We start from the raw sequence: 50,607 nt of genomic DNA, 5'->3' as shown, positions 1-50,607 counted from the left end.
AGTGTAGCGGAAATGGCCGAATAGTTGCGATTGGTTGTAGGTTTGATCCCCAGTTGAGTCACACTAAAGACTTTGAAAAATTGGCAGTCATTGCACGCGGTATTTTTTTTTTTGCTGGCTCGGAGTCAAAATAATGTGTCCGAGTTTGGTGACATGCCTACCTGCTAGTTCTTGCTTCTGTGAGCTAGCACAATAAAGATTCGTGTCGGACTAATACAAAGCAGAGTCTGTTCGATTGTTTAGTTGTTCCCATCCTGAAATAAGTGAAATGACTGCCATGAGTTGTTAAATCTTAATCAATCAATCAATCATTGACCCATCCTATAATGTAATTAAAGTCTCATAAATCAGAAACTCAAACTGGATTTTTTTGCCGAAAAAGTATATATACCGAAATGTCATTATAACAAACATCTGGTTACGGTGCGACATTTATGGCAAGCCGTTGTGGAATATATTCCCCATTTATTGATATCAATAAATTATTTATTGATATTAATAAATGAATAATTGATATAAATAAATTGACATTTTTTTTATATCAATAAATCTTACATATTTATTAACATATTGATAAATATATATTAATATCAATAAATGATGTATCAACATGTTAATAAACATTTATCAACATGTTGATAATTAATTGTTGATATCAGTACATTGTTCAATTTATTAACATGTTATTAAATCATTTATTGATATCAATAAATAGCTGAATTATTAACGTGATGATAAAGAGGGCACCACTTAGGTGCTTTCTTCTTGGTCAGAAATGTGTTTGTAATTAAAACTAAGAACTTTTTTTTTTCATTGTGCTGCTTAATATAATAAACTTTTCTTACTTAAATATTGATGTAAATCAGGGGCCTGTTAAACGAAGATATCCTAAGACATATCTTAGGCCATGGATTAGGATAGTCTTATGATCATCTTAAGACGAATTAAGCTGAAGTTACACACCTAAACTATCTTAAGACCATCGTTTTTTCTTATTCTATCAACTATTATGTTTCCATTTTCTTTTCAGTCCTTTTGTTTTCTCAGAAATTTTTCTCAGAATGACCACTTTTGTACTATCACTTTATCTAGATAGTAGTGTTGATAATAATCCCTTCACTCTTCTTGCTATAAAATACCTAAATGCTTGATGCTGATGATCAAAGTACATGTTGAGCGGTTTATTCATCACGTACAAATACGTACAGTATACATAAAGGCATTTATTTTATCCTATATATATTTATGTACTGTTTCCTCAAAAAGATTTTCTTTACTTCTATAAGATGTATCATTATTTCCATTATTTATTTCATTTAGACAATTGACATGATAATTGTGTATAAATAACTTGTATGATTATATATATTTTCATTTGCTGTCCGTGCGAGACCCGACAGGGTAGTCAAGAACAATAAAACTCCCTTAGTAGTAAATGTATATGTATTTAGATGCTATGCTGTATTGGGAGACTCAACCTGCTACCCAATCCTATTAATTTCTGAATAAAATACGTTTGAATTCGATTTATTTGAATTTTTAATTATACATTACATTAGTTTTATATTTAATAGATGTATACATATTAAGTCTTAAAACACTTCTATAATTCATATAATTTATGCTCATTTTTTGTATATTTATTATGATCTATCTTCATTCCGATGTTTCCATGAATGAATTATAATCACATTTTATGGCGAGAAACTAGCTGTAAAATTTAAAACCAATAAAGAATCTGAATCTGAATCTGGTAACAAATTAGTTCATAATACAGGTATTTCGTTTACCGTTTTCTTGTACCGAAATCGATAAGTACCGAAATGACAATAACATTGGATCTTACCCGGCATGCAGGTCTTCCGGAACAAGATTTAAAACATGTTTATCAGGCACGAGACCGCAATTAATTTTCAACTTCAAGTGCTTTTTAATACACACATTTGAGCAGATTAAAAAAATTCCACTGGCGCAAACTGAATAAAACTTCTCTGGCCTAAAGATATGTATGTGGCAGAGTGGAATTTAACCAGGAATTGACTGTGGATATAATATTCATTTAATGTTACTCTTTCTATATATTTTTTATTGTATTTTATTTATTATATGATATATGATTTGAGATTAATAAACGAATGGTTTATATGTTTATTAAAACCTACTCACATTTATATTAAAATGTATACATATTGTTATTTGTATCAGTTTAATTGATAATCATTTACTTTGACTGATGGATTTACCTATCAGCTGATGAGCTATTTATAGAACTCTTTATTTCTCTTGTTTATTGGTCTATTCAGGTCACATGTACTTTAAAATTCTCTTTGGGGTTTCCTTTGGAATGTGAATATTATTCTCTTTGAGTTTGCTGAGCTGGATGGCAGACATATTGATTTCCTTGAGATTTTTATAACTTAGTCTATAGTTTCTGCCTAGTATTTCAACATAAATCTACTTTGGAAGTTTAGTTGTATTGCTGAGTTTCTGGAACTTGTATTTGAGGTTTTGTATGATGTGTCATACTGTATTATACCAGACAGTTAACCTGACCTTTTCATCTATTTGAGAGGGTCAATTAATTTTATTTGTAACAGATTCCAATCTGCCTTATCAATAAAAGAACCCTAAATAATCCATGTGTATTTTGTGGATCCTAATATGGTTTCATGTACAAACAGGATTTTATATATAAATTGTAGAAAATTTTACCATCATTTTCTGAAATTAATACGTATAATTCGGAGATGGAGTAAACATGACAAATGAACGGAGTTAAAAGTCCTAAATTTTAACCTACCACTGAACCAAATCACAACTTTTAGTCAGAATTGATTAATGAAAAAAAAATCTCATGTAATTTTAACCTATTTTCTACCAATTAGAGGCAAAACTTCAGCAAATAAGTTTCCAGTAAAAATATGGAAAAATGTGGAAGGTACCTACTACCAAAGTTGGAACTATATTTATAACGAAAACCAAGGGGAATTAATTGTGTTCTTGTACCATCATTCGTTCAATTTATTGATATTAATAAATGATTTATCAACACGTTAATAATTCATCTATTTATTGATATCAATAAATCATTTAATAACATGTTGATAAATATTTATTAACATGTTATTAAATATTTATTGATATCAATTAATAGGGAATAAATTCCACAACGGCTTGCCATAGACATTGACGGACAGATATTTGGCCCAATACTTAGAATGAAGACAAAGTAGTACTGGACAGACACTAAATTCCAACCGGTACTGGGATGTCGTGTAGATCAGTTTATACATTCATTACTCGAATCAGAGTGAAGTGTATTAGAGACTTAAAAATCATTGGAATGCTTGACAAAAAGATGGTTAATTAAAACATACTTTCAACAAGAAAACCAAGTGCCAGTTTCAAGGATTATGCCCATGTACTTGAGGTCGGGATTTTTTTTAAAGAAAAAAGAGTTACGATGTGTTTTAACAGCAAATATTGCACTTAAACTATTTATATGAAGTATATAAGTTTATATGGTATACCAGTCGACCCCAACAGAAAACTTCATATAAATAGTATAAGTGCAATATTTGCTGTTAAAACACATGATTTCGTTTTTTTTTTTCATGTCAACAAACCAAAAACCCCCAAAAATCCCCCCCCCCCAAGTACCTGTGGTTTTTAGTGGTGTTCAAGTTGCTCATTTACTTCTATTGCTTTGTACGTATTTATTTGGTTATTTTATGTTCATTGTTGTACGTGTCTGTTTTCTCTGTTGCTCTGTGTCCCTGGATTACATTCTTCAGGTATCCGCTAAAAAAATCTTGATTTCCTTGATAACTCTTCCGTGTTTTAGGCCCTCCCATTCTTGACAGGTTCCCGGTACAGAAAATAACTATAATACATAGGCATACATCTGGTCAAGATGAGAACAGCCCATGAAAAAAAAAATATCTCACTCGACATTTGGAAAATTCATGCACACTTTTATGTACTGATAATACATGCTGGTTTAACAGATAGAAGTTGAACAGTAGGTTTGACGCTGAAAATTTTATGCTTAATCAGGTCAAATAATATATTTATTTTATGGTATGGTCTAAATTGTGTAAGTGTAACCCGTAGTGGACGTACCCGTAGCCGTAGGGCCGTACCCAAATACTATTTTGCCCATTTTTTCATTGTTACTTGATATTTCCATTAAGTTGGTACACTTTTACAAAATAACATGTTGGTTAGGCTAGAATTATTGATTTTTAAAATGTCCGTAGAAAAAATGGATTTTATTCGATTTTCTTCTTTCAAAAGGTTCATAACATGTTATCCGAAATTCCCGTACCAATAAAAAAAAAATCAAAGTCCTGTATTTTTTGTTATCTGTGCTAATTTAATGCATATTTAAACATCATAATATTGTAACGATTTTCATTGACAGTCAATCAAAAGCATATCTTACCATCTTTATGAGACTGTTTTTCATTCTGGATAAGATCATATCCATTCTTTGCTGGCATGGGATTGATGCTAGGTACCGTACGGTGCAGAATTCAAACTCAATCTCTTCCTTTTTAAAAACAATATCAAATCTTTCAAAACTTTATCCAAAGTCTTAAGGCGAAGTTTTAATTCCTTAATGATTTTAGAAAACTTTAAATTCGGACAAGAAAATGAGAAATAGTCAATAAATAGTTGGGTACGTTGACTTCCGGTTACACATTATAGACTTTTTGACTTAAGAAAACCGATCAAACAAGAAATTTCAGAAAAATACACATCATTTTCATTGATGAGAAATGAACTGAAACGGACTTTTGCACATCTCGTGCAATTTTCCATTCTTAACATACCGTAAGATGAATATTTTAGTATTAATTGGTACGGATATGGGTACGGGTATGGGTTACACATTTTAAATCCTACCTTATTTTATGCCATCTTACTTAGCAAAAACATCAAGCTCAGCATATTTCATGATTATCTGGTGTTCATAATGTATGGTCAATTATCTTCAAGTAGTCAATATTATAGACATTATTCCATATTTTGGAAACCCAGAATTGTTCCGGAATGATACGGCCCTACTGGACAAAAACTGGTACCAAAATAAACATACTCATATAACAGAACTTCTGTCTGAAACCTTGTTGGACCTCCAAAAAGATCATAATTGGCGCTAATGTGCCATTTATAGAAAGTATTGTTTGGCCTTAGAATTATATATTTTCTACTTCTAATTCACAATGATTTCCCGTCTGAATTTCTCCCTTGCTCTTCATTGACGATTGAGTGACCTGCAATTTTACCCAAAATTATCTTTATCAGAAGTGGGGAAAAGTATAAATTTATTAGTTTTTTCCAAATTTGGAATATCTTCTATACAATTATGGTAGCTCAGTGCATGCAGTATCATGTTTTATGGAATACTTAAAATAGATATTGACCAAAGTCGGTATTTCTTTTAATCGTTCTCTAAAACATGATATTGCATGTATCAAGCTGACATACCTATTTTCCCATTGAGTGAGTTTCTCTTCAACACGATTTAAAAAAAAATATTTTGGTATACATTAAATCAGATCATGAAGATTTCCATTTCCTGTTACCTGATGTTGAATATTGCACGAAAAAACCGGGTTATTGTTGGTACTTCCCATCTGGAAAGTCATTTTTAGCTCACCTGGCCAAAGGCCACGTGAGCTATTGCCATCACTTGACATCCGTTATCCATTGTCCTTTGTCGTCTGTAGTCTTTAAGAATTTTTCAAAACTGTTCTCCTTTGAAACTACTGGACCAATTGAAACCAAACTTGGTGTGAATGTTCCTCGAGGTATCCTGCATAGAACTGATGTGAGGACTTTTGATTTGTCGAAAAACCTGGTGGCTGTTACTAAAAATAGAACATAGAGGTCAGACAGTAGTTTTTCACATATATCTCCAAAACTGTTTAACCAAATTCTTTCAATAGCTGAAATGATCCTTATTTTTAGGACTACAAAAGTCTTCTGGCATAAAAGTTGTCTGATGACTCCTTATAAGAGTTATAGCCCTTGAAAGGGGAAAATGACTGGGTTTTTTTAGTTTTCAGCCAATGCAGGGTAGGAAACTCATAGAAAATATCTACCAAACCACAGGGTTGGTTAAATCAAAAAGTTACCTGTCCTGATTAAAACTTGCCAGCCCTGAAAATTTATGCAATAAAATGCCAATCAGTTTTCCTTTTCAGATTCTAATGTATTTTAATGTTTAAAATGTTAGCATGACAAAAAAAGTATATTTTGATAAACCTAAAGATGTTCTGTAATATTTATGACATGATTTGTCACTTGATGAAAACACGCTGCAACAAGTGAATATGTAATTGAGACACTACTGGTGACTTTAAAGAGCATTTCAGTTTTAGCGGAAGGATTTTTGGTCTACAGTGTAATTCAGCATGCAATCTGCTTTAAGTAAATGAAAATTTAATTTTGATTAGTCCATACCTGCTAAATTTTGAAAGTTCCCATAGGGGTTTTTCAGGCAAGGCGTGTGAAAGGATAATTTTGCGACATATTTTGCAAGCTGTATGGGTTTTACTGCTGTAATGTATGAATAAGACAACCAACCACTTCTGTAATACAGTGATTTTTTTCAGTTGAACAGCATGTGCATGCAATGTAATGAATTGATGTTTGTAAGCCCCTTTTTGTGGTGGATTCCTCCAAATCTAATTGAAATGCTGATTGATTGATTGTTGGTTTTTAACGCCCGAGCAGCAATATATCAGCTATATTCAGGCGAAGAACATGAAATGGATGATAAAATGAAGATGAAATGATGATGATATGAAAAAGGGATGGGACACAAGGGCAACAGGGTCGATAAATTTAGATTGCCACTAGAAAAAGGGAAGGATGGGTAGAGTTGGGCAATTTCGCCTCCTGTGGCAGAGCGCAAAGGTTCCTACTCCTATCGAATACCCAGCAGGGTTCTTTAACGTGCGAGGAACGTGGCATCTTTCCCAACACATTGCACCACTATGGTTTGTGGTCAGGTTTCCTGTAGTATAGCCTGACAACCCCAGCATGTAACATGCCAGGGGTACCCCATTCCACCACCTGGGGCATATAGTCTAGTTGCTCTCTGGGCAGAGTGCCTAGCCCCTGGTTCAAAAAAGTCCAAAATATTGTCGTAAAGACACAACTTTTACAAATTTAACAAGAACAAATTAATTTTTTTCCCTTTCCTTCAATTTTTTTCGTTTTATAAGCGTGATCGCTATTGGTTGATTCAATAAAAATTGAGATCTAGTCAAAACGTGATAATGTAACATTACTTGATCGGTTTGATTCTTCAGTAAAGTTATGAATGAGGTAATACCTAGAACTTGTTACAAAAATAGAAAAGGGTAATCCCAATCACCTGTAAAAATAGCCCGACCACTGTGCTTTTGAAATTTAATATTTGGTCGCCCGATTGTAAAACAGGCAGTCTCAGGCAGTTGGGCGGGCTTTAATTTCCAACTCTGGCCAAAGGCCAAGTGAGCTTATGCCATCATTTGGCGTCCTTCGTCGTCGTTGTTGTGGACAAATTTTAAAAAATCTTCTCCTCTGAAACTACTGGACTGACAGGTTTTAAACTTGGCATGCTTATTCCTTAGGGTGTTCTGCACAAAATGTTGGGATTTTTGATCCATAAAAAAACATGGCCGCTGTTACTAAAAATAGAACATAGGGGTCAGATTGTAGTTTTTTGCAAATAACTCAAAAACCGTTGCCTTTAGCAAATTTCTGGAAGGGTAAAATTGTTCAGCATCATGGGATGGACCTATGCCAAAATTTACAAAACGATTGGTCAACTGATGTAGCATTTTTTTTTTGCATTTTTTGCGTGTGCAATTTTGAAAATCTTCTCAAAATCCATTGAACAGAATTCAATGAAAGTTGGCATATATGTTCCTTAGGGTGTCCTAACAGATTGATTGTTGGGATTGTTGATTCATGAAAAAACATAGCTGCCATTACTAAAAATAGAACATAGGGTTAAGATGGCAGTTTTTTGCAAATAACTCCAAAACCGTTGCCTTTACCAAATTTCTGGCATGGGTATAATTGTTAAGCATCATCAGAAGGACCTTTGCTGAAATTTTCAAAACCATTCATTGACTAATGTAGGAGTTACGACCCCTGAAACAGTTTTTTTTTTTTTTTTTTTTTTCAGATGTACAACTTGTAAATCTTCTTCTCTAAAACCATTTAAGATCATTGAATGAAAATAAGCATAATAATTCTTTATATTCAAAATGAATGTTGTGATTTTAAATCCGTGAATAGATATGGCTGCCTATACTAAAAATGGAACTTAGGGGTCATAAGACAGGTTTTTAAAAAAAATTCAGAAACTTGTTGCCTTTAGCAAAATTCTGGTTCAGGTCATGAAAATGCTATGAAAATCATTTTCTGCATTTGACAATTTAGTTGATTTTAACTTAGCCTGTCTCATTCCTCAAGTTTTTCAAATAAGCAAATGGTTAACAAGGTGAGTGATTCAGGCTCTCTTGAGCCTCTAGTTCAAAGTTTTTTGCTATTTTTAATGTTATTTCTTTCAAAAATCTTTTCCTCTGACACTATTTTACCAATTGAAACAAAACTCGGTATAAGTGTTCCTTAAGGTATCCTGCATAGAATTGAGATCAGGTTTTTTTATCCGTCTAAAAACATGGCCACTGTTACTAAAAATAGAACATAGGGGTCTGACAGTAGTTTTTCACATTTATCACCAAAACTGTTAGGTTTAAACAAATTCTTTCAATAGCTGAAATGATTCTTATTTTTAGGACTACAAAAGACTTCAGGCATAAAATTTGTCAGGCACTTTCTTATAAGAGTTATTGCCCTTGACAGGGGAAAATGACAGTTTTCAGCCAATGTCTTGAAAACTATGATAGATTTAGACTTTCATTTACTGAAATGATCCTTATGATAAGTCCTATCAAAGTTTTCTTGAGTCAAATTTTTTGGACAACTTCTTGTATAATATATTGGCCTTGAAAGGCAAAATTCAGAAAAGGCAGAATTTAATGAAAGTTGGTATTACTGTTTTTAGGGTATCCTGCACAAACTGATTATTTGGATTTTTGATTGGTAAAAAACTATGGCTGATGTTACTAAAAATAGAATATAGCAGTTGAAATGCTTTTTTAGCTCACCTTGCCAAAGGCCATGTGAGATATTGCCATCACTTGGCATCCATCATGGTTAACAATTATGCAAAACTCTTCTACTCTGAAACTACTTGACTAATTAGAAGCAAACTTGATATGAATGTTCCTTGGCATAGAACTGTTGTGGGGATTTTTTCACATATATCTCCTAAACCGTTAGGTTCAGCTGAATTCAGCACGATAAGGTCTATCTCTGGTCAAATTTGGGTTTTAATCCGTTAAGCCATGTTGGAGTTATTGCCCTTTTTCAACGAAATTTTGCTATTTTTAATGTTATTTCTTTCTGAAATCTTCTCCTCTGACGCTACTTGACCAATTAGAACCAAACTTGGTATGAATGTTCCTTGTGGTATACTGCATAGAACTGATGTGGGGATTTTTGATTTTTCGGAAAACATGGCCATCGTTACTAAAAATAGAACATAGGGGTCAGACAGTAGTTTTTCACATATATCTCCTAAACTGTTAGGTTTGTTCAAATTCTTTCAGTAGCTGAAATAATCCATATTGATAAGACAACAAAAGTCTTCAAAATACTTGAAAGGGGAAAAATGACTTTTTTTAATAGCTTTCCGTCAATATCTTGAAAACTATGATAGATTAAAAGAAACTTTCAATAGTTGAAAAGATCTTGTGATAGTCCTACCAAAGACTTTTTAGTCAAAATTGTTGGACAACTTCTTGTTTAATTTATTGCCTTTGAAAGGCAAAATCAAGAAGGTGAGCGATTCAGTCTCCTGGCAGCCTCTTGTTTGCTATTTTTTCTTCAACTATAGAGGAATAATGAAAATGACAGCTACTCGTAAAATTATACATGAATATTCTGAGTTGACTGGCAGTATTGAAATGATTTTTTAGGTGGCCATTTTCAAAATGGCTGCCATTTTGCGACCATTTTCACCAGTAGTTCTGATTCCAATGATTTTTGGTTTCATTAGGAAAAGGTGATGACGAAAAATCATTCTGGGTGACCATTTCCCACATGTTTTTATACTTGCTTTGATTTCAACGATAATTGGTTTATATAGTAAACATGGTCTCCTGATATGAATGGTGATAATGAAAATGTTGGATATCCATGGTTTAACTTCATTTTGTGTTCTTTTTCTGCAAATATATACTGGGCTAATGCCCCCTCAGACATGGTGAAATAACAAGGCATAGGGGGTTTAGAATGGTTAGAATAATGTCATACATTATATCAAAATAAAGGGATGTATCAAGTTTGATGTTGTGTTCATACTTGACCCAGCTGTTTAGGGTTTGATCTCTGTGGTCATATTGAGCTTTCTCCTGCTGGAAGCAATTTATTTCATTTTAAAAGTGCCTAATCTTTCTTTACTTTACTTAATTTTATTTCATATACAAGTTGTCAAGGCTTGTTTGCAAGATTAGTGATTCAGGCTCTTTGAGAGCCTCTTGTTTACAATGCACTTGTTATAGCCATTTCTGCGAAGTTAAGTGTGATCTCTCTCTTTGATGAACTGATTAGTAATATTCCTCAGACTGGCTCTATGATTTGTTTTCACTAACCTTATTTAGTCAGTGAATAATTTCCTCCTTTTATTTTCTACTATTCCTGTTTCACAATATCTTTTTCAAAACACTACTAATGTTTGTCCAGGGTATCCTAGATGTTCTTGCCAATTTTGACAAATTTTTCTCCTTTTTTTGCCCCAGTTACAATGAGATCTTTCACAGTGCTCAATTCTGCAGATTTATTTTACATTCACTTTATGTATACAAATGGCACATGCAGAGGATTACTGACAATGTTATATGATAACAATAAAACACAGCTTTAAAATATGTCATAAACTTTTGGATTTTGCCTGTTATATTTATAGCCCAGCAAAAATAGCGACACAAACATTGCAGTACTTACCAAGAAGTACTCAAGTGATGGATATTTATGTCCATTGGTTGTGTATTAAGTCCATGTTGTAGATAAGACATGCATTTTAAGTCCCTGCCTAAACAGAATATAATATAATTACATATTGAAATGAAGACAAAGAAAAGAAGACATTAATCACACAAATACACTAAAGCAATAGCGATGTGAACTCCCAAAAAAAAATATATAACAACAAACTTGTCTTTATCATAAATAGATATTGATAGATTTAAAAAAAAACCAACAAGACATACAGTACCTACAAGTAAGAAACTTATCAAACAAAAATTCAGTCTTTGTAAAAGATGATGATCTTTGACTATTGGATTCATATCACCAAGAATATGTACAAACAAGGTTGCCTTTTATCTTACTTTGAACTCATAACAGTACAATTATAAATATGTACATTGATTATTGGATTGTACATGTTTGTACAGATCACACATTCCAGTCATAGCATCATCATCTCTATAAATTAGAGATTGGAGGTTAGAATATGTGCTTTGGTAGGGTTAACATTACTACATGTAACTCAGTAATTATAAATTTATATATTGTAACAATTTTCCATTTTTTTTTAAGTTTATATGTTTTGTGTTACTAATGTTTGTTCTATAAAAGGTTACAGCTCAGACTATGGACCCTAAGGAAGTCAGAATTTTTCTGAAGAATGCCAGGGAATGTATTAGGGAAAAACAATTTAAAGAGGCACTAAAACATTGTAAGGTATATATCTGGACAACTTTAGTCATTTAGTTCACTAGATTCTTAATTTCATGGTTCAGCAATACCTATGAAATAAACAAAAACTAATTAAGAATCCATTCTACAGTACACTTCAATTCTCTATAGCCAAAATGATATTGGATTTTTATGGAAAACATGAAACTTCAAATTTCTGTCATTTTTGTTTTGGATTTGTGTAAATATTTAGTTAAAGAATGTTTTTGTGTTTATTACAGTCAGTTTTAGCCCAAGACAAGAACAACTATAATGCATTGGTGTTTGTGGGTGTGGCTGCTGAAGGATTGGAGCAGCTTGAACAAGCTGAGAAAGCATACCAAAAGGCAACTGAAGTGGCTCCTGATCAAGTTCTGGCTTGGCAGGTTACTAATTAGAACAACAATTACAGTATTTCAGTGTCCCGTCAAGCTTAAAATAGACAGATGCAGTGCCACCACATAATGACCAATATATAAACAAAGAACTGTTTGATAAATATTTTTTTTTAATGAATAAATAGGTTATTATAGGGGAGTAACACATAATATGTTTGTCAGATTCCTGTGATGAAGGTTAGTTTTTGATTTGTAAGCTTTTGTCCAAGTGTTGGCCATTTTTATTGTAAAGAAAGGGATGTTGACCCTTTAATTCAGGAAAATCTGACTTGCTGTTAGTTTGCCAGCCTCTTGTATGAAGATGCCTTATAGGTTGTCACTGCTGTCAATGTCAGCTTACTTTTGCTAAATTTTCCAAGTCTATACAAGTTGGTCTGCTCAGTAATAATTTGTTTTATTGTTTACCTTCAGGGACTATGTGGATTTTATGAGAAGCATGTCGGACATGATAATGATCTAGTTAATATTTACCAGAAAATGTTGGATCTTTACAAGGAGTATGTATTGAATTATTTTTACAATAAAAATATATAAATCATTTAAAGTTGGTGGTAAATTCTATGAATGAGAGATAATCAATGTAACAAGTTATGAAGTGCATTTTGAAATAAGGGATGGCAGTTTGTCAAATTGTATACAAATGTAGTTGGTAAATCATGTCATTTATATACAGTGTATCTGGTTTATAGGTAGGAAGAGAGTCCTTAATATCCATTATTGTCAGTAAAATTTGAACTGTATGAATTTTGAAGAAAATTTCTTAACAAAAGTCTTGCTTTAGTTCAAGTATTTAAATCAACCAGAAAATGTGAATAGGCACCATTTTCAACAATAGATGCATACTTTTCAGTGGCTTCGAGTGAATTTTGAACTTTGTGAATGATTACAAAAATAGCTTGACTGTTTATATTTGGTGCCAAGGGACTGAATTTGTTTTATAAGTTGGTTAGTGATGTTTAGTACATGTCATAACACAAGTAAAGTTTCACACAGGGTACTTACTCTCTAAGTATATTAACTGAAACATTTAATATTTCTCTTGAGTACAAGAGTGTGAAAAACTGTATTACACTGAGTACCGAGTGTTCAAGTAGTGATAAAAGAATTTACCATTCATGTGTTCGATAATGTGACAGGTTAACTAAGTTCATGAGCAATCCTGATTAAAATGGCCAATCACAATTAAAATTTTATTTTAATTCAGGGGCGATGAAAAGAAGAGTGATATTTTCAGAAAACTGGCTGAGTTAAATGTAAAGACAGGAACTGTATCTATGGTAAGTTTCTGTTGAGGTTGGCTGAGATAAATATTAAGGTAGGAGCTGTATCTATGGTTAGTTTGCCAGGAGGTTGTCTTCAGTTGAAAGTTTCTGTTGAGGTTGGCTAAGTTCAATGTTAAGGTAGGAGCTGTATCTATGGTAAGTTGCTGTTGAAGTTGGCTGAGATAAATGTTGAGGTAGGAGCTGTATCTATGGTAAGTTGCTGTTGAAGTTGGCTGAGATAAATGTTAAGGTAGGAGCTGTATCTATGGTAAGTTTCTGTTAAAGTTGGCTAAGATAAATGTTGAGGTAGGAGCTGTATCTATGGTAAGTTGCTGTGGAAGTTGGCGGAGATAAATGTTAAGGTAGGAGCTATATCTATGGAAAGTTTCTGTTAAAGTTGGCTAAGATGAATATTGAGGTAGAAGCTGTATCTATGTTCAGTTGCTGTGGAAGTTGGCTGAGTTCAGTGTTAAGGTAGGAGCTGTATCTATGGTAAGTTTCTGTTGAAGTTGGCGGAGTTAAATGTTAAGTTGGAAGCTGTACCTATGGTAAGTTTCTGTTGAGGCCGGCTGAGTTAAATGTTAAGGTAGGAGCTGTATCGATGGTAAGTTTCTGTTGAGGTTGCCTGTGTTAAATATGAAGGTGGGAGCTTTATCTAAGGTTTGTTACAAAATTGATGAAATTCCAATTCTGTGATGCTTAAAGGTGCAATAATGCAGGTTTGAATTGTTATAACAAAACACATTTGCAATAACAGTTTGTGCAGTAATGATTTTTTATATGCCCATCAACACTTCAGACAATAACTCAAGAACACTTCACCAACTTTTATGAAATTTTTTGAATTGTTCATATTTATTGATGTAAGCTCCCTTTCGATTTTTATAAATTTCAGATTTTTTTGTTTCAGTGTTATGAATTATTATACTTAAAAAAGGAGGGATTTTCAAGTTTTCAAACAATAACTGAAGAACACTTTCACCTACTTTTTATGAAACTTTGGTGAATTGCTCATATTTATTGACATAAGCCCCCTTTCAATTTTTATGAATTTCAGATTTTTTGTTTTCATGTAATAAATTTTTATACTTAAAAAAAGGTGGATTTTCAAGTTTTTGGACAATAACTCGAGCACTTTCACCTACTTTTTATGAAACTTTGGTGAATTGTTTATATCTATAGAAGTAAGCTCCCTTCCAATTTGTATAAATGTATATGCCTTAATAAATAAAAAAAAAGGTACTTGATGACCTTGTCAGAAAAGTGTGTTTTGAACAAGAGAGAAATGTATGGGTGAAAAATCAAGACCACAAACTTAGTTAAACTTGAGATAGCCTTGATAAATTTTTGTGCATTTTTTATTTATTTTTTTTTGTGGGGGGGGGGGGGGTGGATGGAGGGTGTTTGACAGGGCTCATGGTATTTCTACTTGCTCATATAAATTCATTAAAAGCATAAGGACAAGTTAAAAGGATAATTGGCATATCATGCCCTTAAAGTGCAGCTCTTTATTGAAGTAATTGAACTCCATTATCTTAACTCTGCAGCAGCTGATATATAAAAGACTAAACAAAGTACCCTTCTGAATTTCTGAATTTCATATAAAGTGATATGTTCACCGAATTAACAAACATATCTATATACATTTGTCTTTGTCGTTATTTGATTTGATTTATAAATAAATAGTATAGACATCTTAAAACTGTTACCTGAATAAATTATAAAGGTGTGAATGGTCGATTTGGATTAACAGAAGTGACTTTGTCTTCAATAGAATAACTAGACGTGGACACTGTAGTAAATAGTTTCTATCATTCTGTAGGCTATTCCAATCTATGAGAATCTTGTGAAAATTGAGGCCAATGATGAGAGAAAACAGACATATATGTATAGATTAGAGGAAATACTACGTAGTGAGAAGTCCCTGTCTGAGGATTGGAAGACATTGGTATGTCAGTATTCAACATATACATGTATATTGAATTCAAAATAAATGTGACATTTTAATTATTGGAAATGATTGGACAAAAGGGTAAACCAATGTAAGCATTATCCATGGTGTGATGTGAAATGTTACCATGGTGTATTGTAAGCTCTTGAAGATACATGTATGTTGTGGGGTCTCTTCATCATATTTTTTATTCAGAATTTTCTTTAACAAATGTACAAATAATCTCAAGAAGAAAAAAAATATGAAATATTCCTTTGTGAATCTAAACAAGGAGAACTACATTTTATGAAGTCTGATTTTGATTTATATGATAAAATATGATTTTAAAATTGACACTATGTATTACAGTATGTATCAACATGTGATGAATTGTTTGAATCAGAGCAGACAGAGTTTACTGATACTACTGCTGTTGTCAAGTTCTTCATCAAATGTATCCTCCAGGTAAGTCTGGAAATCTCTTCACCAGTTATACTACCATCCCTCTGTAATGTCCAGGTAAGTCTGGATATCTCTTCACCCATTATACTACCATCCGTCAGTAATGTCCAGGTAAGCCTGGATATCTCTTCACCCGTTATATTACCATCCACCTGTAATGTCCAGGTAAGTCTGGATATCTCTTCACCCATTATACTACCATTTGTCTGTAATGTCCAGGTAAGTCTGGATATCTCTTCACCTGTTATCCTACCATCCCTCTGTAATGTCCAGGTAAGTCTGGATATCTCTTCACCAGTTATGCTACCATCCGTCTGTAATGTCCAGGTAAGTCTAGATATCTCTTCACCAGTTATGCTACCATCCATCTGTAATGTCCAGGTAAGTCTGGAAATCTCTTCACCAGTTATACTACCATCCCTCTGTAATGTCGGGGTAAGTCTGGATATCTCTTCACCCGTTATACTACCATCCCTCTGTAATGTCCGGGTAAGTCTGGATATCTCTTCACCCGTTATACTACCATCCATCTGTAATGTCCAGGTAAACACTCTATGATTAAAATTCCTGTTCTATTGACAAAAATTGATTCATACTTTGTTCTTGAAAATATGAACTTTTATTGATTCCAAAGGCCAAAGATTAACATCAGCAAGTAAACTTCTATTTCATTACATCCTTGTGGAAATTCTATGATCATACTTTGATATTATTTGATTTATATGAACTTAGTGGTTATAATAATCTGGAATGTTTCACTAGGTTGAAGGTCATATGCAGGGATTTAGCCAGGATTTTCAACCCATTAGTCACTTTTGCGTAAGACTAAATCTCAATACTGTGTTTTCTTTTCGCGTCGCAAATTTATCAGCATGCATGTATATACATATACGTATAACAACTATATTATAAATAATAACATGTTCATTGTAAGTTGCTGCTCGCCAACCAGTATATGTTTTTGAGTGCGCTAGTAACATCTGGCTCGTTTGTTTTATTGGCTGAAGTCACTCCTTGCTCAAATTCTGGCTTCATGGATTTGGTCTGGACTGCCCGTTTATGATCAGCAGTGTTGATGTGCTTCTGTATATTATCTTTTAGGAATGCGTTGCTTCCGATAGAAAATGTATTGGTAAGTCCAGCATCTTGGCAGTCACGGCAGTACATCGCCCCATCTTTGTAGTATATGCATAGAAATATCTTTGACCACTCTGGTTTAAATTTTGACTTTAATAGTCGATCACTGTGACTCTTTGTAGTAGTTGACTTATTTTTAGACTTTTGACCTTTAGGTACGTTGTCATGTGACGACAAACTAAAATAGTTCGTAATGGCGGACATAGTTGCGATTCGAACTGTGATTGAAAAATCCAAACATCTTTCCATTTTAAATACATACGATGACACTTTGAGTACTTTGAGAACGTGTCACAGCGCTCAACAAACAAATCATTACCGTTAATTAATTTGTTTTTCGGGATAATTAGCCTCAACCAGGTGATCAACCAAGTTGTGATCAAAGGTGATGCCATCAAAACATTGGTCATGATTGTTTATTGTAAAACCCTAATTGGCTTGGGAAAGGTAATAAAGTTGTCAATTATGGGGTCATGGGAACATCAGAGGCTTTTTTACCGATATTTTTTGGGGGGGCAGCGAAATATCAAGTGACGAATCATGCACGAGAAAAAATTGCCACTTTGTTGTACAAATGAATCCTGGTCTCTTTATATCATGTCTGTTCTACTGAAAGGACTGCTGGTCTCTTTATATCATGTCTGTTGTAAAAATGACTCCTGGTCTCTTTATATCATGTCTGTTGTACTGAAAGGACTCCTTGTCTCTTTATATCATGTCTGTTGTACTGTAATGTCTCCTGGTCTTTATATCATGTCTGTTGTACTGAAATGACTCCTGGTCTTGTTGTATCATGTCTGTTGTAATGAAATGTCTCCTGGTCTCTTTATATCATGTCTGTTGTACCGAAATGTCTCCTTGTCTCTTTATATCATGTCTGTTGTACTGAAAAGGACTCCTGGTCTCTTTATATCATGTCTGTTGTACTGAAAAGGACTCCTGGTCTCTTTTTGTCCCCTTTCGGCAAATGCCGAAGAGGACTTAGGTTTGCACTCCGTCAGTCTGTCAGCCCGTCAGTCACACTTGGTTTTCCAGACTTTTTTTTGTAATGCCTCCTCCAATTGATTTCATATTTGGTATATAGTTTTATCATGACAAGTTACAAGTTAAGTTTGAATGATGTTATGGTTGAATGATTTTTACAGAAGTTATGGCCTTTGGACATAGAAAATTTTATGAAATTTTATGTTTTCCGGACATTTTTTTGTAATGCTTCATCCAATTGATTTCATATTTGGTATATAGTCTTATCATGACAAGTTACAAGTTAAGTTCGAATGATGTTATGGTTGAATGATTTTTACAGAAGTTGTGTCCCTTGGACATAGAAAATTTCATAAAATTTTATGTTTTCTAGACTTTTCTTTGTAACGCCTCATCCAATGGATTTCATATTTGTTAGCTAGTCTTATCATGACAAGTTACAAATTAAATATAAATATTATTGCGGCAAAATGGTTTATATGGAACTTATGGTCCTTTGACATAGAAAATTACATAAAATTTTATGTTTCATCATTTTGATGCAAATTGCTGCTGTCATTCTAGAGTTATTTGCCCTTTAATGCATAATAACCAAGTTTTTTTTCAACTTTCAAGGTGATAGAAAGAGAATGTTTTTATGCAGCTTTCTGTAATGCAAAAATGTTATTATCTGCTGTAAAATGAAGCTCAGGTTTGATTTTGATGGAATTTGCTTTTGGTGTTCAAGAGTTATTTTCTCTTGATTGTTAAAAAATAACACCATCCATTGTTAGTTCACATATATAAAAAGAAATCTCATAAAGGCAATGAATTCAAAGGCTGAAAGGGGACACTGTATTGCATCAGCAATACTGTCAGAATGCTTGTTATCATATCTGTTGTACTGAAATGACTCCTGGTTTTGATGTATCTTGTCTGTTGTTCTAAAATGACTCCTGGTCTCTTTGTGTCATGTCTGTTGTACTGAAACGACTCCAGGCTTCAGTTTCACAAAAAGCCGTAAGTGTAAAATTGATCGTAAGTCATGACGTAACAATGCTATTTTCTGTTATGACATCATTACTTATGATCAACTTTACACTTACGACTTTTTGTGAAACTGACACCTGGTCTCTTTGTATCATGTCTGTTGTACTGAAATGTGTCCTGGTCTCTTCATATCATGTCTGAAATGACTCCTGGTCTATTTATATCATGTTTTTTGTTCTGAATTGACTCCTGATCTCTTTATACATATTATTTTGTAGAAGGGGTATATTGGCAGTAAACTGGAGTTTAAGTGTAAGAGTTTACAGTTGAAGTTTCCAGAAGTGTCTTATCCTGCAGAAATACTGCTGATTATAACTCTGGATAAACATGTTTGTATGTAATTCTGTCTAATAGAAGAACTGGTGTGGGTGTTTTGTATACAGAATCAAATTTTAATAGAAGAACCAATTTTATGGAAAAACAACAAGTTATAATTCCAAAGAAAGTAAAATTTCATTTAAAACATAGATGCTTAAATTAAATCTATGAATTTGAAATTCCACAAACTCCAAAAATTTTACAAACCAAGAAAACTAACACCCAGGACTAAAAGTACCTTCACTCTGCACTGTCTAATAAGAAGAATGTTGGGAAATACAAACCTATTACTTGTAAATTTTTGGTACAATATATTGTCTAAGACATCAATGCTACCAATTGTCAGTTTTCTATGCTGTAATAATTCTCAACAAATACCGGCTGCTTTACACATTGAAGATTCTTTATTTTATCAAGTAAGAACCTATGTGAAAGGCAACAGATACATTATGTTATGTAGGTGATAGAATATCCCAGCCTGATCCAACGTTAGATGCTTTGATGACCTCTGTGAAACAATTGACTCCTGACAGTTGCTACTTACTAGCAGGACAAGGTTATCTACAGCTATGTAATAAGAAATTCATAGAAGCCAGAGATTGTTTTGTCAGAGGTACTAGAATATTGAACTTGTATAGCATATGCTTTTGAAAAAAATTAAAGTTCAAGTGATTTGTAAATCATACCTCACTTGTTTTATAATGACTACAGATAAATTGCAGAAAAAAATTGATATTAGGAGATATTGTTATTGTCTTAAAACCCCACCTTTCAGTATGACAGGACTTTCTAAAGTTTGTTAAGTTTTCTATTATTCTAAGTTTTCATATCATGGTGTAAAGCTTTGAGGAGTTGAACTGTACATTTTCTTCAATATTTTTAGTTGTTCCTTAATGTTCTGTCTTAATATACAGAGTGAGAGCACCACTTATATAGTATACAACCTGTGTCAGTAAAACAAATTACCATCAAAGATTTTATTGAACTTTGAATTGATAAATCATCAATTAAAACAATAATTTTCTACTGAAATATAATTGATTTGTATGAGCTGTTACATAAATTACTGAATTTCAGCAATGGACCAGCTTCCTAGAGTGCCATGTTTGCAATATTACCATGCTGTATCATTAAAACATCTCCATGTCTTCAGTGATGCTGAACGATCTTGTCAGACTTGTAAGTTTTATTAAGACTGTAACTGTTTATAGCCCTTTTAACAATCAGAAAGTCAATTATTTATGTAATTTGCACTATAATTAATCTTCACCATCAACATTATAGTTATTTTCACCTCAACAAAGAGTAACTTTCAACTTAAATAAAAGTAAGCTTTATTATCAACATAATAATAACCTTCACCTTCAACAAAACAGTAACTTTCACCTTCAATTATTGTAACAATAACCATCAACATAATAGTTACCTTCATCTTCAACAGAACAGTGACCTTCACTTTCAATAATCGTAACCTTAACCATTAACATAATACTTACCTTCACCTTCAGCTATACAGGAACATTCACCTTCAACAATAGTTACCTTTTCCATATACAAAACAGTTACTTTCACCTGCAATAATAGTAACCTTCACCATCGAAAAAATAGTTACCTTCACCTTCAACAAAACAGTAACCTTCTCCTTCAATGATAGTAACCTTTACTATCAACATAATAGTTACCTTCACCTTCAACAAAACAGTAACCGTCACCTTCAGTAACAGTTACCTTAACCTTTAACATAAAAGTTACGTTCACCTTCAATAATAGTAACATTTACCGTCAACATATTTTCCTTCACCTTCAACAAAACAGTAACCTTTACCTTCAATGATAGTAACCTCTACCTTCAACAAAACAGTTACTTTCACCTTCAATAATGTTAACCTTTACCATCAATATGATAGTAACTTTCACCATTTACAAAACAACAACCATCATCTTCAACATAATATTTACCTTCACCATCAACAAAACAGCTTCCCTCAACAAAACAGTTTACTTCACCTTCAATAATAGTAACCTTTACCATCAACATAATAGTTACCTTCACTTTCAGGAAAGTATTTGCCTTCACCTTCAGTATTGAAGATGATTTATTAGTGTCTAGATTTTGAAGATTTAGTGAGTTGTAAATGTTAGATATTTAGTTAAGGTAGGGGCCATATTTAAAATTTTCTTTACAAAACATAAAATAGGTAATAAAATTTTTAAGAATTAAGTACATTTTTTGCTATTGTTACAGGTGTTAAGACATTGGAAAGGAAAGACAGAGTGTACACTTTAAAAGCCTCTATTACTGATATAGTACTGAGTCTGCAGGCCGAGGTGTTGTATGGTGTTGGTACTGATTCTTCACTTCAGTCTGCCCTACAAGTACTCAAACAGGTGAGTATAATAGTAGTTAAGCTATAAAAAGTAGGATTAATTCAATATAAATATTTAGATGTAGTGCCATCCACTTGCTGTGTGTCAATGGAATGATTTCTCAGAATTACATTAAATTATTTACTTTCAACATTTTGAAATATGAAAAGGAACATTAAATATGTTAAGGGTAAATATAACAACTAATATGAATGAAAAAGAATATTAGGACCCACAACAAAAAGTAGTGAATACCCTATAGTGGTCAGCTGTGTTGCTTACCATTATTGGTGACCTTTAACTTTGACCTCAAGGTCAAATTAATGATTTGTGTCCAGGCTGTAACATTTTAGTCCTTTGGTGTAGGCTTTTGATATTTGCATGAGAGTTGATCAGCTCAAGAAAATGTATCATATACCATGGTTGGTGAACTTTGACCTTGAACTTTTACCTCAAGGTCAAAATAATGATTTTTCATAACTGCTTTGTGTCTGGGCATGATTGTAATGAGTTTTGTGTGATAAATTGAATGTGTTGTGCATGGCTGATGTCAGGGGCTGCTTTGGCTTCAAAATTCTGTCACCAGAAAAATCGCCAGCTGCCATTTTTTGTTTGTTACCAATTTTCAGATATTAGAGCCAAAGGGTGCCAAAAATATGATAGTATTAAGTCTACTGATGAATTATCTCTGTCAATTCATCAAAATAACTTCTCAATATTCATGACATACATGCATGTACCAAGATTCACTCTTGATTCATGTATAAAGCAGGTTTTTAGCTCTAGTCTGTCACTTTCATATGCATAAAATAATAAAAGTATTACTCCAGAAACAGGTATTTTATTTCTATCAAGGACTTTATATAACTATTCTCATACAGTCCCTGATTTTATAACATGTTCACCTTTGTCCTTTATGGTCTAATTTATCTTACAGTATAATTCAATTTTTATTTTTTTTTTATTTTTAACAAACTTGATTCTTTTTTTTTTCAAGTGATAAAATTTCTAGCAAACTACATTTTGTACCATGGACCATTAATTGTGTCCCTGTTTAATTATTTTGATATCTGAGTAGTATTTCCTTAATTTGATTTTGGGAATCCCTATTCTATTTGTTTACCGATTTTCCTGCCAAAAAAGTCACATGGCAAAAGTTTTAACAAATTTTATCAATTTTCTTTTATCAATTCTTTCATTTTGAAGTATTTAGTCACTTCCTGATGGGATAATCATTGTTAATTGGATTTAATTTATTCTGTTATTAGGTAAGTCTCCTTTCTGAATATATCACAGGGCTTTGAAGCTTGTACATGTATGTAGCCACTTGCACATGGGCATAATTGTGTTTACCTATGACCAGATGATGAGTGTTTTGATTGGCTCAATAATATATTTACATTGGATTGACACCTCCCATGAGTATATTGTCAGTCACGGTCGCCTGTCTTATTACCTTTAATTTACCTGGTTATTTTTGTCGCAAGATAAAATAAAAAATCGCAAATTGCAATATTGGTGAAGCCCAGCGCCACCCCTGGATGTACAGGATTTTTACAATATTGGGGCCTACAGAAGTGGATTCCATCTCAATGATATTTATTTTGATTTAAATCTCTGAAAACTTCATGAAATTTATAGGAACCCTGACAGTATCTGAGATAGAAAAGCAATTTTGCTTTGATAGCCTTACTTTGTCCTCATACATCAATTAAATTAATTTGTTTAACTTTCAGTTACCAGATGACACCTTCCTGCAATTACTTAGAGGTAAAATTCACCTGAAGTTAAATGAATTGGACCTGGCTGAGGTAATATCTATTGTATATTACTGGAATACTGTAAATTTTAGACAAGTATAAAAACCTACAAAAATAATAAGGTTTACAGTACTACATTATACATGTTATAAATCAGATTGCTTTATTATTTCTTTTATGTTTTGGGGGTAGATGAACAGGTTGAAGGACAATAATTTAAGGCTATGAGGGGCTAGTGTAAGGGGATTTTTTTACCCTCTGTAGGATTCTATGCTTCACAGTCACTCTACCTACAGTAAGATAGGAATACAGTTTTATTATTATACCTGTTATTGTGACATCATAAATAGTATTAGATTATTGAATATTTTTTCAACGAGAGGGAGTTTCTCATCTCCTCAAGTGGCCTGGCTGCAAGACCAGATGAGCAGGAGAAACTCCTGCGAGGTAAAAAAAAAAATTAAATAATCTGTTAATCGCTGTTTTGCTGAAGTGTAAGGTATTAGTTTTCTTTTATTTTCAGTTTTCCTAACCTAAATATGTAAGATTTATGAGCAATGCAAAGTTTCCTTTCGGGAATATTTTTCGGTGGAGTGCTACATGACATCACATATGTTGTGCAGCTATACATTGATATTCATTCTCGCTTGACTGACGTGAGATTCAAAATTTATCTTATAGCAAGATCAAAAGGATTTTAAACAAAATAGTGATAATTATGTATACGTCATCTAATACGTCAATCTTTTTCTGAATATTTCTCCATGTATGACAGCTGAATGTTATCCTATTTTTGGCCATCATCGTTGATTAACAACTATGGAATCAATTTTTTATACTATTTACAGAAATGTGCTGTAGGCAATGGTCCTGAAGAACTTGCACTACAAGGCTGTATCATGTTAAAGAAAGGCAATGTTCTGGAGGCTGTTAAAAGGTCAACTGATTACAATTTATAAACATGATCTAAGTGTCTTCTACTGTATTTTGGTGTGTATAGTGTGCATTTATGTATTGTTCGCAATGCAATTTTGAAGGTCCTGACATGTGAAAAAAAGTTTTTAGACTTAGATTGCAGTAAAATTTTGTAAGATAAAAAATCAATATTTTGGACTTGATCGGTCTATTTATTTACCTTGATGCAGTATTTCCAATGAAAATGTGAAGGAAAGAAACTTCTATGCAGACTAAAACATCATGTAAAGATCAGTAGCTACATATATTGGATAATTTTAATTTCGAAGCATGATAAAATTGACACAGGATGTATGAAATGGCTTATAAAACAAAATCTAAAGTCGGGAAAATCGGACATCTCCGGTTTTGGTTGTAACTCAAATTTCACAATTTTTCATTTAAAAACATACTTTTAAGAAAGAAAATTGTAAGAAACAATCAAAATAAGTATCAGAATAATCATTTTCAGCTGTAAAAGCATTTGATAAGGAGGGTTTGACAAAAAAGGAATTAGTTACTTTTTGGTTTTTAGTTGTTTCATATTAATTTCTAACAATGCTTTATAAGAAGGAAATATTGTACAACCTTTGTTTGAAACATGTTATTAAGTCATTTGAACATGAATTGAAAAAAATATTACTAGAAATTTAATACTTAAAAGATGTATTTGATGATTAGATAAAATTTCTTTCAGTAACATTTCACTTTTGGTTTGTTTATTTTCATTACACAATGTCTTTTCACATACCAACATCTTTAATTTCATGGCCAATTCTTATGTATTGATGTATAATATGCACTCCCATGTTCTAGAAATAGTTTCTATGTAAAAATGTGCGTATGATACACACCAAAATATGGTAATTAATTTTCTTTTACTTAATGAAATTCATATTGAGCTTGTTGGAAAATTTATGTTTCATGCACTTATTATACTACATTGTTTTTAAATAGATTAGTAAAACACATTTTTTTGACTTGATATATGCCATTGTAAAATTAGCCAATTTCTGTTCAAAATTTGCATTAGAATATCTTTTGAAACATTTCTTTTACAGATTAAAGGGAAGCATTGATGCTGATCCTAGCTGTGGATGGAGTCTTTATTGGTATGCTAGATCACTGTGGGAAAAATATAAGTCCAGCAAAGAGAAACCAGATATAGAAACATGCTATATGTCACTGTTAAAGGTAAAATTACTTGAAAAATTAAGCTTACCAAAGGCCTTATTTTATCAAGTTGTAATTTTATACCTGCCTTAAAAGTGTGATTCAGTAATTTATTTTGTCTTTTGAAAACATTACTTAGTATTAATGGTCCATTGATCTATGATCCTGTTTCTTGTTCTTGTCATGATCTCCTTGCGTTAAGGTGTAAAAAATGGTGTGTTGTGACCAAAGTTTTTATTTCTCATGGTTTTCTAATTTTTGTCTCATCTGGATGAAAGTTGCAGGAACTAGACTTAAGTATTGCTTTTTTAGTGTTAGTATGGTGTCTCTGTCCACATTAAGATTTTTTGTTAAGTTTTCTGTTTAGGTCAGTTAAATATGAACCACTTGTGCTAGGTCAGTTGTATTTGTAGAGGTGTTTGCCATTACAATTTCGTCATAGTTTCTATGAAATTTGACTGCAAATTATGCTGTACAGATTGTGAATCTCTCCATAATACCCATGTTAAAATGACACAAACTTCAAGATTTTAGGAATCATCGTTCTGAATTACAACTAAAGTATGGTTGGTCTTAAAGTAGCATAAACTGGTCTGTACTTGGTGTGGTTGCATTAGCATCATTACATTGCAATTCCATACCTGTTTTATGCATAGACCCAAACAGTCATGGTCTATTGACTTCGATATTTTTTTTTTGAGGTTTCTAATAAGATCAGTTTAATGTGAACTTCCAGGCCAATGGTATTTAATGTAAAGTTGCATTAACATTGCTACTTTACACTTCTATATCTGTTTCATGAAAATGTGACAACAGTCACTATCAAATTACAGTGACCATGTGTGACCCCGCAAGATATATCTCCTTGATTAGAGTGACCATGTGTGACTTGCGAGACATATCTCCATGATTAGAGTCACCATGTGTGACCTGCGAGACATATCTTTGTGTTTACAGTGACCATGTGTGACCTGCGAGACATATCTCCATGATTAGAATGACCATGTGTGACCCCGCAAGATATATCTCCATGATTAGAGTGACCATGTGTGACCTGCGAGACATATCTCCATGATTAGAGTGACCATGTGTGACCTGCGAGACATATCTTTGTGTTTACAGTGACCATGTGTGACCTGCGAAACATATCTCCATGATTAGAATTACCATGTGTGACCCCGCAAGATATATCTCCATGATTAGAGTGACCATGTGTGACCTGCGAGACATATCTCCATGATTAGAGTGACCATGTGTGACCTGCGAGACATATCTTTGTGTTTACAGTGACCATGTGTGACCTGCGAGACATATCTCTGTGTTTACAGTGACCATGTGTGGTCTGCAAGACATATCTCTGTGTTTACATTGACTATATGTGACATATCTCCATGATAACAGTTTAAACAATGATTTGTTTTCAAATTACTAGTATTGGATTTTATACAACAACAATACTGCATGTTGGGGATATACTGTGTATTTAAGGCTGTTGTTTGTTGTTGTAGTCAGCCAAGCAGGATCCTTACAATTGTGAAACCTTTCTGTATCTGGGTCACTTTTCTTTGGATTTCCAACAAGACCAAACCAGAGCCAAAAAATGTTTCCAGAAAGCATTTGACCTTGACACATCATGTGATGAAGCAGGTGCTGCCCTCTGTGATTTACTTACTTCATCAGATCAGGAGGAAGAAGCCCATACATTATTGTTGTCTGTAACATCAAAGGCCAGTGCTGGATGGTAGGAGTTTTGTTTATACTTTGATAGGAGAATAAGAAATATTATCAACTATGTTAATGAATAGATCCGTGGTAGCCATGATTCTGTTCATTGGTGTCCTACTAGAAGTAATAGCCTTAGCCTCTAATGGTGTCATCATAATATAGTGAATGGAAATGATTTTTTAATATTAATTTTACATAATACTATCTGATGGTGAATATTCTACTTGGATATGTATTTTATATACGAAGCAAATCTTGGTAATGTAACAAAAATTGCAATGCTTTTTATATTAATCTTTATAGTGCTAAGTGGGCATGGTTACGTCTAGGATTGCACCAAGTGAAGCATGATAGTGCTAACTCAGCTGTGACAAGTTTCCAGGCAGCACTCAGAGCTGATCCTATGGATAAGTGAGTACCTATCCTCTGCTTCAGAGTAGATCTTATGGATGAGTGAGTACATTTCCTCTGCTTCAGAGCTGATCCTATGGATAAGTGAGAACCTTTCCTCTGCTTCAGGGCTGATCCCATGGATAAGTGAGTACCTTCATCCTGCTTCAGAGTAGATCCAGTGGATAAGTGAGTACTTTCCCTCTGCTTCTGAGCTGGTCCTATGGATAAGTGAATACCTTCCCTCTGCTTAGGAGTAGATCCTCTGGATAAGTGAGTACCTTCCGTCTGCTTCAGAGCTGATCCCATCAATCAGTGAGTACCTTTCCTCTGCTTCAGAGCTGATCCTATGGATAAGTGAGAACCTTTCCTCTGCTTCAGGGCTGATCCCATAGATAAGTGAGTACCTTCATCCTGCTTCAGAATAGATCCAATGGATAAGTGAGTACTTTCCCTCTGCTTCTGAGCTGGTCCTGTGGATAAGTGAATACCTTCCCTCTGGTTTGGAGTAGATCCTCTGGATAAGTGAGTACCTTTCGTCTGCTTCAGAGCTGATCCCATCAATCAGTGAGTACCTTTCCTCTGCTTCAGAGCAGATCCGATGGACAAGTGAGTACCTAGCCTCTGCTTCAGAGCTGATCCCGTGGATAAGTGAGTACCTTTCCTCTGCTTCTGTGCTGATCTTTAGATGAGTACCTTTCCTATGTCTTTAGAACTGATTCTATTAATAACTGAATACCTTCCCTCTGTCTCAGTGCAAATATTTTACGAAGTTGAGCAAATGTTTGTTTAAGGGAGTAAAACTGATTTTAATCTAGAATGAAACATTATCCCTATATTTTACAGTCATGTATGGGAGTGTTTAGCTGAAGCCTACTTCTACAGAGGAAGTTACACTGCAGCATTGAAAGCCTTTACTAAGGCATCTGAAGTAAGGACTATATCATAACTTTCAATCAACTGACAATTTAATTTTTTAAACATTGTCTGTTAGGCATCCTGAAGGCTTCTAGGCACAATACTTGTGTACAAAAGATCTTTTGAGTCACTTTCTCATTTTTAATGTTTTTAGGGTGGATAAAAGTTTTAGTGCAAATACATAATTGACAACCATTTATATGTTCTGTTTTCACTATAATGAGTTTTACTAGTGACGTGTGTCATGCTGTATGTTTTTGGTAAAGAACATGTGTCATCATTTTAGAAACAATGAAATATTTCTAGGTCTATTTGTTGACGAATAAAGATTTTATACTACAGCCAACTTGATTGTGATATATAGATGTTATACTTTCTATTTTACAGTTGGATCCTGAATCTATTTACTGTCTTTATCAGTAAGTGTTTATGTTGATTATAATTTTACTCAATGATGATTTATCATTTCTAATCAGTATTTGTATGGTAACATATGTCAAATATCGTATGGTTTTGTCCATTTACTTGCCTTCACACCCTATGTTATAACAATGACTTATCTTTATGTGCATGATTGGCATCTACATTAAATAAATTTACCATCAATGAAATAAAGAGGAACATGTCAAATGTAGTTATAAGATTTGAATATTTTGATGTTTCATTGGCATGTTTGGAACCTTCACCAGTTGTACACTTAGACATGAAGCACAAGTGCACTTCATTGAAAATATGTTACAAAAACGTTTTACACACTGTTGAAACATGAAATATTTAATTCTTGTATAAATAATATATATTTGGAGAGTTTAAAGCAAGACTTTTTATTGGTATTTGTCTTAGAGACATGGTTTTCGTTGATGTTTTTTCAAAGACAAAATAATTTTTTACCCTTGTCTCCTATGATGAGGCTGGGATGAGGCACACATTTTATTTAAAAACATAGTGACTATTAAGGCCCCGGTTGCCCTATAGTGATCACTTTGTCCATCTGTCCATGACAAGTCATGTCCTTTCTGTAACTTTTTTGTCTTTGAATATATCCTTTTGATATTTTTAAAGTGCGTAGATTGCCTAAAGATGATATGTTGCTAACCATGGATATAGGCCTATGACCTTGAACTTTGACCTCAAGGTCAAGTTCTTGTTTTTCCCTGACAAACTTGTGTCCGGGCTGTAACTTTTTTGTCATTTAATGTTTGCTTTTGATATTTGGTATGTGGGTAGATCACGTAAAGATGATGTGTCACGTACCATGGATTTGGGCCCTTGACCTTGAACTTTGAACTCAAGGTAAAATTCCTGTTTTCTCTGACAAACTCATGTGTTGTCTGTAAATTTTTTGTCTTTTAATGTGGGCTTTTGATAATTGGCATGTTGGTACATCACTTAAAGACGATGTGTCGAGTGCCATGGAAATTAGCCTATGGTATTGAACTTGGACCTCAAGGTAAATTCCTGTTTTTTTGTTGTTGACAAACTCTTGATTAGGCTGTAACTTTTTTGTCTTTTGGTGTGGACTTTTGATATTTGGCACGTGGTTGATCACCTAAATCAAATTCAGATATATAGCTTAATTGCCACGGTGGGGCCCACAGAGATGGATTCCTTCTCAATGATTTCTAGTTACCCCTGTTGTATTTTTGAAAGTTTGAAAGTATAGTGTTTTTAGGCATTACAAATGTACATTTATGATATACTTGTATTTTAAATATATTTTGAAATGTAGAAATCTTTACATTCAGAATAGCTGTTATAAAGCAGACTTTAGGAATGTATAGTGAAGCTATTGAAGACTACAGGGAAATTTTAGCCAAGGATTCACAGTATGTTCCTGCCCTTAAAGGTATTATATCTATCTGAAGTCTTCACAATGTAATTGACTGTTTTTAATTTTCATCTGTTCTTGAAAACATAATGTAGAGCTAATGAACACAACTTGTAAAAGATGAATGGATGATTTATAGTTGGTGATAGAAAGATGAAGACATTACTAATCATGTCAATATAAGTTAGAAATAAAATTGTCATTTGTAGGGATTGGAGAAAGCTATCTACTACTGGCCAAACAACATCTTAGTTTGTTCTTCAATGGGAAAGCCAGAGATGACTGTCAGGAAGCCCTTGTCTATCTTACAAGGTAAATAGTCTGTCAAGTCAAAATAAATTGGTTTGTAAATTGTACCACAAGATTCCAAACCACTAAGAAAGGTATTTATATTTTTGGGGGCTGATATGAGGCCTAAAAATGGCAAAAAAAATGCTTTGTGTTATACTTTTTTATATAAATTACTTTTTTTTATCAATTTCAATGGGATGTGGTGTTAAGTTTAGTTTGGGGCCCTGTTTTTGAAAATGCTTACATTGAGGTTCAAAGGATCTGATTGGGTTTCTTTATTTCAAGAAAATTTGAATTATTTGACATTTTGAATCTTACCATCCATATAGATTTTAGAAATTTAATCATAAAAGGTAACTAACCAATTCATTTTTTTTTTCCCGATCTTTGGCGTTTTTCATTATATATTAAATACCCTTGTCAAGTTTAAATGACAATCGTTTTTCAGAGCTGTATAAAGCTACTGTGCAGTTGTGTAAAGCTTTGCCAGTAAAATATGTTTAAAAACAGTTGTAACTTTGATGAAGACCAATGACTGATATTAATGTTAAATGACATCTTGGGGTATGTATTTAGTTTGGTCAGAAGTCCCCTTGATCCTGGGGTATGTATTATGTTTGGTCAGAAGTCCCCTTGATCTTGGGGTATGTATTTAGTTTGGTCAGAAGTCCCCTTGATCTTAGGGTATGTATTTAGTTTGGCCAGAAGTCCCCTTGATCTTGGGGTATGTATTATGTTTGGTCAGAAGTCCCCTTGATCTTGGGGTATGTATTATGTTTGGTCAGAAGTCCCCTTGATCTTGGGGTATGTATTATGTTTGGTCAGAAGTCCCCTTGATCTTGGGGTATGTATTTAGTGTGGTCAGAAGTCCCCTTGATCTTGGGGTATGTATTTAGTTTGGTCAGAAGTCCCCTTGTTTTTTGGGGTATGTATTTAGTTTGGTCAGAAGTCCCCTTGATCTTGGGGTATGTATTATGTTTGGTCAGAAGTCCCCTTGATCTTGGGGTATGTATTATGTTTGGTCAGAAGTCCCCTTGATCTTGGGGTATGTATTATGTTTGGTCAGAAGTCCCCTTGATCTTGGGGTATGTATTTAGTTTAGTCAGAAGTCCCCTTGATCTTGGGGTATGTATTTAGTTTGGTCAGAAGTCCCCTTGATCTTGGGGTATGTATTTAGTTTGGTCAGAAGTCCCCTTGATCTTGGGGTATGTATTATGTTTGGTCAGAAGTCCCCTTGATCTTGGGGTATGTATTTAGTTTGGTCAGAAGTCCCCTTGATCTTGGGGTATGTATTTAGTTTGGTCAGAAGTCCCCTTGTTTTTTGGGGTATGTATTTAGTTTGGTCAGAAGTCCCCTTGATCTTGAGGTATGTATTATGTTTGGTCAGAAGTCCCCTTGATCTTGGGGTATGTATTTAGTTTGGTCAGAAGTCCCCTTGATCTTGGGGTATGTATTTAGTTTGGTCAGAAGTCCCCTTGATCTTGGGGTATGTATTTAGTTTGGTCAGAATTCCCTTTGATCTTGGGGTATGTATTATGTTTGGTCAGAAGTCCCCTTGATCTTGGGGTATGTATTATGTTTGGTCAGAAGTCCCCTTGATCTTGGGGTATGTATTATGTTTGGTCAGAAGTCCCCTTGATCTTGGGGTATGTATTTAGTTTGGTCAGAAGTCCCCTTGATCTTGGGGTGTGTATTTAGTTTGGTCAGAAGTCCCCTTGATCTTGGGGTGTGTATTTAGTTTGGTCAGAAGTCCCCTTGATCTTGGGGTATGTATTTAGTTAGGTCAGAAGTCCCCTTGATCTTGTGTTATTAGCATGTTAAACTTTATGTGATGTTTCAAAACAAAGTTTTCTATGCTATTATTAAAACCGGCATGAACAATATTTATCTTTAATTAACATCAATATTATATCATTTAAGGACAGCGAGCCAGAGACCAGATTTGTCATGCACCTGGATGGTAATCCACATTATTATTGTATCATTTCAGGGCAGTGAGCCACAGACCAGATTTGTCATGTATCTGGATGGTAAACCACATCATTATTGCATCATTTCAGGGCAGTGAGCCACAGACCAGATTTGTCATATATCTGGATGGTAATCCACATCATTATTGTATCATTTCAGGGCAGCGAGCCACAGACCAGATTTGTCATGTGTCTGGAAGTTTTTAGGTGATTCCTGTACAATGATACATCCCATGGCAGAGGAAACATTTAGGTATACATGTACTTGTATTGATTAAAGTAATTACAAGTTTAAATGAAGCACTGAGAACTTTTTTTAATAATAATATTAGTACCCAGTCAGGAGATGTTCGTCATTTATTGTATTTAGTTGGGTTATTAGGAACTGTCATCGATCAGTTACATTGGATTTGTAGGAATTGGGATTACTGTCAAGGCCTTTCTGACATTGCTTAAAGCATATCTGTTAACCTTTGGAACAGTTCATATGGGAGAGACTCCCCCATTGACACTGTCTCATGTGAGAGATCCTCCCAAACTGCAGAGACTCTCTCATGTGGAAGGTTTTTATGTAAAAGCCAATTTTTTTTGTGAAAAAATTCATTTACTAATTTTTACAGACAACATAAATTAATTTTAACCAAAAACCTCCCACAAATCTGACATTTTTATGTGGGAGATTCTCAGTCTCTCTCTAATGTGACACTGTTAACAGGTATGTGGGAGATTCTCAGTCTCTCCCTAATGTGGGACTGTTAACAGGTATGTGGTGTGTTTAAGCTTGTTGAAGACCTCATGTTGACCTCATAAGGTATTTACTGAATTTGGCTTGAATTTTCCTGCTTGTGCAATTTTTTGTTTTATTAAATCCAATATTTTTTTTCCAGAAACATTTCATGGTTTTTTTTATTGTATATCTAAGTCAATTTACCACTAGTCATAATTTAATTTTTTTTACAGAATGGAAGTACCAAGAAAGTTACTTGGGAGAACAGAGTCAACTGTTCTTAATCTTATACAGACACTTGAACTTGGTTCAAGGTAATAACTTAGATAAGAAAAAAACTGAATTATATTGGATTAGTTTCATCATAATTTAGGCCACATACAGGAAAAATAATCAAGGTTTAGTGGATTAGTTTTTGGTTGCCATGGAAATACATCTTTGTAAATTCTCAGTTCTGCTCTCATGAATGCTGGTAAAACATTGTACAGACACCTAGACTTCGTGAAAATATACTTTCAAGAATCAGAAGAATTTACAATATAAATATTGTTTACATATTATTCAACATTTACTATCAATGAATTATCACCTTTAAACTACTAAGGTCAAATAATACATTACATGTGAATGAAGAATAGGACTTTAACATATAGTTATATTGCTTAGTAGTTTATGTTTTCAGTTCCAACTTTCTTTCATATTGAAATGAGAATGGCAATACTGAGTGATGAACTATAAAGAAAACCGACATGTGTAAAATACAATATACAAATAAAATATTTCTTATGCAGTACAAAATTTCAACGTAAGCCAAAATACAAATACACAATGAACAATGAACAAGTCAAAGAACCTGCATAATGTCATACAAATAAAGTATGAATAACAATGCTATAGAATAAATTATCTATAAAACTGTTGGCCAGGAATGGGCTAAATATTACTGTACCTTTAAGTAAAATGTATAATGTTATTCAACATCTTTTTACACAAGAAAGATGTGTGATTACTTTGAAAGGTATTTATAATCTTTAATTCACAAAACCATATCTGAAAAATTAACAGAAAAGGTGAATGATACAGCCGATCTTTGGGTTCATGAATTCCAACTTAACAATCTTCAGAGGAAAGAAGTTATGGTTTCAAACCTTCAATAAACATGATGATAATAATATATATAAAAAAATAAACAGTATAAAGTCAAAATAGTCAACAACATTAATTTTTATGACAATATAGCCCAGTCTCATATTCTAAGAGGAAACTTAGGACAAGACTATATATTTTATTTTTAAGATGTTATGGCAGAGCTTTGAAATTACTCCCTGAATGTGCATCCCTGTGGCATGACCTAGGGTTCAACCTTTTCCACCAATCACAGCTTCACAAAGATGATCACATGACACTAGTAGCTGAAAAGTCGGTAAATGCAATGAAGAAAGCTTTGTCATTGGATTGTCAGAACCATTCACATTGGAATGCTCTAGGAGTTGTAGCATCATCAAAAGGTTAAAACTTTATAAACTTTATCAAATAATAACAAAAATTCACTGTCAGATTTATCTCAATATGCTCTTAATACACCATAATCTGGCTCAGCACTGTTTTATTTATTTGCAGGTATAAAGAATTTGAATCTGACTCAGCACTGTTTTATTTATTTGCAGGTGTAAAGAATTTGAATATGACTCAGCACTGATTTATTTATTTGCAGGTGTAAAGAATTTGAGTCTGACTCAGCACTGATTTATTTATTTGCAGGTGTAAAGAATTTGAGTCTCGCTCAGCACTGATTTATTTATTTGCAGGTGTAAAGAATTTGAATCTGACTCAACACTGATTTATTTATTTGCAGGTGTAAAGAATTTGAATCTGACTCAGCACTGATTTATTTATTTGCAGGTTTAAAGAATTTGAGTCTGACTTAGCACTGATTTATTTATTTGCAGGTGTAAAGAATTTGAGTCTGACTCAGCACTGATTTATTTATTTGCAGGTGTAAAGAATTTGAGTCTGACTCAGCACTGATTTATTTATTTGCAGGTGTAAAGAATTTGAGTCTCGCTCAACACTGTTTTATTTATTTGCAGGTGTAAAGAATTTGAGTCTCGCTCAACACTGTTTTATTTATTTGCAGGTGTAAAGAATTTGAGTCTGACTCAACACTGTTTTATTTATTTGCAGGTGTAAAGAATTTGAGTCTCGCTCAGCACTGTTTTATTTATTTGCAGGTGTAAAGAATTTGAGTCTCGCTCAGCACTGTTTTATTTATTTGCAGGTGTAAAGAATTTGAGTCTCGCTCAGCACTGTTTTATTTATTTGCAGGTGTAAAGAATTTGAGTCTCGCTCAGCACTGTTTTATCCAGTCAATTAAAGTAGAAGCAACTGTAAGTTTTAACTATTGTTGTTCTATCTAACTGGAGCCTTACTACCTGCTCTAAAGCTTTAACAATATAATTACATTTACTGTGCATATCATTAAACTATGCTAATCTTATTGGATAATTGGCATTACATGTAATGTTTCACGAGTCAGTGAAACACATCTTCCAACTATTTATATAGGCCACGCCCACAATTAAGTGGACTATATTTATTAATCACTGTGTATTGCCTATTTTCTATGTATTTCTAAAATATTATAGAAACAAAATGAGAGAGACATGTGAAATGTAATTATAAGATTTGAATTTTTCATTTTTGATGTTCATGGGCATCTAAAAGTATTGAGCGGTATCACATTTTGGACATGAAGCGCTAGTGCACTTGAAAATGTGCTATGTTTAAGACTTTAACACCCCAATGAAACGTCAAAAATATGCTGCGGTTAAGACTTGAACACCCAAATGAAACGTCAAAAATGTGCTGTGGTTAAGACTATAACACACAAATGAATCATCAAAAATTAAACATTCCATCCTCAATAGAGACATGACTTCCTTTCATTGCCTTTATTATCAATCTGTTGATGAAAAATCAAATGTTTCCAATTTATGAATTAAACATGTTATAAATCAGAAAACACAAAAAAAAAGATATAAAAAACTGTGAAAACTTAATAAACCTAACAATAAGTAAATAAACATCTGAGTAACTTAAATATAAAAGACATAACAATAAGTAAATAAACATCTGAGTAACTTAAATGTAAAAGACATAACAATAAGTAAATAAACCTCTGAGTAACTTAAATGTAAAAGACATAACAATAAGTAAATAAACATCTGAGTAACTTAAATGTAAAAGACATAACAATAAGTAAATAAACATCTGAGTAACTTAAATGTAAAAGACATAACAATAAGTAAATAAACATCTGAGTAACTTAAATGTAAAAGACATAACAATAAGTAAATAAACCTCTGAGTAACTTAAATGTAAAAGACATAACAATAAGTAAATAAACCTCTGAGTAACTTAAATGTAAAAGACATAACAATAAGTAAATAAACATCTGAGTAACTTAAATGTAAAAGACATAACAATAAGTAAATAAACATCTGAGTAACTTAAATGTAAAAGACATAACAATAAGTAAATAAACATCTGAGTAACTTAAATGTAAAAGACATAACAATAAGTAAATAAACATCTGAGTAACTTAAATGTAAAAGACATAACAATAAGTAAATAAACCTCTGAGTAACTTAAATGTAAAAGACATAACAATAAGTAAATAAACCTCTGAGTAACTTAAATGTAAAAGACATAACAATAAGTAAATAAACCTCTGAGTAACTTAAATGTAAAAGACATAACAATAAGTAAATAAACCTCTGAGTAACTTAAATGTAAAAGACATAACAATAAGTAAATAAACATCTGAGTAACTTAAATGTAAAAGACATAACAATAAGTAAATAAACATCTGAGTAACTTAAATGTAAAAGACATAACAATAAGTAAATAAACCTCTGAGTAACTTAAATGTAAAAGACATAACAAGAGGCAGTTTGATGAAGATATAATTGACATTAATTACAGAATCCAGTAGCGTGGACAAACCTGGCCACCCTATACCTAACTAATGAGAATATTCATGTAAGTACATCATATATAGATGTTTCTACAGTAACGTATGCCCTACAAACAAAAACTATGTCCATTAACTGTAATGGGTCTTTACAACTGATATGACATTAGGTTATTATTGATTTCTTGTGTCCATCAGTTTGCCTGTACATTGTGAATCATTGTATCCAATGTTGCCTTGTTCATGTATTTATTGGATTTCCTGTAAACTTTGAGAAATGATTAGAATGGTTCAAAGCAGGACTAAGTTAAGTGTTTGAGGCTTGTTGCCTGGATGTCACTTTCATTTTTTGATGGATCCATTCAAACTTTGGCAAATGGTTAGTAGTAAAGAATACATATATGGAATTGTTTTTCACAAAAATCAGTCAAGTTGGAAACTTGGTAGATTTATTATACAATTAATTCCATCAAAATATAAAACATTATTTTTTGTTGATTATTGAGAATCAACTGAAGAATGGTTGTAGGGGTGTCCTCATTGCATCTTCTATTTCTTGTCAAACCTGTTCAGTGGGTGCTCTCATATAGTATAGGGTCTTCGCTTTTCTAGAGTGCTTATTTTGATGTGTGGGGAATTGTGAGTGTGCTTCCTTCAAGTTAGACATGTAAATTTTTTATCATTTATTCACTTAAAATCTGTCACTAGTCCTATTTGCTGTGGAGTTGACAAGCATGTTTAGTTTCAGATTGTATTTTACTTTGCAAACTAATTTTGTAGGTGTTACAAAAGTAATACATCTTACAATCTCACCATTTGCCATGGATCATTTATGCTATAGCATTTTTATAAGTTGTGAAATGATATACTTTTTTCTTTGTTTATACCCCATTGGCATGGTATGATGTGATACCCTGAAAAAATATTGCAGTTGAGTGTCTGTCTGTCGGTCTCCTGATTGTTTCTAGATGATTACTTTAGAAGATATCGAAGGATCCTTTTTTTTAAACTTTGTACGGCTTATGAGTAATATAAAATACTGATCCAGTTTGATTTCAATTTGATAAAATTTTTAACACAGAAGTCTTGAAATGCTGAAAAAAGGGGAATATGGAGTCTGAATAAAGTCTGAGTTTGATCTGTTGTTGATGATTGTGTCCATAGATATCAGTGAAACCTGTCTAAATCCTTAATAATGCAAAAACTGTCTAATCCAGACACTTGTTAAAGTCGCTTTACATCATTAATTTATAACCTTGGTTTAAAACCAAACACCTGTTTGAACCGATCTAATTTTAAAGTTCAAAAGTTCATTTAATGCCACATTAGATGCCTTATTTTTATTTTTTTGTATTTCCATATTTAGCTTGCTCATGAAGCTTTTAAGATGGCACAGCGTCTAGAACCATCATATGTAGCAGCATGGATTGGCCAGGTATAAATATTTATGGAATGTCATTGACCACTTTTACAATTATCACTTGGTTGGCAGATGAAGGGCTGAAATAGGAAGAATCTAATCAAATATCAGAAAAAAATACTGAAGTGTCAGCACTGGGATAATTCAGATTTGTAAAAATTCAAAATCATGGCCTTAAAGTGAACACATGAAATAGAGACAATCTACATACACAATGTAACGAACCAAATAAAATAGGTTACACATAAAAACTAAAGATAAGAGAAACAAAAAATCACACAAAATAATAAAAGCATTAGCAGTATGAACCACAATTAACCATGAGTGACATCAGGTGCTCTGAAAGGGTAAGCTTGTCCTGCTCTGTCATCTGCACCCACCATATTGCAAGTGAGTATAATCTAGTAATAACCTAACTTCACAGTTATGATGGGTGGATTGACAATGGTGTATCACATGTCCATCAAATGATGATGGGTGGATTGACAATGGTATATCATATGTCCATCAAATGATAGAAGACTAAAGGTATATTAGTTTTCATAAATGATAAAGAAGGGTAATAACAAAATTATACTAATCTGATTCATAATCAGGTCTAGTCCAAAACAAGTCTGGCAAAATAGATATTACCCCACTGGAGCAGTTGATTGATGCTCCTGACTTGGTACAGACATTTCAAATGAAATGGTGGATTAAATCTTGGTTTTGCAGTGTGCTAAACCTCCCTCTTCCATTGTGGCGTAAATATACCAGTGGTAATTAAGTAGCATTTGCATGCTACTGCATCATAAAGAACAATTTGCAAAAAACAATCATTACACATTATTTTAGAAGAAACTTGAGTATTTTTTCAATCAAGGACTGATATCTAAAAAAGAATTTGGTAAGAGACTTTGAGACGCATTTCCTTATACCCTTGATTCAGGAGTCTGTTATGCAGATATTTATGGCATTCAAGGAAATCATAGCAGTAAGTATATTGATCTAGTGTAGCGAATCACTTGTGAAATATAAACACCATTTGCAGGAGATGAAGGGATACTGCTGCACAGGTAAGAAAAAATTATGATATTGAAACTAAAGTCTTCTCTTTTATTATAAATCTTAGTGCTGAGATGACCACTGTTGTCAAATTTGAGATGTAGGTCTAAAAAAGTATGCTGAATAAGTTGTTTCTGTAGTCTCCTTTATCTCAGACTCCGATGAATATATTGACAGTAACCATTTACCAAACAAAAGGGTTGTTGATTGACAATACATCATCAATATGTCTGTATGTAAAGTTAAAAGATTTAATATCTTTTAAATTTTTATTCTTTACGAGATTCTAAAGAAATTCAGTCTTGTATGAATATAAAAACAAATCGGCTAAGAGAGGAGCTCAGTTTATGCCCATTGGAATGCAACTTGTTGTTGAAAATAGCTCCTCCAAATGTAACAAATATGTTATCAATGAAGAAATCAAGCATATTGCAAACCTGCTTTTCTGTGTAGCACACTTTGCCCTTCTGTGATGTTTTAGAAAAATATGTGGATTTGTAACCAAGAACAACATAATTTTTTGAAACAACAAAAGATTTATGGACAAGTCCTTTTGTCTGCAGGGACGAAAAGATATTTTTTGTGTAGCGAGGAAAGGCATTCAAGTGCTTCACAATCCTTGAATACAGACTTGGGTCGTTTACTGACACATTTCTTGGTGATTGTTAATACAATTACACATTTCTGTACCAACGATTAAATAGTACATATCCAATCTGACAAAGACTCGTTTTCTGTTTTTTGGTCCTTTTCTGTCTTTATCCATGATCTGGCATAATCTTCAACAGCATTGTTTATGATTTTGCAATTAAGTTCCAATTGAGGTGGTGTGGTTCTCTGAATTTTGGACCATGAGAAACTGCCTTATGTTGGAGTTCATTCTCAATGATATTCAAATCACTGGTGATGATATGACCAGAAGAACTGCAATTAAAGAGAAAAGCACAGTTACATGTCAGAGGGGACTGCAAGTATTCCTCAATGTTTAGATTCTGCAATGTCTTTTTATGGTTGAAAATTTTACTACTTATTGTCTTAGTGTAGCTGTAATATAGAATAGGAACAGGTTAATTTTTTAAATATGGTGCAATTTTGGAAAATGCCTCTTTATGATGAAGAATATTGGTGATGTCAATAGCATCTATTCCCTGATTGGAAAACGGAATATGTATAAATTTCTGATTTTCATCGTGAAGGAGCTCAGATATAATGCTCGATAATCTGTATTTATCGAATAAGGGTCGAAACCTCCTTCCTCGAGTCTGAAATCTCCAAGATCTTTCAGAATGGTGAATAGTAGAGAAAAAAGATTTGTTATGATGTAATGAACACCTGTTGTTAACTAGATGGAAGTGATATATGATAAGATGATTCCTATTGTTACCAAACTATATGTTTATGCTAAAATGATGACTATTTAAAAAGTTAATATTTTGAGGCCATATTCATAGCCTTATTCCCCTATATCTCTGTCTTAATGAAAGGATATTCCATATTTGTCTTTTTCATTGGTTTCTGTTTTTTTTTGTTGAGAGAAATTGAACTCCTTTACCATCAAAGTTAGGTTTATATTATGTTCTTTAGTACAGTTGTTTATCAATTATCAATCTTTTTTGTTTTATTCAAGGCTCTAATAGCTGAAACAGTGGGTGATGAAGATGCTATGGATTTATTCAGACACACAACAGAATTAGCTACACATGTAAGATAATAAAATTGATTAGTTCACACACAAAAAATTAACTACACATGTAAGCTGCTAAAATTAATTGTTGACCCAAAAGATTTTAGCTACATATGTAAGATGATTCACTTGTATAAACATCAAGATTGGCTACAAATGAGAAAATTTACTGGTGTATACTCACATATGAATAGCTGCACATTTGTTTAAACAACAGAATTAGCTACATATGTTAAGATCATGTTACTGATGTGATTCAGCTTTTGTTATACGTTTAAGATATTTTATCTTATGTACAGAACTCAGTTTGATATTGAATGTAATAAGGAGGATGTGTTATAGGTGGAAGGAGCCAATGGCTATGGAAGCTGGGTGTGTACAATGTTACAGGACCAGTCCAAACATAGCACTGATCTCTATCGGTACTCTATCAAACAAATGGCAGCTGTTCCTGCAGCTTCTGCTGCTCTGGGCAAATATCTAGGTAAGGTCAAACTAACTTCTACATGTCTGGGCAAAGACTTAGGTAAGGTTAAATCAACTTCTACTGCTCTAGGCAGATACTTAGGTAAGGGCAAATCAACTTCTACTTCTCTAGGCAGATACTTAGGTAAGGTTAAATCAGTTTTTATTGCTCAGGCAAAATCCTGCATTAGGTCGAATCAGCTACTATTGCTCTAGGCAAATACCTACATAATGTCAAATCAACTTCTACATGTCTGGGCAAAAACTTAGGCAAGGTAAAATCTGCTTCTACTGCTCTAGGCAGATACTTAGGTAAGGTCAAATCAACTTCTACATGTCTGGGCAAATTAACTTCTACTGCTTTGGGCAGATACTTAGGTAAGGTTAAATCAGTTTTTACTGCTATGGGCAAATTCCTGCATTAGGTCGTATAAGCTACTACTGCTCTGGGCAAATACCTACATAATGTCAAATCAACTTTGGCATGTCTGGGCAAATAGCTATAATAGGTAATTTTTAAACCAGCTGAAATCACTGAACAGTTGAAAGGGCAGTGAAACCATAATTTGGCCAAATTTATTGGGAGTGTTTTTAAGTTGAAATAATTTTTGTTTCAAAAATGAAAAAAAAAATCAAGAACAATTATATTTACCATGGTAGCAATGAACATTACACATGATCACTTCGATAATTTCGTGAACTTTCCTATCTTTTGGCATCCACATCTCAGAAGTTGTATATTTAAGTTCCAATTTATCATTTTTGTTACAAAGAGGCATGACAAGTTCACCTTTTTTTCACTTAATATTTTAAATCTAGCAAAATTCTTGCAATTTTTTTTACCTACATTCAGCGTTAATTGATATAATTGGTTGGATTTAGTATTTTGTTGTCAAATTTATTCCATTTCGTGAGTGAATATTAAAGATTTTTAGTTGAAGTTGTTCTCATCCTTAAATTATAGATCGTATAAAAACCAATGCTACAGCATATAACATGTATGGAATGTTACTAGAACAAGAAGGAATGTACCGATCAGCTGTTGATGCCTTCAAAAGGTATTTTAGATTTTGATCCAAATCAGTTTTGGGGTTTCCCATTACAAAACATGGACTTAATCATTTATTGGGGCATGGGGGACTCATCTCCATTACTCCTCCTACACAACTGAATGGAATTGAATTGAGATGAAATTGTGAATTTTATCAAATAAGGGTGTAGGGGTATCAAGTTTGTAAGCAATCTCACAGTTTTCTAGTTTACTATTTTACTTTGTCATTTGTAAAGTTTCAAGTCCTTGGGTAAGATTAAATAGAGGGTCCTGAAGTTGATTTGATTTAATTAAATGATTTTTTTTCAGTGCTTTGAGCTTTGAAAGCTGTAAGGATCCTTCATCGGTACAAATGAACTTAGCCAGAGCTTTATGGTAAGCTTTTTTTTTACATTTTTCCCTCAGTCAATATTATATATGTAGAATTTATGACCAGAACTATGAATGGCTAAAAAACATTCTGACAGAAGTTATTAAATTTGTTGACCCGGAAGTAGACGATTGGGCAAGTGCAGAGGCTTTGATTTGTCTTTTTAGTACGTTGATGGATACAATTTTATATTTTTTTATTTATTTAACTATAATTTGGAAATTTTTGGCTGTGAAGAAATATATTAAGCTTTCCCAGAAGATAAGTCTCACAAATTCTCCTCACCGAATGAGATTTCGTCTATAGGTATATGGTAGTGCACTGTGAACAAAGACATAACATGCAAGTGAAGTGTGTTTTAACGAAACAGTTTGAGGGCACATATTGAGCTCTGTATTAAATAAACTAATGCCTTAAACTTGATTTGAAACCAGTGATATGGAGTTTACTCTCTTAAAAGTTACTACTCTAATAGTTCTCATCTTGACAATACATTTTCAATGTACTATCAGTTCTCTGGTTATTTTTTATTCAATAACAAAGGATTTATATAAATATGAATATAAAGAAAGAAGACATCAATCTGTAATTAACATTTTTAACAGCAAGTTACAAAGATATGATGAGGCTATAACACAATTTGAGCAGGTTGCTATGCCATCGACCTTTAATGACCTGTGTACTTATGGTTATGTATTTTACAAGTCTGGAAGATATAAGGAAAGTTACCAAGGTATACTATAACTAACACCAACTGTTGCATACATATTAAAGACTCTCATTGTCAGTATTTTAAGGATAGTGGTGTTTTTTTTTTTTTGTATTACGAGGTCCCCCTGGTGCACAAAAAATTTACTCCAGAGGGAATGATAGAGAATATTGTGTTGCTAGTCACTTGTTCAAAAACACACTATCTCTAGGCCACTAATCACAAATTGTCTTCACTAACCAGGAATGAATATAAAAACTATAGATTGAATGCTTTGTTCTACCAGTAAGCTTTCTCGTTTTAATGGTTCAATCTTCACATGTATTTCTGTCACCAGATAAGTTTACACTAGTTCTTGACTTGTTTTTCAATTGAGGCTTATCCCCCTTTTTCAGCATTGTATGTCTAATGAGGCTTATTCCCCTTTTTTCAGCATATCAGCAAGCATCAGATCTAGCTTCAAATGACCATGAAAAATCTCATGCCCTTACAGCATTGGGTATGGTAGTCTATAAATATGGTGATCCAGATGGAGCTAAATCTGTCCTTCTTCAAAGGTAAGAATCTGTGTTAGGGGTTGTAATTTTTTGGCAGGGCTTGTTTCATCTTTTTTGTTGATTTTTTAGGAGGGTTATACCTCAAACTTTGGGAATTGTGACCTATTAAAATAGTGCACTAGAGGGACCTCAGTCTTTCTATCACATTTACACTAGAATTCTGATACATATGGGCATTGAATATGCTGTGATTGACATTTACACCAGAATTCTGATACATATGGCCATTGAATCTGTTGTGATTGACATTTACACCAGAATTCTGATACATTGAATCTCTTGTACTATTTTGTTGTGATATAGCTTTTATAACCAAATGAATGAATATTTATAGAAGATTTAAATTCATTTCTCACTGATTGGTCTGACGTCATTGTGTTTATTAATATTTTCAGATGAAATAGTGGGAAAATGTTGTAGTTTTTGGCCTGTTTATTTTCATATGTTGATGGTACATGTGCCCATTCAATGTCCATATTTCTTCTTAGTGGTCCATCATGAATGGTTAGCTATGAACAAATTATTTTAGCATGATGTTCTAATTTTAGCTTTATGGTAGTGGGTAGATATGTTTGTCATATATAGGGAGATCATACAAACTTTATTCACTATTAGTTCACAGCTTACACCACCATCACCATTTGGTCTGAAGTCACTATGTGCTCTTGGTATTACTCAAGCAGACAGTACACTGACAATGGCAGTTCTGCAGGAACTTTTTAGTAATGAAGATCCAAAAACACAGGCTGATGTCTCTCATCTGATGGCTTTATCTCATTGTTTGTTAGAGGTTTGTTAATAAATATTTGTTTCTTGAAGGACAATTTAAAACAGTATCATTACCATGGTTTTTGAGTTTTTGATGTAGATGTTCAAACTACAGCTGTTATTGGCCTCATCACTTCTTCTGTGTTTTGATTTTTTTCAGAATAATTTTCAAGGTGCAAAATCTTATGTACAGCAATGTATTCACAAGAACCCTAGTCAGTCATCTCTATGGCAACTGTTGTCACAGTTACTACAGAGGCATTATCCTGTATCACTGGCTCCAGTAGCTGCCAGCTGTGCTGACTGTGCTTACAGACTCAACCCTTTCTTAGATGTAAGTATTTCAGTGGCAACTGTTGTCATGCTTACTTCACTGGCTCCAGTAGCTGTGAGCTGTGCCTACTGTGCTTACAGACTTAACCCTTTCTTACATTAAGTATCTCTATGGTGATTGTTTTCACAGTTACTACAGAGGCGTTATTTAGTATTGCAGGCTCCAGTAGTTGCCAGATGTACCAACTGTGCTTTCAGACCTAATTCTTTCTTAGATGTAAGTATCTCTATGGCAATTGTTGTCATGTTTACAATTATATTGATAATATCTACAGACTTACTGATGGATATAAATGGTAACTTTTGCTATGGTTACGGTTATGTTCATGTATGTATGACTTTGTTTTCATTAGTTACACTTTATCATACATGTTGTCATTAAGTTTGTTCATTATTCTTTACAATATATCTCAGAGATACTTTAGTTTTGATTGATTGAATTAATCATTAAGGTCTTGAAATAATTCGAAATTATAAGGGTATTGAAAGTTATCACTGAAATGTAGATAGTCTGTGGTATATCAATTAGAAGAATTAAGACTGAAATAAAGCAGGACTGTAATGAGGAATAATTTTGGGCATGTTACCAGTCCTTAATTATACTTTATTATATATACTTGTACAATCTCCTGACCAAACATGCTGAAGATAATGTCATTCAGACCAAATACGCTGAAGATAATGTCACTCAGACCAAACACGCTGAAGATAATGTCACTCAGACCAAACACGCTGAAGATAATGTCACTCAGGCCAAACACGCTGAAGATAATGTCACTCAGACCAAACACAGTGAAGATAATGTCACTCAGTGCATGCTACCAAACACGCTGAAGATGATGTCACTCAGACCAAACACGCTGAAAATAATGTTACTCAGGCCAAACACGCTGAAGATAATGCACTCAGTGCATGCTATTTACAAATTCCAAACTAAATTAAACTAGTGAATTTAAACATTAACGATAGGAGTGAATTAAAAAATAAACAATAAGAGTGAGTTTAAAACTATATACATTGGTAGATGTTTAATGACTGTAAGTGTAAGTTGAAATGGCTGTTTTTAATGAATCGACTGAGTCACTCATAACAATGTTCATTGGTATACTGTTCCATAATTTGATGGTTCTTGGAAAGAAAGATTGTTGTCTGACTTGTAACCGACACTGAGGAATTTGGAAGGATGATGAGTGCATGTTTTGGGACTGTCTGAGAGGTGGAATTAACCTGTCTTAGTGATGTCAACTAGGGAATAATTGATGTTGTATAACATTATTAATTTTGTGTCTGATCTTCTATGAACTATGCTTCTCTAATTTAAATATTGTGTCATGTTGGAGACACTAGATGTATTGTAATACCTGTTTGTCACAAATCTAGCTGCACACCTTTGAATCATTTCTCTTTTGTTTATGTCATCTATAGTGTATGGATCCCAAATAGAGTGGGCATATTCCAGTGATGGCCTGACTGGCAATTTATATGCCTGCTTAAGCATCTTAGCTTTCAGATACAGTTCTCTATGATGTTATATATATTTTTAGAACATACAGAATGTTGTGACAACCAATCTACTGAGATCACCATCTGTTTCTGGTATGGTAGTGGTTAAATCTGCTGTCAAAGCTCTACATACATTACCAGGTATATACTGTAAAAGTGGAAATTTTCGCGGAAAATTTCTTACCAAAATGTGAAATTTCGTGATCATTGGAAATAAAATGAAACAGAGTTATCCTTCTTTCACTGATTAACCAAGTCCAGGGGTTACCCTAAGGGTTTAAATCTATATTTACGGGTGAACTTTACTAACGACATGTAGTCGTATTTACATCTAAATACAGACGGATTTTGTGGCAATCAAAATGCTTCGTAGTTGGCTAGACCAAACTCCGAAAAAAATTGGATTACCAGACCCAACAAAGCATTCTACGCCAGAAAAACAAAAACTTACAGAAGGAATTAAATGACATTGTGGAAGTCGAATATGTTGCTAAAACTCCAGGGTCTGAATCAAGGAAAAGAAAACTTGGGGAATATGTTCATTATACTCCAGAACAGAAAGCTAAGATAGTATACCATACCTGGCCATGTGAGCTATTGCCAATATTTGGCATCCTTTGTTACTGAAATGTATTCTGCTGATTTGGGTACTTTTTATCCATTAAAAAACATGGCTGCCATTACTAAAAATAAAAAAAAATGGGGGTTAGACAAAAGTTTTTCACATATATCTCCAAAACCATTAGGTTTAGCCAGATTCTGATGTTAAGAAGTTTTCAACATGATGAGATCTATCTGTGGTCAAATATAAGTTTTGATCTGTTAAGCCTTGTTGGTGTTATTGCCCATTTTCGACATTTTTTTGCTATTTTTAATGTTATTTATTTAGAAATTTTCTCCTCTGACATTACTATATGATTAGAACCAAACTTGGTATGAATATTTCATAGGGTAATCTGCATAGAACTGATGTGTTAATTTTTTATCTGTCGAAAAACATGGCTGCCCTTACTAAAAATAGAACATACGGGTTAGACAGAAGTTTTTCTCATATATCTACAAAAAAACCAATAGGTTTAGCCAAATTCTTTCAATTGCTGAATTGATCCTTATGAAAAGGCCTACAAAAGTCTGCATTGGATCAAAGATGTCAGATGACTCCTTGGTCTTACTAACCACTTCTAACGTTTCCATTACTTTACATGTTAAAAAAGTAATTTTCAAAGTTTTACTGTGAATTCCCAGGACAAATGACATCTTTAAGTTGCATACCATTGCAAAGCTTAGAAAATAAGGCTTCCAAAATCATTATGCTAATGGTACGATGATTGTAGAAATTCTTCACAAAATTTACATGAATAAATAATACTGAAAATCCACATTTTTACCTTTTCTGCTAACTGACAGCATGGAGGCAAATTACTCACACATGTAAACAGTATTCATACACTTTTGTAGTTAATTACATATATGATTTTAAAGTACACATTCTCAGCTTTATTTTGACTACTTTTAATCACAATACACACAAATAATGCACTTACAATGCATATGTTTAGGTTCAGTGTGTATTTAGTACTACATAGGGGGTGGCCATTTGACCTGGGAAGTGGTTAGTGAGACCCTTGTTATACTGAGTTATTGCCCTTGAAAGGCAAAACACAGGTTTTTTTTTTTTTTTTTTAGTTTTTAGCCGATATCTTGAAAATTAAGATAGATAGAAAGAAACTTTCAATTGCTGAAATGATTCACATTACAAGGCCTACCAAAGTCTGTAGAAGATCAAAGATGTCAGATGAATCCTTCAACTTGAAAGGTGAAAAATTATGTTTTTTAGCAGTTTTCAGCTGATATCTTGAAAACTGTAGTAGATAGGAAGAAACTTTCAATAGATGAAATGATCCTTTTGATATGTCCTACCTAAGTCTTCTTTTGAGTCCTAATTTTTTGACAACTCCTTATCAGAGTTGTTGTTCTTGAAAGGCAAAAATTAAAAACCAGGTGAGCGATTCATGCCCCTTGGAGTCTCTTGTTAGGGCGGTAGTTGTATTAACTCTCGGAAGTATTAAGTTTCCATCCTTGCCCATTATTTCAAACAACACAATAATTTAGAGTGTCTTCACTCCTGTAAAACATACAGAAGAGTGATTAATCAAGACTAACTTTCAAGTGATGTATCTTTTTTTATGATATTTTAAAATTTGATTCAAATGTTTACTATTACATAACAGGGTCATATCTTTTATATTGTAGATAATATGATGAACTGGAAAAACTTGCTTTCTTCACTTGATATCCAGTGTCAGAAAGAGTCAGGGGATGTACAATACTGGACTAAGCTACATGATTCTTATTGCAAATGGATGGCTGTACTAGAGGAATAATTAATTGACAATAAATAAATAGATCTAATTTTCTTATATATGAATCTAAAGTGTAAGATCTGGAGAATGGGGATAAATACATGTCTCCCTCCAATTCTGAGGTGTAGGATCTGGAGAATTGTAATACCGGTAATTACATGTTTTTCACCCATTCTAAGATATAGGATCTTGTGAATAGTGATATTTCATGTCTCTCCCATTCTCAGGTGTAGGATCTTGTGAATGGTGATACTTCATGTCTCTCCCATTTTCAGGTGTAGGATCTTGTGAATGGTGATATTTCATGTCTCTCCCATTCTCAGGTGTAGGATCTTGTGAATGGTGATAATTACGTCTTTTTACAATTCTTAGGTGTAGGATTTGTTGAATTGTAATGATTATATGTTTTTCTCACATTTCTCACATTTTTTGTCCCCCGCGACTAGAAAGTAGTCCGTAAAAAACAAAATAGTTCCTAGGATGTATTGCATATTTTTTTGTGATTTAGCCAGTATATGCAAACTGGATATCATCTGAAAGCTTATCATGCCAGGAACACACTGAATACAACAGTTTTTTTTTACTCTAATGTAGAGTCTAGATCAAAGTCCATTAATTTGTCATATTTTCAAAACGAAAGTAGTATTTTTAGTACCTGTCTACTTTCATTTCACCATTCTTTAAGATACTGCAATTCTTATGAGAGTCTTTAGAGGGTCCCCTCTATTATAAAACCAATTAAAGTTCATTTTAACAATCTTTAAATAAGATTGTGACCTTGAAAATTGCTCAATTCAACGGAGAAATTAATGGGACTTTTAATAGTGGTTTGCGTCAAGACCATACAGAATCGTGACGGAAACGCCCGATTCGTTAAGGAAATGTTGTCGAACTTATCCGCAAATGTACGACTTTTAAGGGCTTCGCGAACTG

At 33.2% G+C, this 50,607-nt stretch overlaps 1 protein-coding gene across 4 annotated transcripts; it reads left to right on the top strand.

Annotated features, from left to right (window-relative positions):
* Positions 1-2,296: 2,296 nt before the first annotated feature.
* On the top strand, positions 2,297-49,731 carry LOC148623186 (tetratricopeptide repeat protein 37-like). 4 transcript variants are annotated; one of them, XM_088573775.1, is made up of 36 exons: positions 2,297-2,505; positions 11,713-11,817; positions 12,054-12,197; positions 12,621-12,706; positions 13,414-13,486; positions 15,294-15,419; positions 15,771-15,866; positions 19,232-19,346; positions 19,792-19,944; positions 20,409-20,510; positions 21,577-21,719; positions 23,435-23,509; positions 24,307-24,395; positions 25,474-25,606; positions 27,094-27,326; positions 27,614-27,721; positions 28,547-28,631; positions 29,006-29,037; positions 30,364-30,464; positions 30,656-30,758; positions 32,868-32,960; positions 33,668-33,748; positions 34,731-34,942; positions 35,760-35,821; positions 37,419-37,475; positions 38,774-38,842; positions 41,499-41,573; positions 41,898-42,039; positions 42,985-43,078; positions 43,381-43,446; positions 44,047-44,174; positions 44,584-44,707; positions 45,323-45,497; positions 45,636-45,809; positions 47,353-47,452; positions 49,565-49,731. In XM_088573775.1, exons 2-36 carry the CDS (start codon positions 11,728-11,730, stop codon positions 49,693-49,695), a joined length of 3,870 nt encoding a protein of 1,289 aa, XP_088429901.1. In that variant the 5' UTR covers positions 2,297-2,505; positions 11,713-11,727; the 3' UTR covers positions 49,696-49,731. The 4 variants fall into 4 exon arrangements, 3 of the variants coding, with proteins under 3 accessions (XP_088429901.1, XP_088429900.1, XP_088429899.1); XM_088573774.1 differs by lacking the exon at positions 2,297-2,505 and adding an exon at positions 3,863-4,021; XM_088573773.1 differs by lacking the exon at positions 2,297-2,505 and adding an exon at positions 3,887-4,056.
* Positions 49,732-50,607: the final 876 nt, after the last annotated feature.

The sequence above is a fragment of the Perna viridis genome, chromosome 3 (assembly GCF_037379345.1).
Source record: "Perna viridis isolate PV_CMFRI_1.1 ecotype Kerala chromosome 3, ASM3737934v1, whole genome shotgun sequence".
NCBI lineage: Eukaryota > Metazoa > Mollusca > Bivalvia > Mytilida > Mytilidae > Perna > Perna viridis.
The sequence above is the reverse complement of the archived record's forward strand: the minus strand, read 5'-3'. Positions and strand labels throughout refer to the sequence as shown.

Coding starts and splice junctions, on each gene's coding strand:
- LOC148623186 (XM_088573773.1), top strand. Junction 23,510..24,306: donor ATGAATTGGACCTGGCTGAG/GTAATATCTATT, acceptor TACTATTTACAG/AAATGTGCTGTAGGCAATGG. Junction 43,447..44,046: donor AACTTAGCCAGAGCTTTATG/GTAAGCTTTTTT, acceptor CATTTTTAACAG/CAAGTTACAAAGATATGATG.